Here is a 72089-nt window from a genome sequence, read left to right on the forward strand (position 1 = left end):
AAACAATCGCAGCTAGGATGGCCCCACTGATGGAAAATAATTTCTGTTACTTTCATGATGAGGTAGAAGAATGGACCTGCTCAATTTGTCTGCTATCACACTGGACTTCCCCAGAATGTGCATTGCTATCAGGAAGCAGTTGGATGAGATCACCCACTGTCACACTCTGAGTGCTTCTCGACACAAGGGGTAAGATCTGGTTCCCCACTGCCTGTTGATGTACCAAACTACTGAGATATTGTCTGTCTGGATCACAATTGTCCTGAAAGGAAAAGAGTCTTGAAATGCTTGCAACTCTAGGAGCACTGTTCTCATTTCCAGAACATTAATATGAGGGCGGCTGCGGTGGTACAGAGGTTAGTGTTGCAGCCTCACAGCAAGAGGTTCTCCGGTTCGATTCCCGGCTGGGGTGCCTTCTGTGTGGAGTCTGCATGTCCTCCCTGTGGTCGCGTGAGTTTCCTCCGGGTGCTCCGGTTTCCTCCCACATCCCAAAGACATGCTGTAGGTGGATTGGACACTCTAAATTGACCCTAGGTGTGAGTGTGTGTATATGTGTGCCTTCTGTGGAAGGTTGGGTGCCGGGCTGGCAACTTGACACCATAAAACTCCACTTACAATCATGAGTGGACAGGTGATCCACTGTGGTGACCCCTAATCGGGAAAAGCCGAAAGAAGAAGAAGAAGAAAGAAGAAGATATGTGTGTGGGCCTTTTCAAGGGACCAAGTGCCTTGGACTGTTTTCTCCAGGAAGTGCCCCCCGCACACAGTCTGGGAAGCATTTGTGGTTACTATGGCATTGGGCTGAGGGATAATGAAAGTACAGCCTTGCAAAATATTTTTTGCATGCCTGAGTGATTTTTATTTTTGCTGACATACACTGATAAAGAATCAACCACTGATTTGCTAGCATCCATTGAAGAATTCTCATATGATATCTTGCTAGAGAAACTAAAATGATGGCTGCAGACATTGACCCCAAGGTTTGCAGAATTAGTCGAGCTGAAAGTTTGGTACTGCAAATTATTTTGCTGACCTGGAATCTGATAGTTTGTACTCTTGAGACAGTAAGAGAAGCTGTCATGAAAACTGTGTTGAACACTGCTCCTATGAATTGCAAGGACTGAGTCCATTATGACTGATACTTGTTGTAATTTATGGTTACCCCCAGATGAGAACAAGTTTGGATCACCTGATCTTTAGCTGTTATTAGTATATGCCTGGTTGGGGAGGTATTGAACCCATCATCTAGATACAGAAACACTTGGAATCCCTGCAGTCTCAAGTGAGCCACTACCACTGCCATGCATTTGGTGAACACCCTGGGGGCTGTGGTGAGGCCAAAGGGCAGTGCTCTGAAATGACAGTGACTGGCTCACAGCCAGAAGTGTAAATACCTTCTGGATTGTCTGTTCATTTTTATGTGATAGTATGCATCCTGAAGGTCTGTCAAGCACATCCAGTTGTCCTTGCTCAGAAAGGGTAGAATGGACTGAACCATGACTATCCAAAACTTTGTACATCAAATTGACTTGTTCAGGTTGCTGAGATCCAAAACTGGTCTCCAGTCCCCTGTTTTATTTGGCACTAAAAGAATCCTGAGTAAGTTCTGGAGTTTATCTGATCTGGTCTGGTAGGACCTCTTGGATGACACTTTTTCTAGCAGCTTTTGTATTTCTAGTGCTGCTGCTTTCATCTGACTTGATGAAACATCAGGAATTTTGCATACAGTTGGAGGTGGAAGGGAAAAGGATATTGTATAGCCTTTTGTATATCCTCTGCACCCAAGTATCTCTTGTTAAATCTAGCTAGGCTCTCTGTTGCAGGGATAGTTGACCCCCCCAAATGCTTCCAGAGGGGGACAATAAGTGCCTCCTTTCAGGAACGCTGATAGGGTCTGTCAGAAAAAGAATCTCTGGATCCTTGATTTTGCAGGCTTCCCATGTTGCTTGGGCTTTGTCATTGATTTGAGTTCTCCCCTCTGCTCCTGGGGAACTATCTCCACATGTATCCTGGAAAGGACCCTGGGACTTCCTGAATCACATTTTTTTCCACCCTGTTGATTCCTAGAAAATTATTTTTGAGGAATCAAAAAAATATATGCCCACTGCTGAAAGGGTCTTTCCATCTTTTTCACACATGGAGAGTGTGTCCTGCATTTTGGGACCAAAAAACAAATGCCATCAAAGACAGCATTGATGAACAAGGACTCCAGATGCTACTCAAAATCACACAAGTGCATCCAAGTATGCCTTCTGATGGAAATGCTTGAACCTGTTGCCCTTGAGGAACCCTCACTCTATACGAGATAAGCCTCATAGAGGACTTTGAAATAGATTGAAGGGTAGCCAGCTGAGAGGCTACATAAGTCTAAGCCTGAGCAGTAGTGATCCCTGAAAGGGATTTTGAAAGCTCCTTGATCAAGTCCCTTTGTAGTCTTGTAAAATGTACCAAATAATTCAATGACCTGAGGGCAAAGGCTGCTGAAACACAGACACACTTTCCAAACCTATCCATTGCCCTAGACTCCCTGTTAGGCGGAAAGACAGAGGAACTTTGCTTAGCAAGTTCCTTGTTCGTGGCTGCTGCCATTACTATAGCATCCACAGACACTCCCTTACTCTAAAATTCCTTCCCGACTGGTGGAGCCAGAATCTGATCTGGCCTCTTAGGGACTGGCTCATCTGAGTCAGGTTCCTTCCATGCCCACCTAGAGACCAAATCAATGAGCTCATTGCAGATGGAGTAACCCAGGAGGTAGACAGGCCAGCTCAAAAAGCTTCCGGAAATACTGATTCCTCCCATAAAGAGTTGCTGGAGGACCAACCACCTTTCTGCTTAAGGATCTTGAGAACATCTCCAAATGAGACATCTTCCAGAGATGATCGTGGGACCCTTCTCCTTCATTGAAATCAGTATTCTCAGTGACTGACTCTTGCAGAGAGTCCAAGTGCCTCCTTTTGCACTTCCTCTTCTGTGGGACTTCCTTGGTGGAATGTTCCAGTGAAGTGTCAGAAGAGATTGTAAGACCCTGTTGGGTGTTCTGGAGGCCTTCAGCTGGCCATCCCTGTGGTGTAGAATGATGTGGCTCTAAGTGCAGAGACATCTGGGAACAAGATTGGAGATACAAAGGGGCTGGGTCAGTCTGTCCACTCACAATAGAAAACACCCTTGAAGGCAGACTACTCTGGAGAGAAACAGAAGACAATGGCTCCAAGAAGGCAGGCTTCGGATTCATTGCCTTTCTCTCTCTCTCTCTATCCAAAGAGCAACCTCCAAGGCAAAAGATGGAGCCAAGCTATCCAATGCCAAAGTTCTGAGGGGCACAGACAGCTCCAAAAACCTTGGAGTTGACTCCAGCACCTTAGACCCAACAAAGCAGCTTCAGCTCCAAGAGTCACCTGAATCCAAAGAAGTTGGAGCCAGTGCTCTCAGAGATGTCTTCATATCCAAAGATAAAGGTATCTTTGGATCCGAGCTAGACAGGCCCAGAAGGTTTGGATCCAGGGACTCTGAAACAACTGGTGGGATTAGAGAAGAGGCAGATAAGGGTGGTGTAACAGATGGACAGGCTCCTTGACCTGAGGGGGTAGGAGCCAGGGGGACAATAGGGGCCTCCTTTCAGGAACACTGAATCTGTATCTGTGCCAAGAGGAATATCCTCATCATTCTGTCCACATTTTCCTCCATTAGACTCCTAAAAGAAAAAGATGAGGGAAGGGATGGTGACCTGGAGTGACATCTCTCCAGAAAGGGAGAGGGAACCCTAGAAGGTATTGGTCCCAGTGCTGGAGAATATCTTGTTCTCATTAGTATCTTCAGATCCAAAGAGCTTGGATCCAAAGATTTTTTCATTGGATCTGAAGGCTTAGACAAGCTCTCCATAGTCTTTGTCTTGGGGGGGGGGGGTTGAACCCTAGAAATAGCCTCTACAATTGACAATGGAAGCAATCCCAATAAAATCCACATCCCACCTCTACCCCCCCCCCCAGTAAGGAAACCTCCGTAAAAACTTCTCCAAAGCCAGCGTCATGCTACTCAAGTCAGAAGTGACAAACTTCATGACACCCATGCAGACGGGAACTGAAAGTTCAACTGCTGAATCTTACACTAAGGCACTGTACCAGCACATCCACTCGTGCTTGAATCATGCCATCCCAAATAGAACGAAGATGCTCCCCTCCAAAAAAAAGGAAGCCAATCTGGTGGTCCCCTGCCATAAACAAACTTTACAACAAAAGGAAGAAACTTTTGCATTAAGGAAGAAAATCCCAGGATGCAAAAAACTCCCTTACCAGCCTCAGTAAGAAGCTAAGATCCTTCATAAAATACTCCAAAGCTAGTTACAAAAATAAAATTGCCAAAGATTTTAAAGACAACCATAAGGCATTCTATAGCTTTGTCAATAATCTAAATGCCAATGCTCAGATCTGCTCTGAACTACAACAGAATGGCATTAAATATACTGATCCCAAGGATATTGCCAATATCCTGGCAGATCGATTCAGTGCCAACTTCACCCCCTCTCACCCCCTAAAGGGCCCATGTCAGTACCGAAAGATTGCCAAATTCCGGTAATAATGGCCACACAGCTAAAAACCACACTCTCTAAAGCTAAGAATACAGCATCCCTGGGACCAGATGACGTCCCAGGCTGTGTACTACATGAACTACAAAATGAACTGTCACCTCACCTAAGTGTCATGTTTAATCATAGCTCCACCTCAGGCTTTGTGCCCACTGAGTGGTGCACAGCTACAGTTATCCCACTCCACAAGAGGGGATCCACCTTGGATCCCGGGACCTACCGCCCCATCAGTCTGGCAAGCCTGATCTGCAAGGCCATGGAACGTATTATCATGGAACATATAAACAAAGACATTGGCAACCTTCAAACACTGGACCCCACCCAGTTTGGGTTCATGAAGGGCTGATCTTGCCTCCTGAACTTGATTGACTTCTTTGAATCAGTCTTTAGAGCTGTGGATGAGGGTAGGGCAGTCCACACAGCCTATCTGGACCTCAACAAGGCCTTTGACACCACCCCCCCACTCTGAATTCATAGATAAACTTACTAAGCTGGGCATTAATCCCCTACGTCACTCGATGGGTTGCCAACTGGCTTACTGACAGAACCCACACTGTAAAAGTAGCCGACTCCAAATCCAGCTCCAGACAAGTGACAAGTGGAGTACCTCGGGGTTCAGTCCTAGGACTACTCTTGTTTGGCATCTACTTCTCTGAAGTACAGGGCAACACTAAGGGACTCTGACTAACAAAGTTTGCAGATGACTGCAAACTGGGAGCCATTATTTAATCCCCAAATTATGTGGATATTCTACAAAAGGGCCTTACAGAAACAGATGCTTGGTGCCAGAGCCATGGGCTCAAGCTCATTGCCAAGAAATGTATAGTTATCCCCTTTGGGAAAAAACACGTATCCATGAATTACCATATAGGTGGCAGTACACTAAACACCGAAAGTGTGATTAGAGACTTAGGGACACAGGTGGACAGTGGTCTCACCTTCGATAACCACATCACTACCTACAGTTAGAAAGAGAGGAATTTATAGAGTGGGTAGTGGAATTATCTGGGAGTTATTAGGAAAGATAGAAAGTACTCCAGAATTTATAGCTAGTGAGTGGGATAAAATGAAAGTGGAGTTAGAAATAGGGCAGAAATAAAAGGAAAAGAGATCTGGTTAACTCATTTGTGCCTATAGTGCAACTTGCATTATACTATGATCAGCACCTACAGTGCCAATGCCAAAAATAGTGGGTTCCACTCAAGCCTCCAGCTGCCCTGTGCACTTCCCATATTGAATCCATCTTTTCACACTATCTGAATTAGTCAAAGATGCACAAACACACTCATATAGTTCTGCGAATGTGCATCTATAAAATAACGTTCCAAATACACACATTCACCACTGAACTTTTTATAAAAAAAGATTTTTATGTCTCCTTTTCTCAGAGAAGACGTACATGTGCTGTAGCTCTTATTGAGTACTGTATTTGCCTTAATGCACTCTACAGAAAAAACAGCAAAAGCAGCATAGTGTACAGTTGAAGTATGTGTGCTTTTTTCTGAGTAAAATGATAAAATAAAAAAATAAATAAATAAAGCTTAAAATTTTCTGGTCATTCATCTGTTACTACTTTAAATAGGAATTGCAATTGATGAACAGACATCTGACATCACCTGATCTTGTAACTGACTCACTCTGCGGTGACATCAGGTGCCCTTCCATTTCTGTAAGGAAGTTGAATACCTTCTCCTATGTTCAGGTAATTGCACCTACACATTTTATTGCTTATCTGTGCTGAATCAAAAAGGTGATGGAACTGCTATCCAAAAAATAAAATCATTTGGCAACATGATTCATGAATGAGTGGGTGAGTAGAAAGAAATTATGCTCTGTATAGCTATTTCTTTTACTATAATAAGGCTATTTTTTCCAATGGAGTTTCAGTACTCTACATAGCTCAGAAACCTGGAGAAAGCAAAAAGATAATGGACAAAAAAGGTCCAAAATCAAAGACAGATTTTAAATATTACTCTTATGTACAAAGAAAGAACATAGGCATTGTCCACTTAGCATTGTGAAACAGCATTTGACAGCCATTTCAACAGACATACCAGGAATTGCACCTGACCCAAATGAATAGTGAATGAATGAAAAAGTGTGATTTATTTTGTGCCATTTTATGAACATGTGCCATATTAATATTTATGTTAATAACTTGACTGAGACACAGAAAATATTATATGTCATGGTGTCATGTGAAAGCTTACATAATGTCCCAAATTTACTTGCTTTCTGCCTACTACCAACATGCAGAAAAATATACTTGTTTAGTAATAAAATAGGCATAAGTATCATATTTCTGTAAATATTTTGGGCATTGCCCACCTGGATGTATGTCCCTATAGTTTGACCACTTGCCATCAAATATTTGGTTGCTTTGTCTAGACACACTGAGCACAGGCCTCTTAGTTGTGCTTCTAGCTTACATTTGCTTTATTTCAGAGTTTGCAATGGGTCTGTACTGCTTATTATGTATATTAGCATAGTTATCTTATTTCTGTACGTCTCTGACATTGTGCACATGGACAGATTGTGATTCAGTATTTTACATGCCAAGTAACCAAAAGGAACCTTGATGATTGGATGGGAGATAGGAAATTCACCTCAGGGATCATGTCAGCCGCCCTGCTAGACAGGGATCTAGGGAAGTAAATACTGTAGGAAGAAATAGCCAGGGAATTGTTATGGCTAGGCTTGTATAGGCCCTAGGGCCTATAGCCTAGTACCAGCCTATGAACCTATTAACCTATATGTCATGAATGGCTCCTTATACCAATGGGTACTTGGTACCACAAAAAATGATATTTTTCCCCCTGGACATATTATGAATGTATGCATATGTCAATAATTATATTAATAACTTGAACCATAGGGTGATTACATGGTACTTCAAGGTATCAAATGAAAGGTTACATAATGTTGCAAAAGTTGCCACTGATACCAGCTGTCTGTGTACTATCAGATATTCAAACTTGTTCATTAATAAAATTTGCATATTTGCATAATTATCATATTTCTGTACACTTCTCTAGCACTGTGCTGTTGAATAGATTTAATTCAATATTTCACATGCCCAGTCACCAGAGACATCATGAATGGCTCCTCATATGAGTGGAGTACTTGGTGACCCAAAAATTATGAGTTTTGTCCTGCAAATATAAGTGTATGGCATATGTCAATAATTAAATTAATAACTTGAACCATAAGGTGATTACATGGTACTTCAAGGTATCAAATGAAAGTTTACATGATGCTGCAAAAGTTGTCACTGATTCCAACTGCTTGTGTACTCCCATTTGACAGATATTCAAACTTCTTCAGTAATACAATATGCATATTAGCATAAATACCACATTTCTGTACTTATCTCTGACATTCTGCACTTGGACGGATTGTGATTCCGTATTTCATATGACAATTCACCACAGAGGTCATGAATGGCTCCTCGCATGAGTGGGGTAATTGATGACACAAAAATTCTAGTTTTTTTTCCGGGAAATATTATGACTGTATAGCATATGTTCATAATGAGTTTAGAAAAATTGCTGTTAAGCAACTGTTTTTGATGATAACTCCAGAGCACAAAGACTTTTGGCGCAATGACTTAGGCAACAAAAAAGTTGAAAGGGTTGTTCCCAAACTTAGGAAGCTTATAACAAGAAATAATCAGAGATCCCGTAGCGGTATTAGAGATATTGCAGATATTTTATGAAAATGTATGTAAAGCAGAGAAGGGGGGAGGTCAAGAAAAAGCACAAATGGAAATATTTATGAAAGACTTAAATATGCCAAGGTTAGAGGTAGATGAGGCTCAACAGCTAACAGTTAAGACAGCAGGATGTGAGATAAAAATAGTGACGTGCTCCAGGAAAGTCTTCAGGAATAGACGGCATTCCAGTGGAAATTTGGAAATTATGAGGGAAGAAAGTGATAAAGATCTGGAATGTTTTCTCCTACTTTTTCTAAAGATGTCAATTCTAGTTGTTTTATCTCTGTTACTATATTCACTACTTCTAATATATTTGGTTTAGATTTTGATTTCCATTTTCTAGTAATTCTTTTTTGTTTTTTTTGGCACCCATCATAATTAGAGACAGCAAGGCCATACCATGTCTAGGCAATTCCAATTATGTATCATAGCTCAGAGAAAGATTGGGTTGGTGTGGCTTTTCATTTATATAAATGTATGATTGCTTATGTTGTAAGTGATGGTTTAATAAAGATGTTTCTTATTTAAAAAAGGGGCAAGAATTGAATAATTTATGTAATGTTGCTTAGGTTATATGATATATAGCAATATATGTGAAACATAATGTTTGTTAATTTTAACTTGTTAATACAGTTTGATTACTTTTTCATAAATGTAAATGTGCCTATGTCGCAAGTGATAATTCAATAAAGGTGTTCAAAAAAAGATCTGGAAGGTTTTGTTTAACAGTAGTTTAAAAGGAGTGGAACCATTGACATCCTGGAAGAGAGCTGTGGGGGCTGTAATACCTAAAGATGCTAAAGACCCATCTGATCCAGCTTCATATAGGGCCATTTAAATTCTATACCATGATTATAAAGTGTTTGTGTCTATAGTGGCTAAAAGAATGTCATAGGTGATGCCAACATTGATAGATATGGGCCAAAATGGCTTTGTGGAATGGAAGCAAACATTTGACAACATTAATAAAACAATGATTCAGATGGATGCAGAATGTAAGAAAATATCACTGTTATTGATGGATCTTGATGCAGAGAAAGTATTTGGCAGAATAAGCTGGGATTTTATGAGTAGGGCAATGGAAGCATCTGCATTTCCTGATTAAATAACAAGGTTACTTAGAAGTATATATATATGAGAGATTAGAGGCAAAAATCCAAGTGGCAAGGTTCCTGTCTGATAAGTTGTGTCTGAACAGAGGAACCAGGCAGGGGCGTCCTCTTTTCCCTTTGTTATTTGCATTATGTTTATAAACACCGGCAAAGAAAATAAAGGACTCAGAAATTTTAGGATATAATTGGTATGGTGTTCAAGAAAAGTTGGTTTCATTTGCAGATGATATTATTTTGTATCTGATGGAACCATAAAATGTTATCTCAGTGATGTGGTATATTCTGAGATAGTTCTGTTTCTTTAGGATATAAAATTAATGAAGATAAAATAAATGCTAGAGCAATAAACTATGTACCCAGGCACAAATCGGGCCAACAATACATGCTAAAATGAAGCAATTAGAACTGTGGATTAAAAAGATTTGGCAGATAAGGATATGTGGGAAGAGACTAAACAAAAGATAATATAAAAAGTGAAAAACTGGAGGCTCTTGCCTATTGATATGGATAGCAAGATACTAGCAGTAAAAATATTTTTCATGTCTTTAGTTTTATACACAGGTCAGCCATGTTTTATCAACCAGAGTAGCAGTTGTGGACAGTAATTAATAAAGAATTAAACTATTTTATTTGGGAGGGGAACAGGGCATGGGTCAAGTGGGATACATTGATTCACCCTACAGAACAAGGGAGTATAGGATTATCTGATTTGAAGGGATATTTTACAGCTGCACAATTAAGGCTATACACAACACAAGCAGAAAGCTACAAATCAAAGTGTAAAGGAATTATGATGATGAAGCAGGTGGGTAATTCAAGAAATAAGTAAATAACTGGATTTTGGATGCAAATCCTTAAAGAGAATAACAACCACCATACAGAACATTATATTCATTAAAGTAGCAGAAAGTATAATAACTAAGCCAATGGGAGAATGGAGAAAGGAGATTCTGCCAATAGAGATGACTGCAATTAGGAGTACAGAATATAGACAAGGGAGGGCTGAATTTACTGATGGAAGCTGGCAAAGGAACCAAGGTATTGGGAACAAATAATCAGAGAAGGAAGAGTAATAGTATGTGAAAAGGCCAAGAAGACATTTGGATTGCAGGCTATCAAGGATTGATTTCAGAGTATAGACAGAGAAAAAGGGATAGGGGTGCGATGATCCACCACTGGACCAGTAATCAAGGAGCCTCATTCCTCACCACTGGCACCAGTGGGGGATGTACACTATGAGGATAACAGGTACACACACAGTATTTCCAGATGCAGCTCTCTGCATTAAGTGCAATTTCCCTTAAGAGCACACAGAAACCACAGTCTGGGGCTGGTTTCTTCCTCTTTCTCCAGATCCCTAATAAGGCTCCCCACTGGCACAGCTATAGAGTTGAGATCTCAGCTAAGTGGCCAAGCCAAGACCTCCAGCGTCCTCTCTGTCCAACCAGTGCTTCGTGTCCCTGCTCAAGTAGTTGACACACACACACACACACTCTTTGAGGTCTGATTTATGCACACACACCTGGGAAAGGCTGGCACAGGTTTACTAGTTATGACCCCTTTTGCCTAGTCTATAAGGTAGTGATCACTGCCACCAGTCAACTCCTTATCAGCTACTTTAAGGCCCTTAACAAAGGGTATCCAATTTTACTGTGTAATATTAATGTTAATACAAATGGTAGTTTGACCAAGACCAAGGCTAGTAGGAGTGGTCCGCACAGTGTCACCAAATAAATATGCAAGTACTCTCAAAACTTAAATACCTCTAGACAGGTCAGCCACAATGAAAGGTTTAAGTATATTTAATAATAAATAATAAAAGAACAAGAAAATACTCAGTATATATTCACAGTGACATCAGAGTTCAAAATCACAAAACATATTTAAAACAACATTGTAGGACAGTCTTAAATAAATAAAGAAAATATCTAAACTAAGCTTTGCTATATTCCTGACTATATGCAGGAGAATTGTACTGTTCCCCTAGAAACTTACTTCACCAGAGCAAGGCAGATGTAGTGAATGGTTCTTGTCAGGTCCAAGACAGAATACAGAATGTACTGTCTCTCTAAGAAACTCCTCAAATTAATATTCAAATATTACTGCTGGGATAGTTTGCAGAATGACATCATTTATTGTCATCTGACTATCCCAGGTGAACCCCCCACTGCTGGAAGCTTGGCAGTATTTAGCATCTAACTGTGAAAATACATAGACCTCAGATCTTTGGGAGATGCTGAAAGTCATAAAACAATTGCATTCCTTCATACTTTCAGAGGTAGTAATTACTTCACTCCAAAGACAATACAGAAAGCTCCCTAGTTTTAGACATTGTGTCTCTGGCCTAGCCTATAAAGTAATTTAATTTCAGCTATTTTTCTGAAGTTAACCTCCTGTATTCCAGTATCCACTGTTAAAATATATACATTTAAACAGTTACAGTTGTGCGTACATTTGTGTTCTCTTCCAGCAGGGCACACTGTGGTTACATGTTAAGCACAATCACTTTATAAAATACCTTTTTAACACACGTCTGTACAGACCAGTTTAATATGCACATGACATACAGTTCTAATACAGTTGTAACACAAGCATATATAGCTTATATAGATCATGTTGATATTCACAAATGACATATAATTATTTACAAACTTCCAGATAGCTGTGCTGTCAGTATCCCCCTTTGTCACAAGGGGAATCCTAAATGAAAGATCTGCACTGGTTAAGTTTTTAATTGAATCTAGAGTAGAAGTTGCTATTAAAAAGGGGATAATTTAGTAGGGCATATAAAATATTGCACAACAACTATAGGAATCAATCAGAAGAGTTCAGAAAAGATTGGGAAGAGACATTAGATATGCAATTCACAATTAAACAATGGGAGGGTATATATGGATCCAAAAATATGCAACATAGTCTAGAAGATTTAGGATTTCTGTTTGGAAGTGTTTTCATAGATACTTTTATACCCTAAGGAGACTTCCAATAAATTTCCTAAGGTAGATGGCAAATGTTGGCGGTGTGATGGTGAAGAAAGAGATAACTGGGAACATATGTTTTTGGGGTATAATGAGTGGGCAGACTTAAAAAATTCCCTACAAAGTACACTGTCGGGAATGCTGGGTGAACAAATGAGTGTAACTAAGGAAATGATTTTTTGAACTGGGATACAGGATCTGAATTTCCTAGACATAGTAAGGCCATGTTAAGTTTAATTCTGGTGGCTTTCAAAAAATGCAATTTCTAGAAAATGGAAATCAAAATCAAAACCAACTGTACTTGAAGTACTGAATATTGTAACAGGGATAAAAGAACAGGAGGTGGGATCTTTAGAAAGGGGTAATAGTAAATTACATAGAACAAAATGGAAATTATGGGATCAGTACATGTAGAAAATGTTTTGGAGGAGGAATGAGGTTTAAGAGAAGGCAGGAATTGAATAATTTATGTTTTGCCTGTGGCTGTTATTTCTTATTTTAATTTATGTAATGTTGCCTGGATTATAGGATATATAACAATATATTTGACGTATAATGTTTGTAAATGTGAACTTGTTAATATGGCTTGATTACTTTTATATAAATGTAAGTTTTCCTATGTCACAAGTGATATTTCAAGAAAGGTGTTTAAAAAAATAATGTAATATTGTTCAAAATACTACAGTAGATCAGTAACATTCACAGCATTTGACTTACTAAGTTCTGCAAACACAAATGGGATGTCTACATCAGGCAAAAACGTTAATGCTAGTAGCTGCTTCACAAACTTTCTAAACTTCAAATCACTGTTGTACAATGCACCTAAACCAAGGTTTTGAACCTTGTGCTATATGTTTTGAGAAAGTTGAAACAAAACATCCTGTTAGGTTGCAGTTGCTAAAGCTGTGGTACAAACTCTTGATTGCAACAGATTCGAAGTCGCAAATTATGTGGCAGGGTTTACTACAAAGGCACACTTGGCAAATATGTCCAGAATAACTCCTCACATTACATTATATGCCTTCAAAGATTTTGAGATCATAAAGGCTACTATAAAAGGAAGCTCCTGCAACATCCATTGATCTTTATACAGCCATGTAAGGAGTACAACTGGTGAATTGTACTGCCATCTATCACATATGTACCGTCTACCCACATTTCTGAGCTACTCACGTATGTATGCTTTCCGATGTTGGCAGCAAGAGCATATGAATATTTTAATTTTCCTCTGCAATAATTTTCAATTTTGGAGCTACCACATATCGACATCTATATCTTTTATCTCTCTTGGAACATCTGAGGATCTTCTGTTACAGCTTTTACGTCTCGCTCACTGAATGATTCATGTGATAAGCATATCTAGATGACATCTGCACTACCACATCAGCGTAGATTTCTTGAAGTCAATCACTTAAAAGCTTGCAAGGGAAATCATTCAGTGTTGATGCCCTATCCCTGACAGAAATCATCACTGTGTACTTCTCTGCCCAACCGTATTCTAGCATATGTGAATGCCAAACTGACTTTGCTAATTGTTCACCTGCTGTTGTAACAACAGTAATAGCCCTTCCTTTGCAATGAGAGGTACTTCTGTTCTTACAGCATAAACATCTTTTACTTGAAATCTCCCTTTCTTTGTAACAGAGAAATCCATCGATGTTTAGCATACGCTTTCCCTTTTGTGATTTCAAGAAACTGTAGCATTCTCCTATTACTCCAGGTGCTATACCAAGAGAATATTTGCTTGCCTGTACCACATCCATCACCTTTTACTCTTTTTGTGAATAGAGATACCTAAAATGATGTTCAACATTTGAAATTGTACATCATGCTTATATACGTTACGCAGATGTTGCATATAGTTTGAAGATGTAGTACTCAACACTCTCCCATGGCATTTCAGAATGAGAAAGGTTTTTAGGCATACTTACAGATGATAATTCATTGGTTCATAGGTAGGTACTAGGCTATTGGCCCAAGGGCCTATGTAAGCCTAGCCAACAAGGTTCCCTGGCTTACGCTACCCAAGAAAGTTATTTTCCCGTGCCACTGTCAAGCAGAGACACAGAAGTGATCCTCGGGGTGTATGTCCTATTTCCCATCCACTCATCAAGATTTTTCTTGAAGAGTGCTAATGAACAACTTTGCTTGACATAGATGCGTAAGCCTTTTCCAGAGTATGGGAAATCTCTGGGACAGGAATCTATCCCTCCAGCATGCCCTGTTTATTGTGGTGACAAGGTTTAAGTCCCTAGAGCGTGTAGCTTGGAGGGATTGGGATTTCTTTAGGTGTAGCATGTCCAACAGCTCTGGGTTTGACATAGCTTTATATATTAGGCAGAGATCACCTCGGAGTAGGCAATATGCTATGGAGTAAAGCTGGCCTGAGGGGCATTATACAATGGTAGGTGAATTATATTATATATTATAATGTAATCATAATACAAAGATGTATAAAGCATAGTACCATCTGATAACATTATAGTAGACTGTGACATCATAATATACACCAAATGACTTATATGTTGCCTATTTGTTTAGATCACTATAATATCCCATTTTGTATTTGTAGAAATACACAGTTATATTGATAAATTGTGTATAGCCATGTGGCCGGGTCTATATCATATTATCAAAAGGAACGAATCTCGAACAGCTTAAATATCGAAATTGCCGTTCATCAAAATTGCTTTTGCCCCCCCCCCCCCGCTAATTATATATACCAACTCCGAGATCGCACTACAGTGAGGAAAGGGCAAAATTCCTGAGCTTCACCGTTCTGCAATCTCACAAAAAAACAAATCAATGAACAGCAATTTCGATATTTAAGCCGTTCAAAATACGTTCCTTTCGATAATATGATATAGGCCCGATGTGGTCTACTGTAGATATCATTCTGCAATGTATGATTACACCTGCACACTTCCTCATGCTATGCTAACATCAGAAGTAGTTCATACTTGCTAACTAGGTTCATAGGTGAGTATTAGACAGATGTCCTTGCGGGCCATTTTAAGCCTAGCCAGTTTCCCTTTTTGTACTCGAAATAATTTCATTTGGTTATAGATTAGCCATATCCATCTCATGGTTGATAATTGTATATTACTCCTAATGAGAATAACTGGGATCATACTATAGATAATTTGAGGGGACTCATATATGCGATAAAGCATTTAGGAGCTGCCTCTGTACATTAGTAGTATAGGGGGCAGTCCTGGGATAAATTTTCTGTTTCCCAATATAATGTCTATTTACAACATAACATTTGTGGATTGAAGCTTTATTATGAATACACTGCATTCCATTATTACATCCTTGTGACTGTATTTGTTGACTGTAATATTATATTAACATATATGGTTCTGTCACTTATTCATAAAATCAGGTATAAGTTTTCCATATACTTAAATGTCCCAAGCTCATATCTTGCAGTCGATAACATTTAACTTTACATGCTGTTACTGCTGCTACAGCAAATTGTGATCGATTGGGGGTTAATGCTAATTTAGTTAAACAATGTATCTTGCATTCATATCATGCTACATTTATTAATATATATGGACGTGTTCTATTCCTCTAGATTAATAGATTTACTTATTGATACACCACTTTGTGCATTAGGTATGACATTTATATCAGTTGTAGAACTGCATTTATTTCATTAATATCGGCTATATGTATCAGACTTCAGATTATCTCCAGATGTTAAGGCATAAATGTTAACTTTTAATGATGTACAATTTGATAGATCAATATCTTGTTTGGAACACAGAAGAGAACATTACGAAAGTCCTTGTCATAACATAGTACACAGGAGCATTGTGGGAGGTTGGCATAATGGTTAAGTTGTTTACCTTACGGACACAAGATGCAGGGTTTTATTCTCACATTAGGAAATGGCTAGGCTTAAAATGGCCCACAAGAGCAGTTAGCTTAGTACTAATCTATGAACCATCAGACCCCGTGAGGAAAAACATGGTTTGTGATGCAGTACCCAACTAGTACTTCACCACATATATTAAATATGTGAAGGCAAGCCCACATGTGGTAAAATTATAGCAGTAGTCCTTTCCCACTCTTTGTGACACGTGTTATGGTGACGTCAGGCAGTGTAGCCTTACTCCAGTAGTTGCACATTATTGCATTATGTTATATGCGTACGCTGACACAATACTCTCATGCATTTTATCTGTACAGATGGAATTCAAACTAATTTAAACTCATATGCTGCAAGAGTTATGATTGTATGTTTACTCATTACATCTATAAGAACAGCGAAAACATTTATGCCAGTGTGCCATATGTGACCACGTTATCACAGCCATGGATGCATATGTTCCTTTCATGTCAGAGATGATATTCCAATGTTTTCTGATTATTTATTTATTTATTTAACATTTCTTTACTGGGGAAAGATCGACTGGGTCAAAGACCTATTTTCAGCAGAGGCCTGGGGAGAAAAGCTCCAAATGAATACATACAGTTAAAACATAATACATAAATAAAACAATAGCAAGTATTAAAGCACACCCACAATAAGTGATTAATACCACATAAGTACAGATAGGTAGATACAGTAATAGAACATGTATTAGATAAACGATATTACAGTAATAGAACATGTATTAGATAGAAGATATTAAATAGAAGGGATGTTCTTCTTCATCTGCTATGGATACATTTATGGTGGAGAGTGAGGATTAGGCAGAGAGTTAGAAAAAAGAAGGAAGTATGTGTTAAAGTGGAGTAGGATAGAAAAAGTTTAAGGTGCATAAAGAGTCTTAGTTTGATATGGTAATGGTTAGTGTATGAGATTCAAGGTGTAGGGATCACAAGGTGTTGAAAGGAAAGGCCTTAGAGGGTGAATGGAGTTCACCTGTTAGGAAAAGAGCAGGGGCAGTTCTGAGGAGAGAGAAAGTATTTTTTAGGGTGAGTTTGAAGTTGTTGAAACTGTCAATGGTAGTAATGTCTGTTGGCAAAGAGTTCCAGAGCTTAGCAGTAGCATGAGAGTATAGGCACTGTCTAGCTCTTTTGTTTGGAATGTAGATAGAAGTTATTTATTTTCAAAGCGGAGAGTTCTGGTAGGAATTTTTAGGACAGATTTAAGGGGCTGGGCAACTATCAGGAGAATATAACAATGTTATGTTGTCCAGCTCACCTTCCGTCTTTCTGGTTGGGGTTTGGAGCTGACTTGGCCACTTCTAAAGCTCGAAGAGTCCTTACTGGCTCGAGGCTAGCCCCTTATCTCAGCATGCTTAGCGGTAGCTACCCAGATCTTGTTTGCCGCTTACAGTGTGGAGATTGTCTTCTGCTGGCTCAGGCTAAGTAGTGATATTTTTTATTGTTTAAGGCTAAATTTCTTTAGAGTTTAGTGATTACTTCTGCTATATCACCCCATTCCTCATTGCTTTTTTTTTTTTTTTTTTTTGCTGTTGTTAGGCCATCGTTTTCTATCAGGCCTTTACCTGTGTGCTGCTGTTGTCGGCGGTGGCCCGTTTTTCTTGAGGGTTGTTCTCTTGTCCTGTCATCCCTCCTTGCTACCTAGGGAGAAGCCGCTTTAGTTAGAGGCCTTCTCCCTTTGGGAGCAATAGCCATTTAACCTAGAGGCTACCCCCCATTCTTCCTCCCTTTTCTTCTTCTAAAAAATAAAAAAACAAAATAAAAAAAAAAAACACTGTCCAAGTTGTTAGTCCTGTCTTTTGTGGTGTTTATAATGCGACTTGTGTTGCCAGAAAATGTCCCTTATGGATGAGCACACGAGTTGTGTGTATTGTCTAGGGGTGGTCCACCTGCAGGACTCATGCTCTGTTTGCCATGCCTTTAGTGCATGGGTTTTGCAGGAGAGGCACAACAAACTTATTTTGAAAGAGTTATTAAAACCCCAGGTTGAAGTAGCATCGGAGACTCATCCCTTAAAAATATCTGATGACAAACTGGCATCTTCGTCGGCTCCAGCTTCGTTGCCGACAAAGTCTAGGCCCAAATCTTCAGAACCTTCGGAGCAGATTCTTGGCTCTGAGGAGTCTTTTTCTCCAATGGCTCCATCAGTGTCTTCGGAGCCATCCCGGACCCAAAAGAGATTGAGATCTCCTTCACTGGACCCAGTGAGATCTGTACCTCAGTCTCCATTGTTGCAGTCAAGTAGCAGGTAGTCACCAGTCCTCGGCCCACACTTCTTGATCATCCAGGAGTTTATCGGATGATGATGTGGACAGAGTGGTGAAGAGGCTGCTCAAGACACTGGTATTTGCTAAATTGTTGTCAAGCCCAGCCCAGAAGGAAGTGGCGCTATTGTCCGAACCAGACCTTGTCTATTCCTCCTCCTCCGACTGCATCCAGTTCGGAGCGGAGTGCATGGAAGTAGTAGTGGTGGAACCATCAGTTTCGACAACCCTTGCCTTGTCGGTTCTGACATCCGCTCTTACCTCCTCGATAGTCCACTCTGTCGAGGAGTATATGCACTGAGACTCTCTCATCAGCTCCGAGGGGGGAAGTGGCACTGGACCCTTGTCTGGCTCTGCTCTCCCCCTTGGAGCTTCGGTGCAGATGAGTTCGGCTCCCACATCTGCCTTGGAGCCATCTCCTTTGGTGCGGAGGAGGTCTCCAGGCTCCTTAGAGCTGGAGCCTCCCTCCGTTTCAGACCATAGGGATTTCAAGGTGATGAGGAGTGTGTTGTCTACTGAGACCACTCCACCCTCGGCTCCATTGGATCCGTCCCCATCAATACCAGTTGTCTGCCTCAGATCCTCCTCTCCTTCCCAAGCATAGGGAACCGATGTCCGAGAACGCCCCACAGGGCAACCCCTCTTCTTCTGCAACCTCTCCTGAGTATGCCTCAGAGGAGGTTCCCAGGAAGAAAAGATGTAAGAGGAAGCATGTGGACTCCCCTGAGTCCTTCACTTCTGACGACTTGGATGACTCGGAAGGGTCCCCACGGTCCCCCTCTGAGGATGTCTCATTCTCAGATGTCCTGGAGATCCTTAGGCAGAGGGGAAACTGGAAGTCCCCTGCCCCTTCTGAGGACAAGTCCGTGTAACTGGACGCATTTGGTTCCCAACCCTCCACCTACTGGGTGTCTCTGCTTTACAACCCACTTTTGTCTGTAGTGAGTCAAAAGGCGTGGAGTGCTCCACAGACCATGGAGCCCATTCTGAGAAGGCCTAAAAATTCATTACCGCACCAGAGGACAAGGCATTTCTCTCTAAAGGCATGCCAGTTGATGCTATGGTGGTGGCAGCAGCCACCAAGAAGGAACTCATGGAGACTTCCTCTTCTATCCATCTGCCAAACAAGGAGTCTAGAGCCATGGATAGATATGGGAAGCATGTTTTCTCTTCAGCAGCCTTACTCTTCGGTCATTGAACTATTTGACACATTTCACAAGACATCAGAGGGATCTCCTTAAAGAGCTGAGAGATACCCTCCAGGATCCTGCAGCTGAGGGAGTGGCTTCCAAGTTGGCTAACCAGCTAGCGACCCTAACCTCTATTGTTAACTCCTCCATGCGCCTGATTTCTTATGCAACAGATGGAGCAAGTAGGGCTGCAGGCATAGGAGTGGCTCTTCTCAGACACTCCTGGATGCGCCTTTGTCAATTTGCAGAGCCCTTCAAGTCCTCCTTTATGAATGCCCTCTTTAATGAATCAGCCTTGTTCGGGCCACATGTTAGAGAGACTCTTACCAGGAGTGAACGAGATGGCAAAACTCTCTCTGCCGTAGAAGTCCATTTTTCCACTCCATCCAGGCCTTATCCCAAAGGCCAAAAGAGTGGCAAAATGCAGTTCTATAAATACCAGGGAGTTTTGCCAGACACTCGTGGAGATAATTCCCCCAGGGGAATTGGGGGAAATAATAACGGGAGATGCTGGCCTTGTGGCGGGGGGGGTCCACAACAGGGTGACAAGGTACGTTCTCTGCCAGGCCCTTTCAGAATCCCTGAAGGATTGCCTGGCTGCCCACCTGTGGAGGCAGTCGGGGGCAGAATATCACTGTAGCCAAAAGCCTGGCAAGATATAACAGAAGACGCATGGGTACGGAGCATAATATCCAGGGGTTACAAAATTCCCTTCTCCTAAACACCCTCAAGAAGTCAAAAATGATCAATCCCAGATGTTCCACCCAATCTTCGGGATCAAGCTGCCTTGGAAGTAAAAAGCTTGCTGCAAAAAAGAGCCACTCAAGAAGTCCTCGCAGACTAGATCGAATCTGGAACTTACTCAAGGTTCTTTTTAGTTCCAAAAAAGACAGGGGACTGGAGACCTATCCTGGATCTCAGCAAGTTAAACAGGGCAGTAAAGAAGACCAAGTTTTGGATGGTGACACTGCAGTCCATTCTCCCTTTTTTGGGTCAGGATGATTGGATGTGCTCTGTTGATCTCCAGGACGTGTACTACCATATAAAAATGGAAAGGCAGTCCAGGAGACTTTTACACTTCTGGCTAGGAGCCAGTCATTACTAGTTCAGAGCTCTGCCCTTTTGTCTCACTACAGCCCCTGTGGTGTTCACCAAATGCATGGCAGTAGTGATGGCTCACCTGAAACATTTGGGATTCCAGGTGTTTCCTTATCTAGACAGGCTCCTCACTGCTACCACCGACTGCTATTACTCTAGTCCCATTATCTCATTACCATATGAGGATTTTGCAGTGGCTCCTTTTCACTCAGTGACCGTATCAGGATCTACCAATGTCACACATGATTTTAATCACGGATGCTTGCAAAGTGGTGGCTCCATTCACCCCTAGTCACTCTAGGCAGACCCTTTGTAGCCCCTCATCCAGTAGCCACAGTGACCACGGATTCTGGGGGGCATTATCTGGGACAGACAGTCCACGCAACGTGGCAACCTCACAAGTGCCATTTTCACATCAATGTCCTGGAGATGAGAGTGGTGTTATTACCATTGCAAGCACTTCACGACTCTCTTCCTTTGGGCTATATAGCAATTCAGGTGGACAACATGTCAGTGGTGTGGTACATCAACAAACAGGGCAGAACCAAATCTTACCCCTTGTGTTGGGAGGCCCTTCGAGTATGGCAATGGGCAATTTCCTCTCAGTGTTTTCTGGTTGCAGCGCACATCCCGTGGAAGTCCAAAGTGATAGCGGACAAGCTCAGCAGGGCAATTCTCATGCACCACGAGTGGTCTCAGAAACAAGATGTGTCGGATATGATCTTCCACAGATGGGGCCAGCCATGCTGTGATCTTTTTGCCTCACACCTAAACAACAAATGCAGCAGCTACTTTGCCCTAGTTCTCCCACCAGGACAGTCACCCAGAGATGCAGTTATCCACGATTGCCCCCCCCCCCCAGGATTCTTTATGCCTTTCCTCTAATTCCAAAAGTTCTTCAGAAAGCAAAGTTGTTGAGTCGCAAGCTGATCCTCATTGCCCCTTACTGGCCTTATCAGATATGGTTCCCATTTCTTTGGCATTACCTGCAAGAGGAGCCTTGGATTCTGGACCCGGTTCCAGATCTCCTGACATCAGTCGGGTGCTCTTCATCCCTCCATTCAAACTCTCAAGCTAACAGCTTGGTTTCTCCACTTCCAGTCCTAGCATGGCTTCCGAATATCTTACCTATGGTTCAACATATTTTAGTATCTTCTCACAAACTAACTACTAGGAAACTTTACACTAGGAAACTTTACACTAGTAAATAGAAGAGGTTCTCTTTCTGGGCCGAGCAAAATGACATTGATCCCTTTACAGCTCCAATTTCAAAAATTTTGGACTTCCTGGCCGATAACTTTGAGAAAGGAGCAGCGGCTGCTACAATTTGAGTTCAACTGGCTGCTATTTCCAGTTTTCATGTGGGCCTTCTAGGTTCTAATGTCATGTCCCACAAGATATGTAGGGCCTTTTTGAAAGGTGCTACCCTATTAAGGCCTCCCATCTGAGACCCTCTCCATCCTTGGGATTTAAATTTAGTACTAGCAGCTCTAATCCTCCCTCCCTTTGAAACAGCTGCTTCTTGTCCTCTAAAATTCTTATCATGGAAGACCCTCTTCCTGATTGCAATTACATCAGCTATGTGGGTTTAAGAGTTACAGGCACTTTCCATTCACCTGCCTTATATGATTTTTCACAAGGATAGAGTATCTCTTAGAACAAATCCTTCCTTTTTACCAAAAGTCTGTTCAGAGTATAATTTGAATCAGTCAGTTGAACACCCTGTATTCTTTCCAAATTATGGCAACAAGGCATAGTATAAGCTACATCAACTGGATGTCCACAGGCAGTAATGATTTTATCTTCAAAGAACCAAGCACATCAGAAAATCAAATCAGCTGTTTGTATCCTTCTTACAGAGTAAGCAAAGCTCACCAGTTTCCAAAGTAACTTTGTCAAAATGGCTGTCCAATACTATTATTTATGCTTATGAGTCTGGGAATGTGTCTGTCCCGGGAAAGGTAAGGTGACACTCTACTAGGTCCTTGGCTACCTCGATAACTTTTCAAGCCAAGCTTCTATTAGATACTATTTATATGGAGGCAACATGGGCTACTCCCCATACCTTCATTAATCATTACAAAGTGGACATGGCCTCTCAGAACAGGGCATCTTTTGGTTCCATGGTTCTGAAGTCTCTTTTCCAGTGAGCCACCCAGGATTTAGGTGCTGGAGATACTGTCCCAACCAGAAAGAAGGAAGGTGAGATGGACAACATAACATAAAGAAGTTATATTCTTACCAAAACTTCCTTCTTGCATCCCTCTCTTCTTCCCCCATCCTGGATGATTGAGAGGAATTTCCTTTTTGGCTGATTTGGCTGAGTTTCCTTTGCTTTTCAGCTGTTGATATAGTCCTTGTCACCACTGTTCTTCTGTTTTTTTGGTACAAGGAAGCAGTATTCTTTGGTTACCTCCTTTATTTGGTAATTTATAGTTCTCCTATCTAGTGGTTAGTTGTCACAAACGAGATCTGTGTAGCTATCACTAAGCATGCTGGGATAAGGGGCTAGCCTCGAGCCAGTAAGGACTCGTTGAGCTTTAGAAATGGCCAAGTCGGAGCCAAGATTGGCTCTAAACCCCAACCAGAAAGAAGGAAGGCGAGACAAAGGACAACAAACATGGAACGTTATGGTAAGAACATAACTTCTTTTTTATGTGCAGAAGACAGATGAACTAGGTTTAGGTGGCGTGTTAGTTCAAGCCACTTAAGCTTTTTTAGGGCTAAGCAGTGATGTGAATAGTAGGAGTAGCCTGTGACAAATTTGGCAATTTTACAGTAGCAGGATTGGAAACTGTTTTTAAGAGAAGATTGTAAATTGGTGTATAAGGGGGCTGCATATAACAGAGAGGGAAGGAAGTAGGTGTTAGCGAGGGTTTTTTTGGCAGTTATCTAGCAAGGTTTTTTTGTCTATAGAGAGTTCCTAGTTTGATGTGAGTTGTTTTAATGCTATTGCAAATATGGTGCTCAAAAGTTAGTTTGTTATCTATGGCAACACCTAGCAGTTTGTCTGTGGGAACTGTTTGAATTTCTGTGTTATTCAGTGAGTATATTTTGAAATCAGATGAGATTGGTTTTGTTCTTTTAGGATTTAAGAGAAGGATTTAAGAGAAACTGAGCTTCTCTCAGCCATGTCTCTGTGAGGTGAAGGAAGTTTGGATGATTTGCTGAAGATGTTGTATGTTATTAGAAGAGGAAATTATGGTAGTGTCATCTGTGCATTGGATAATGGAGCTAGGGGGTGACAAGGTGTGGAGATTGTTAGTAAGAACGTTGAAAAGCAAGAGTCCAAGGATGGACACTTGTGGTACATTAGTTGTGTTGGTCTGATATTGAGATCTGTGATTAATGTCACCTTCTATCATTTATGGTATGCAGTTATCACCGCGATATAATGCACCTTTTCTCAAATGATACAAAACCATATATAAGTGTCTGTGACAGATGTTCAAAGTATCAAAACTTCGAACTCCTGTCATAGCACTAGAGCAAGTTGAGTCATAAAGATTCAAATGCACTTTGCATTGAATCAAAAAGATTAAAAAAAAAATCTACCACCCACACGCCCTAATTATATATATCAACTCCGAGATCATGCTACAGTGAGGAAAGGGCATATTTCCCAATTCCCACTGTACTGTGACCTAGCACTAAAAAAAACAGGTAAGTTCATTCAGTTGTACTGTTTTTTTTTTAATTCAAAAAGTAAAAAGTTGACGCTTCAAAGGGTTGAAGGTAACCTACATATATATATATATATATATATATATATATATATATATATATATATATATATATATATATATATATATATATAATTATATATACACACACACACATATATATATATATATATATATATATATATATATATATATATATATTTTTTTTTTTTTTTTATTTGCAGTTGGTTTACCAGGATAGTCCATTGGGCCAATAAGAACCTGTTTTCAGTGGAGTCCTGGGGAGAAAAGCTCCAAAACAAAGGTTACAAAAAAGATTACAGCAGTTTACAATTTCAATCATTTGTAGGTTAAAGACAAAGCTTTAAAACAGGGGTAACAAAAAATTACAGCAGTTTACAATTTCAATAATTTGTAGGTTAAAAACAGAGCTTAAAACAGTAGTAAAAAAAAAGATTACAGCAGTTTACAATTTCAGTCATTTGTGGGTTCAAGACAAAACAAAGATTAAGCATTTACAATGCAAATTTTAGGTTTCAATTTGTAGAAAACTAAGATTTAAGCAGGTGCAATAAAAAATTTTTAGGTTAAAAAGTTATAATTTTGTAGAAAAACAAAGCATTGCTGCGGTAAATATATAGTTTCTTGAGTGGAATAGTGTGATAATAATTTCACACTCCTCAAATCCGAGGTGGAATCCTTCAAAGCCCCCGGGCCTGTGGAAAATATGGCCCAGACCGCAGAATCCTTTATAAACGCATTCTATGAACACTTTCAGGAATGCATGGATCATGCGATCCCAAATAAAACCAAGACCCAATCCTCCAAAGGCAGACGTCATGTCTGGTGGACCCCAGCCATAAACAAACTATACAATAGAGCAAAATATGATAGAGCAAAATCCCAAAAAGGGAAGGCATCACTGATCAGTATTAGCAAAAAACTACGGGCACTCATAAAATTGTCTAAGGCCAGCTTCGAGAGAAAAATTGCGCAGGACACTAAGGATAATCACAAGGCTTTCTTTAGTTATGTTAGGAACCTGGGTGGTAATTCCCAGATATTCTCAGAATTAGTCCAAAATGACAAAAAATACACTGAACCCACAGACATTGCCAACATCCTAGCTGACAGGTTCAGTGCAAACTTCTCCCCCCCATCTCCACCAAAAGGGCAAATATCTATCCCAGCAGAGTGCTTCCCCCCTGACATCTCAGATGCTCATGTAAGAGCCGCCCTCTCCAAAGCAAAAAACACAGCATCAATGGGACCAGACGGTGTCCCGGGCTGCGTCCTACATGAACTCCAAGAAGAGCTAAATCCAAACATAAAACTACTGTTCAATCTCAGCCTTACTACAGGATATGTGCCCAAAGAGTGGTGTACAGCAACAGTGGTCCCTCTCCATAAAGGTGGTGCCTCAACGGATCCTGGAAACTATCGCCCCATAAGCCTGACTAGCTTGGTCTGCAAAGCTATGGAAAGGATCATCATGGACCTCATAAATAAAGATATTGGGGACCTACAGACACTGGATCCTACCCAGTTCGGCTTTGTTAAGGGCAGATCCTGCCTCTTAAACCTGGTTGATTTCTTTGAAACAGTCACCAAGGCCATTGACGAGGGGAAGGTGGTCCACACAGCCTACCAGGACCTCACAAAAGCCTTTGATACAATACCCCACTCGGGCATTATAGATAAGCTCACCAGCTTAAATATAAACCCCTATGTCACTAGATGGATTGCAAACTGGCTCAAGGACAGAACCCACATGGTTAGAATTGCTGGAGCCATGTCAGACTCCAAACCAGTTACAAGTGGTGTCCCACAAGGCTCAGTCCTGGGACCTCTCTTGTTCGGTATATATTTCTCGGAGGTACAGGCCAACACAGAAGGACTGTGGCTGACCAAGTTCGCAGATGACTGCAAACTGGGCACCATAATCGACTCTCCAGTCGACACAAGCATCCTCCAAAAGGGCCTCATAGAAACAGACAACTGGTGCCAGAGCCATGGCCTCAAGCTAAATGCCAAAAAGTGTATAGTCATCCCCTTTGGCAAAAACAAAGTGCCCACAAATTACCACATAGGTGGTAATCCATTAAGTACAGAAGAAGTAATTAGGGACCTGGGGACCCAAGTTGATAGCAATCTCTCATTTGACAACCACGTGGCCAAAGTGGTTAGAAAAACATTTTATATAGCCCACCTAAACATGAAGGGATTCACATCTAGATCAGGGGAGGTCATCGTGCCTCTTTAGTCATCCCTCATTAGGCCCATAATTGAGTACAATGCCCCTTTTGGGATGTACCTTACCAGACACCTGCAGCAACTGGAAAGACCCCAAAAGTACCTCACCAAGAGAATCAAAGGGCTCAAACAGATGCAATATGCTGCCCGGTTAAAGAAACTCCAGCTCTACTCAGTGGCATACCGCCTGTTCAGAGGCGATCTGTGCCTGACGTATAAAGCCATGTCCAACCCGGAATTAATGGACATGCTGCACCTCAGAAAAGCCAAATCCCATCGAGCTACGCGCTTGAGAGACTTGAACCTCAGCACTGAAATAAATAGGACATGCTGGAGGGACAGATTCATAACCCAGAGGCTCCCTTCACTCTGGAATAAAATCCCAGTCCAGGTTAGGCAGAGTCCCTCATTGACTCTCTTCAAGAGGAATCTTGATGAGTGGATGGGAGATCGTAGGTTTACCCCGGGTATCACTTCTGTGTCACTGTTAGACAGAGACACAGTATACTAACCGCGAAAAAGGGCATAGCAAAATAAATTTAAAATGGGTGGCGAAAGCCAAACACATTCTGGCTAGGCTTATAAATGCCCTAGGGCAGATAGCCTAGTACGAACCTATGAACCTATAAGAGAATTATAAGATGTCATTACAGTTCGCCAATTATTTGGTGTTTGGTAATATATGATAAAGTAGCCTGTAGGAAGTGGAGAATAGGCTATGAGGGGTGGGAGCAGGAGCATTCCCAAGAGGATGTTAGATGTGAGTGCAGTGATTTTTTAAAAGCAGGGAGGTTGGTGGTGATACGGATGGAGGTGACAACTCAGCACCATGAAAATCTACTGCCAATCATTAGTGGACCGGAGTTCCGCTATGGCAACCCCTAACCGGGAAAAGCCGAAAGACAACAACAACAACCCTTAGTGTAAATTGAACTTTATAAGCTCCTACTTTTCTACACTGCTGTTGATATTTTGAATTATTTATTTGTCTTTCCTTGTGTTTATTTTGAAAAATGTGCATTCTGCCTCTCATTGTCTGTCCTACTGATTTACTTCCCTGAATTCATTATCTAGCAAGCTGTTGGATAAAGTAGTGTATTTTTACACTCTAGCAAGCACTATTCTGTGTTTCTACATCAAGAGGTCAGTGGATTTCCCATCTAGTGGCACTGGTGGATGTCTGGTCAGTTTAGTTTGGGGAAACACTTGAGATTTCTCATGCAGTTTTATTAGATGGAGCATTTCTTAATCAGCTTATCTGTTTTTAGTACCTTTATATATTATGTACAACTGAGTGGCTCTTGGCTCATTTCTATAAAGCAAAGTACTTTCATTGAATAATCACACTTTTCTAAGCTATTTAAAGTACACTGCTGTATCTGTATCTTTAAGTTTGTTTGTGGTAGCATTTCTCTCTAGACACTCCTTTAATGTGCTTTTACATTAGGAGGACTGGGATTATTCATCTAGCAGCAGTAGGTGTTAACCTGGTCTATCTGAGCTGCGAAGCACACAAAAGGTGTCTAAGTATAGTCATTGTATTGGCTCAGTCAGTTTTCTACATTTCCAGTGCTGGTATAAATTTGACATATGAGCACAGAGCTGTTCACTGTGCCAGTGCCCTGTACAGATGCAAACATCAGGAAACCTTGCTTATTTTCATTACTGTGAAAGTTTATTGTGTTATTTACCTTATTATAGGATCCAGGACTACTGCTGCTCAGAAAGCATCTGATTTGGCACTGGGCAGCACCACAGGCTAGGTTTGCTGCAGATTACACCATGTAAGCACACTTCCCTCATCTGGTTACAAACACCATCTACTCATATCCTTCCAAGTACACATTAGGACCTGAAACCATGGATGGGCATTTTCCTGCTATCTCAACATCCAGCTTGGTGAACATGGGTATCTTGAGGCAATGTAACAATTGCCTTATGTACACTGACAACCACTTAATTCTTGAACAGACAAATACAGTATGTGAGAAACACAGTTACATATTGACATCAGAGGCTAGACACTCATATCCAGACACAAAAAGCAGCAAGCAGGTTGTCAGTGACTCACACACATCACTCACTGCACCTACAAAGGCCCACACACATAGACCCACATATGTGGAGACGCTCACATGTAACTTACCCAAACCTCAAAGGCATTCTAGGTGCAGCTCTCAGAATCTGCATGTACACAAACAAGGCAATTCTCATCACAACATATAAAGTCACATCGCATTGTGCCACAGCTACCAAGCTAATAAGGCAAAACAGTCCACAACCCAATATTCTGGTCATAGGAGATGCCATTGTGAGACACACTGATGTATCTCTTACCAGACTGGATAAGGGGAAGGTTACATTTAGTTTTCTGTCAGGGGCCAGGATCTGCCAGATCGCACAAGAACTCAGGACATTTAATCCTAAGTACCACTATGATTCAGTCATAGCCCTTGTCGATGTGAATGACCTGAGATGTACCTCCTTGGACTATATGAAGACAGACATGATTGAGCTCCCAAAATATGTGTCTCAGGCAGGTATGAGTCTAGCATTGAGCAGCATTCTACCATCTCCAAAAATTATGCCACAATACCAGCAGAAAATGATTGACTTTATCAACTGGCTTAGCTGCTGGTGTCATTCCAAAGCTGTCCAATATCTGTCAGCGTGGGAGGACATGGTTGATATGGCATGCTGCGTTGCCAAGGATGGTCTTCACCTGTTACCTCTAGGCTTTTGGATATTGGCCAAAACATTATCCACCCCTATAGTGCCTTTTTTAGGTACTGCCAAACAGATAAACCTTCCAACATAACAAAAGCTACTCAGGGCAAGCTAAAAATGCTACTGGTCAATGTTAGGAGATTAAACAAGAAACTGCACTCCCTGGAAACTCTCCTCACCCTGTAGGATGCTGAAGTCTGTGCATTTACAGAAACATGGTTCAAGGTCACAGAAGGCACTCCAGCAGTACATGACTATAATGCCTTTCATACATTCTGACCACCCACTGAACATGAAAGAGCTAAAGATGCAGGTGTAGCTATCTACATAAAGGATAAGCACACCTCAAGGCTGGTCAGACAACATAACATGCTTGAGCTACTCCATGTCCAACTAACCATGGGAAAAATCCAGTACCATATTCTTGCTACCTACAGGTGCCCATCTAATCCAATACCATACTCATGAGTGATTTTAACTACTCTCCATTAACTGGGAGGCATACACGACCATGAACATGCAGGCCCAAAGATTTCCTGCCTTTGTAAATTCAAATACCCTGGAGCAGCTAGTCGACACTCCCATTAGGGGAACAAATATCCTAGATCTGGTACTGACAAATATGTCAGAGTGCTGCACCCCCCCCCCCCCCGGTGTCATGTCCTCACCAGTAAAATCAGATCACAAAGTGGTTTCCCTTGAAATAAATGTAAAACTAATCCCCCCACCTAATCACAAAAGGTTTAAGAACTTCTCCAAGGTAAACTACCCCCTATTAAGGGATGGCATAGCTAGTTTTCAACCTCCCCTAAATCCAGAAAACACAGAAACCTATGCAGAGGCATACACAAAGCCCTGTATAACCATATAAACAACCACATAAAAACTGCAGTACCAAACCAAAATAAACCCAGGATAAACTGCAAAAACAAGCCACCCTGGTGAACCCCTAGAATTACTATGTTGTACAACAAAACAAAGAAAATCCTGTCGAGAAGTAAGACGGAATATGCACAACAGAGAAATAAAGCCCCTCATTAGTCTAAACAAGTGAATCAGGGTACTAGTCAAGTCTATGAAAGCAGACTTTGAGGTAAAAATAGGCCCCAAAGCTAAAGATAACCATAAGACATTTTTCAGTTATGTCCACAATCATACCTCTCAATCTCTTAGCCCAAGAAATCTGGACACAGCCTGACATAATGATGGTACAAAGGCCCAAAAATAGGGACAGATTTTAAATATTGCTCTTATAAACTTAGAAAGTTGTTAGAATAACAGGGTATGTATTAACATGCATTTTTTTAAAGGATATGAAGTCTGAAACTCAAATGTATGATATTATTTACTAATTTCATTCCTCGAATCATCCCAGTGATTTGCCAGAAAACCAAAAAAATTTATGAGGAACAGATGAAAAATTCTGAGGCAAAAATCTAGACATTCTGTGAAAATATGGACAGTTAAGAGGTATGCTCGCAATCATAAGGGCAATACCCAATAATTTGCAGAATTAGTTGTAGATACCATCACCTATACTAAGCCAGAAGACACTGCAAATCGTCTGGCCAACAAATTCAGCTCAGATTTCACCTCTCCATCATCCCCAGTTCTCCCCCAAAAAATACCCTCCACTACTCCACTGTCAATTATCACCAAAGAACAGGTTGCCACTGTGCTCTGTAAAGATAAAAAAAACACAGCTTCAATGGGGCTTGACAATATACCAGGTTGCCTCTTAAACAGCTTAAATCAGGACTTATCAGGCCCATTAGGATCTCTATTTAACTACAGCCTCCAGGCTGGCTTTGTCCCAATAGAGTGGAGGACAGCAACGGTCATCTCTCTGCATAAAGGTGGACCATCTACTGACCCAGGAATTTACAGACTCATAAGTTTGACTAGTCTTATATATAAGGCCACAGAAAGAATAATCATGGACCAGATAAATAGTAACATAGGAGACCTCCAAACATTAGACCCGATCCAATTTGGCTTTGTCAAGGGAAGGTCATACCTACTGAATTTGGTGGATTTTTTTGAGAAAGTCACTAAGGCCATGGATGAGGGTAAAATGGTGCATACTGCCTGCCTCGATCTGGCCAAGGCATTTGACACAATTTCTTACTCAGGTATTATAAATAAACTTACAAATCCCTATGTCACCAGATGGGTAGCCAACTGGCTCAAGGACAGGACACATGTGGTTAAAGTGGGTGAATCCAGATCCAGCAAGAGGCCAGTTACTAGTGGTGTGCCACAGGGCTCAGTACTGGGACCACTCCTGTTTGGAATAAACTTCTCTGTAGTCAAGGAAAATGTGGAAGGCCTCTGGATGACAGCGTTTGCTGATGACTGCAAGCTGGGGGGAGTCACTGAATCAACCAACAATGTAGATATCCTCCAGGAGAGCCTAAATCAGACAAATGATTGGTGCCAGAGCCATGACCTAAAACTAAATGCAAAAAACAGTGCATTGTCATACCCTTTGGGAAGTCAAATACCCCTGCAAATTACAATAGCGATAGCACACCCTTTAGAGTGGATTTAGAGGTGAGAGATCTAGGTACACAGATAGATAGAAGCCTGAACTTTGACCGCTATGTGTGTACAGTGGTGAGGAAATCCTTTTTTTGTGGCACAACATATAAGTAAAGGTATGGCATCCAGATCCAAGGAAATTATAGTCCTATTGTCCTCAGCCCTCTTTAGACCAATACAGTGCACCATTTGGCATGTACTTGACTAGGCACTCACAGCAGCTGAAGTGACCTCAGAGGTTCCTCTCAACAAAACACAGGGTGTAAACAACATGAACTATGCAGACAGACTAAAAGACGTATCCCTTTACTCTGTCTCCTACCAATTATTAACAGGTGACCTATGCCTGACCTTCAAGGCTCTCACAAAACTAGTCCTAATGGAGCTGATACACATCCACAAGTCAAACAGCACAAGGGTCACCCAATCTAGGGATCTAAACTTAGTCAGCAACTGGAAGAAAATATGCTGGAGAGACAGATATGTGTCTCAGAGATTGCCCCTTCTTTGGAACAGGCTTCCTATTCACATTAAGCAGAGCTCTTCCATAGCCCTCTTCAAATGAAGTTTGGATCAATGAATGGGGAATCACAAATTCAAAACAGGGGTAGTTCCTATATCCCTTATGGACAAGGGCAGTCTGTAAGATACTCAATAAACAGGCACAAATCCATGCCATCCTCTTGCCTCATGGGGACATTTAGGGTCCCTTTCGTTAGACTGGACAGTCTTGTAAGGACCCTTAAGCCATTAGCCTAGTAATCTCCTATGAACCTATGAACCTATTATGGAGCCTTTCTGGATAAGATCTGAATTCTGGAAAATAGATTCTCTCAAAAAATTTAAATGGTTATTCATATGGGCTCCACTATGAACGGTTGACTTACAATTTGGCAAAGAACCAACTTGCTGAGTACAAGTAGCCAATAAATCAATGCCCCACCCTGAAAAAAATTAATCTGTAGGTATTTTTTTGAAGGAGGACAAGCTCCTGCACCCCATGCCGAAGGCAAGCCTCCACATGCCCCCAGACATATATATATATATATATATATATATACTAACTCCACAGTCACACAAACATGAAAAAGGAGAAATCTCTCAAAATTAAGGAATCACTGCTGTTTAACGCACACAACCTGCTCCAGCAGGGGATTCCTATAGGAAACAGCTATTGGTAAGTTCAGCATTGGAGATTCGAAGCTCAGGAATGGATCCACAGGAAAATGGGACTCAGGGAAGCATAGGAAAGCCTTCAAAGGACGAGGGGAATTTATAGACATAATGGAGTCATTTTAATTCTAACTACGGCCATCTTTCTTTTAGTGATTTACTGCTTCACATTGAAAATGATCCCTAATTAACTTCATCAAGATGCCATAATTCCTGTCTACTAGATGAAACTCTAAATCCTCTTTGTCTGAAAATTCTTTATCATTATGCTCTGCTTTATACTCCCTAGAAATGGTGGGGGTATCAGCATGTCTACTATTTTCTCCATCTTACTTAAAGATTTAATCCATGTTAATCTTGGTTATTACTGTAGCTAATTTACAATCTAGCTCTGCAGTAATTATTCTTTAGTTATTCTTCTCATTTCTATTAGAATTACTTCTGTTTAAATTCTAACACTTTCTAAGGTGAGAGAAGTCAGGTGTGCACTGTCTGCTCTGTGATAATTCAAATGGTATCTTTTATGAAACTGGGTTCATGCTTATGAATTTAGGGAACACTTGTTTGTTTGTAAGTATTAGGAAACATTTTCCATGTGTCCCCTTAACCCCTCTGACTTCTAGTTGTTTTTTTCCCTACTGAGCAATGGTCACAGGAACCAACACCTTTTTTTTAATCCTGGTTTTGAAAGAAAGCCAAAAGTCGCACAAGCACACATACAAGTCAAAGTTTCAGAACACTAGGCAGCTACACTTAAATGAGTATGCAGTAAGTAACAGTCTCGTAACTATTCCTAGAAGGAAGTGGTTTTCTGTTTCTGATGATGAAATTGCCAGTCGGAAGAACTTGCAGTCTCTTTTAAACCACGGGCATAAGTAGCAACTACAAAAATTCACAGCTATACAAGTCAGCAGTTAGCCTACTACCTAATCAACAATATCATATAATCTCAAATTCAGAGTGACTCAGTACTGGTGTTTACAAAACATAAAGTTCAACTGCTTACATGCTAGACACTATTATAGATGGCCTTTGACACCAAGAAAGGACAATGCCAGAAACAGGTACTTCAAACACTTATCCTCTGACTTAAAAAAAAAATAAAACATTGTAGTAGTGGTACATAATTTAAAACATACTCAGTCAAACCTGAGGGTTCAAATCATCCTAGGGGAATAGAGAGGTGTTTCCTCTTCACTGACTCATACGATCTGACAGAGGTCACTCCTATTCTTAGACTTCCAACTATAAGTAGGTCCTGTGTCCCAACCAATGGTCCTGTGCAAGGGGCTACACCCTCACTGCAAAAACTTTGGGAGCTAGACTGTGTTACCTACCTGTGGCATAAAGCACTAGTTAGGATTTGAAAAGAGGCCTGAATGGATGAAATCATATACAAACCAGCTGTTGGAGAACTCAGATTTCACTAATTCCAGAACAGTAACTAAACTGAAGACGCATGAAGAAGCACACTGGCGGTGTGTGTGTGTGTGTGTGTGTGTGTGTGTGTGTGTGTGTGTGTGTGTGTGTGTGTGTGTGTGTGTGTGTGTATAGTAAGAAAAGGTGAGGTAGACAATATGACAAAATGTTTATGTATTCATATTCTAAACCACCTGCCCTGGTTATGGTCACAGTATCAGCAAATCAGCAAAATGAGCACAGCAGACCAGACTTTAATAGTTTTATCAACATTCTTCATTTTATATAGTGAGATCGGCAGACATTCCCAGGCAAACCAAGAAATCATTTCCCCAATGTGTTTTATGTCTACTCCAAGATCTGCTCCGAGTAGGTGATGCTTTGTACACCAAATGTGAAAGATATGAAGGTGTAACCTCACAAGGTGCCCAATCTATCTCAACAGAAATCTATCAACAAAAAAGATGGTGGTTGCACTCCAGAAACTTCCTGGATTGCTGAGTTCCTCACTCTGTTACAGACAGTGAGCCCAGCTACCTTGTGAAGGAACCTCTTTTCTGCTGTTTGTATGCATTATCTCATTCTTTCAGTCACTACTCAAAGCTCATGTCTCATAGACTGACTGGCAAATTGAGAGCTTTGTCCTGTGACCCAGTTCTTATTTTGCAACGATAGTTTGGCTCATTGCCTGTGGTACTGCTGCTGTTGGCCCATCTACTGGTCACTGTGATCCCCTCTACCATCAGTTGTCAACAAGAACCCTATGTACATAAACTTCACTGTGATATTTGCTCCCCAAATACCTGCACTCAGCAATCAGGGGTGGCTCGTGCTATCAGACTGCAGGACTGCAACCCTCACAGCTGTAAATTAAACAGTAAAACAAAAAAGAAAAGAACTAAAATAAAATAAAATAAATGCTAGTCCCGAAAATCGCGCATGTGCACTCGCTCACGTTTTCCCGATGTCAGACTGCTGGTGAAGCAGTCTGGAGCATGCACACAAAATCCCAGACTGTCTCACCAGCAGTCCAAATTGACTGCTCAACATTTCACTCCAGATATCCCAGAACTCTATGCAGTTACCTGCATATACTGGAAAGGGATCGGACTGCGACGTCCACAGGCTGGGTAGGATGTGCTCTCTCTCTCTCACAGGACCGTCAACATTAGGGATTGGCTGGATGGATTAATTGAAGGCTGGGAAGGATGCACTGGACCATGACTTTGACTGGATGTGGATTATTGAACAGATCGTGACTTCAGGTGGAGTATGGCTGATTTATTTGAATAGATCATGGATGGATGCTTGGGAGGTAGGGTGTGTGTGCATGCCCCAGTTGCAGTGGCTAGAGAGAACATGTAACCTGGTGGTGGTTAGAGATCAGGCTTGAACCCTGTACCTTGAGTGCAGGTAACAAGAGCCTGAATTCCCTACCCACCACCATTTGTGAAATTTTGCAGATTTTTGCCTCATATTTTTTTCTGTTCTGTTCCTCTTAACATCTGTGGTTTCTGAATACTTAAATTCTGAGATATTTGATGGTACAGTGGTAGCATTGTTGCCTCACAGCTGCAAGTTCTCAAGTTTGATTCTTGGCTAGGGTGCATTCTCTATGTCCTCCCTGTATTTGTGTGGGTTTGCTTTGATGGTGCAGTGGTAGCATTGCCTTACAGCTAGAGGTTTTCTGGTTTGATTCTTAGCTGGGGTGCCTTCTGTGTGGAGTTTGCATCTCCTCCCTGTGTTTGTGTGCATTTTCTCTGGTGTCCTCCCATGTTATAAAGACATGTGTCTGCAGTATTTCTCCCTGGGCCTCTGCTGAAAATAGTTTTGTGTTCCGACAGACTTTCCTGGTTAACAAATGTTAAATGAATAAAACTGACATGCATTTGAATTTCAGACTTCATATTCTTCAGAAAGTACATAGTAACACAAAACCTTTTATTCTAGCAATTGTCTAAGTTTATAAGATGAATATTTGAAATTTGTCCCTATTTTTGGGACTGTATTCCCCCATTATTGTTGTCCAGGTTTTTTGTGCTAAGGTTGAGAGCTATGGCAAGAACTGAATTCACTGGATATGTTTGAGGGCTGTATTCCCCCATTACTGGGTTTGTCCAGGTGATTTGTGCTAAGAGGTTGACAGCTATAGTGAGAACTGAATTCATTAAATGATAGCCACTTAAGTTTTAGTCTTCCTCTCTTTCACAAAGCAGCTGATTTGGCATAGTGGTATGTTGCTCTGATTGTTTTGCACAGGGACCTGGATTCAAGACTGGGCAGTAAAATGTAAGGTGGTAATACAGCATTTTATTCTACCAACTTTCCAAGATTATACAAGCAATGTTTGTGTCCCTGGTTTTGGGTCTTTGTCCCCCGTCCCCAATAAATGTTAGCTTTTTCTAGATTTCTTGTGCTGCGAAGTTGAGATACAGTTGAGTATTGAGTAGATTTTACAAGGAGCTGAGAGCTGCAGAGGAAGAAAAGTTTAGTGCTGCTTATGCTGAGTCTGCTTGCATTGTTAATAGCACAACAGGTTATGTACTTGCTTTTGATGCAGAAAGCTGTGGGTTCTACTCCCCCAAGGGGTGGATGCTGCCATACTGAGAATGCCCTCTTTGGCAAAGATACTAACTAGCAGCAACCTCTTCATTAGTTACAGATCTCTTTAATGTGAAATTATTTAGATGACTTACTTCTGCAGAGATTGTGCATATTTACTGATACTGGTGCATTGTATAAGTTTGAGTAGACTTTTTTATAATTTATTTATTTATTTTATTTATTTTACATTTGTTGACCGGGCTAGTCTAACTGGATAAATATCCTTTTTCAGTAGAGGCCCGGGGAGAAAAGCTCAAAACAGTTAGCATTAAATTAATAATGGAAATGTTCTCAATTGGGCAGTTTTGTCATTATTGGTGCATGCATTTTGTTTCATTGTTTACTGGAAAAATGTTCAAAACAATAAATTTAAAAACCCTCTAACAACTGTACTGTATTATACAAGGAATATACTTTAATACAATCAGGAAGGTGTAGCACACAACACATGCATGTTTTGTGTGCAAGGGGCCTATCATTTGAAAACAGCCCAAAGTTAATCTTTATACTACCCAAATGTATTTTCTTTGAATGTGGATTTCAATGCTGTTTCAATGAATGTGAGTTTCAATGGCAGAGTTTTAATGGTAAGTCTATTTTCATTGTGAGACTGCATTGCTTTGTTTAGCAGATGTTTTAGTGTTTGTGCTGTAAAATACAAAATAAAACTTTCAAATAAAATCCAAATCATTGTAGAAGTAAAGCAGTATGCACATTGCAGTGTTTATGGTAAATGGGATGAAATAGCCAAGTAATGGGACATTAGAATGGCTGCAGGGGGTGGCTCCATTCGACCATGATTTTGTGAGGGGGAAGGATGGCAAACTCAGACAGCCCCAGCTCAACTGAACTATACCTCTCAACTGTCCAGATTTTCACAGAATGAATAGATTTTTGCTTCTTATTTTTGGTTTGTTCCTCAAAAAAAATGTGTTTTTTTGGCAAATCACTTAGGAATTAAGTCACTAAATAATAACAGACATTGGGTTTCAGACTTCATAACCTTCAGAAAAATGTATGCTAAAGCAAGACCTGTTCTATAAGTTTATACAAGAGCAATTTTTAGTACTGTTTGTATGTTCCCCCAATATATTTGGCCTTGTCCAGAGTTCATGCGTTAACAGGTTGAGAGGTAAGTGCAAAATGCTTTATAGAATTGGGCATATCCAAACCTCTCAACTGTCCCCAAAATGTTGGTCTCCCTCTAATCCCTCCACAAAATGTCAATTTTGGAAGGAAACATGGAGGATTTACAATTAATAAATAACTGTAATAATCAGAGTTATAGATTACTTTTATTTCAGAAATGCATGTAGATTTGTTTATTTTGTCAGCTGCTCAAACTAACAGTGCTAATATTAAAAAACGTCCCTTTTTGACAGGTTCCCAGCTGTATTGTGTGGCTATTTTATATTTTTGCATCACATTTTTGGTCCATTTTTCATAAAATTGTGGTTTTCTGGTAAATTAGTGGCAAATCATTAAAGATTGAAGTAAGAAAATAATGACAGACATTTCAGTTTCAGATTTCATACCCTTCAGAAAATTCATACTAAAGCAAGACGTACTATTCTATTAGAAAGTTTATAAGAACAATATTTAAATATTGTTCTTAATTTTGGGCCTGACTTTGTCCAGATTTCTTGCTCTGAGGTTGAGAGGTATAACAGATGTGTCAGGGCCATTTCAGTTAGCCAGAGACATTTCAAGTTGTGACATACTTGTTGCACCCCACTCCCCCTTGTAGTGACTCTGGATGTGTCCAAGCAAGGCAAGGAGCAGTTATGCAGTGTAAGTGTGCAGATTATCCCCCCAGCCAAAGCAGCCACAAGTACTACAGTGGCTTTTCATCTGTCTTGCTTGATTTTGCAGAATGTTCTGATTTTCTGTCATATTTTTATACGGTTGATTATGCTTATTATTCAGAAAGTGCCTGTTGCTCTATGTTTAAGTAGCAATGATTTCATGACCATCAGGTAAGCTTGTCTGAGATTGTAAGATACAAGTAAGCTTACTGTTAAATAATTACAAACATTGAAAGCCTTTTTGTTGTTGCCATGCCGAGAATACTTACATAACTAGATCATGTATAAGCCTTGGGTATTGAAATGCATATGACAGTATTTGTAATAAAGGACAGGATTACAGTATTTTTAGAAGCTCATTACCTTTGTTGGAGCCTTGCCATCATCTGTCAATGTCAAACCCTTTACCATGTAAATAGTACTGTATTGCTTTGTTAAACTCCGTAGTCACTTTCTGTATAATTACGTTCTTTGATGAAAATCTTCATGAATAATGTATTGACATATTTTTTGACTTTTTGCTGTCCTGTTTTATTAGTTTAATGTGGAGCTTATCTCCCTGGGCCTCCACTGAAAATGGACATGTATCCAGTTGGACTAGCCCGGTCAGCAAATGTAAAATAAAATAAATAAAATAAAAATCTTTGCAGGCTTTACCCATAAACTAAACAGAATGCCAATCTATCATGTGTGGTCCATAACTTGTGCAGGAATCCTTTAAGCAATTTATCTTGAGCTTGTTTCTTGTTTGCTGTTCATTTTCTACTTTGATGATGTTTTCCCAATGAAACAAGTAGATGATTGTCTGGCAGCAGGTCTTTTTTTGGACAAGAAACATTTTTACAAGTGGAGGTATCATTGCTACTTTTAGCATGTTACTTGGTACTTTTATAAAGATGAATATAAATTATAATTAGAACTGCAGTGCAAGGAGAATTGGTTTGAGATGAGTGCTGCTTATTTGTCTTGTACTTGATTTTGACTGGCAATCCAGTAATGTATTTAAAAAGTAATTTATTTTTTCATGCCTCACAACCTTTTTGTTTCTATTTAGATTTTAAGTAAGCTGTCATGCAGCCAATGCATTTAAATATTTTTTTTTCTTCTACACTTCATTTTGTCTTGATTGGACTCTCATAATGACGGTATGGCACCCAGGGCAGCGTATTTAATTAAAGTTCCAGTTTTTGTGGTTTTGAGCATAGTTCCTCCTCTTTCTAGTTTGCCGCACCCCTTCCCATTGCCCCCACCCATTCAGCTGTCTCCTGCAGCCTCCCTTCGATTTGAAGTCACCAGCCACCACTGTCAGCAATCCAGTGTTTTCCAAAAGAGAACCACGACATTTGATTTGGAGGAGCAAGTTTTTATCCCATCCACTTCAAAGTCAACAACGAATCACCCCACTGTATGCTGGAGATCATAGTCACTTAAGATCAAGGATAGCGCCATCTGCAAACAGCACATTTCCAGATTAGATGGTTTCCAAATAGTGGATGTACCATAATATCCTAGGAAACTCACAAACAGGAGTCCTGTGATCATCTTAATGCTGAGAATATGGACACAACTCTCACTTCTAAAATGCAGGGATGGGATACTACAGAGGTGTAGCTCTAGGAACCCATCCTGTTGTAACAGTTCTCATTAGATATACCTTGCAGTACACTGCCAAATACCTTCTCCAAGTCCAGAAAGTAAGTAATCTATTAATGTAATGATATTTTTTCAGACCTCTTTGATGTTATCTGAAAGTTGTTCCCCATGATTCCCTTAACTGCTTCCTCACTTGGATCTTTGTTTTTGTCTGCTGTTACAGCTGCTGCAGTCCTGGGTTGTTGGTAATTCTTATCTGAATCCAGAGATGCCTCCATGAGCATTGCATGTAAGGACTCTTCTTTAACATGACAGATTCAGTCCCCACTGGTGTCCACAAATATGACAACTGCTAACCATCATTTGACATCACATTGCTGACATCTCATTACTGATGTCTTGAACAAGGTACATTCACTTTCCACATTTCAGGTTTCCCAAGTATATGGTGTGAGTTTCTCCTGGAGATCAGAAATAAACCTATTGCATAGAGAAGCAGCCAATGTGTTATCCAAGAACACTCTTACTACGTGCTTATGTTTCCTTGGTCTCTCCAGCCAGTGCTCCAGTCATCTGACCCAATTTGTTATCAGAAAGTGATTAGTTGATAGTTCAGCACCTTACTGAACCAATTATCCATAACAAACAGCCTCAGACAAAGTTTATGATTGACCTTAAGCCTAAGGAGTTATGGTACTAAGGACAATTAACAGCGTCCTTATATTGAAACATGATGACATTTAATATACAGTCAATGACTAGCACAGAAATTCAAATACATTTCACCACTTGGTTTCATATCAGTCTATTTACCCCAGTCATGCCCCTTCAGGTATCGCCATCATTTCCCACATTAGATCTGAAGTATCCCAGTAGAAGTATAGAATTCATTACAAGCAAAGTTAAAAGCCCTGGACTGATTGTTTCTAAGAAGGTCAAATACTTACAATAGCTTTTTGAAGACTCTATGTAAGAAAAGGCAGGTTCCTTTATGTGACTAAAAGTCACATTGTGGAGATCTTCTCATTTATTTGTATAAACTCCAGTTGAACAGTACTTAGCTGAGAGTTTGCGAGTTAGTGCAAAACTGCCTGGAACCTCTCCTAAGGGTCAGTTCCAGAGTAGGGGAGAGAGAGAGAGAGAGACCACCCCCACTATGGGATTCTGAATCCAGAACCAGAGGTAAGATCAACTAAATATGACTGATATATTTAAACTTCTAGTACATACCCCAGGTGCTTTCCCAGCAGACAGATGACATTCAGTGATCTGAGAGCCAATTTCAATTGCCAGGATGTAGTCCATCTTCATCCATCCCATTCCTGGATGCCACTTGAAGAGTATTGTATCTGACTCCCAGCTTCCACTGTGTAGGTGGTCAGTCCACATGGCACCTCCATGCAGCTTTATTGGAATGAAACTAGCTAGGTTATGTGTGTCACTAGACCACCGGGTGCTCACCAGTGGACAACACTTCCAGTTCTGGTGCCAAGGCTGGGTTCTAGTACTTGTGTTTTGAGTGAGGTTTTTGGATTCTTTAACTGAATCATCATGGGAGTTATTGTGCATCACTGTTAGTATGGTCATTCCTTTCAGAGCAATTTGACAAGGGTGACCTGTGCATCACTGTTAGTATGGTCGCTCCTGTCAGAGCAATTTGCCAAGGGTGACCTTAGTCAGAGTATAAGAGTCAGACAACACAGCTCTAAGGATTTTTTAACCATATAGCAAAATATGCAGTTGCCATGTTTGTAGCTACTCCGACTGTAAATGAAAAAAAAAAAAAAAAACACTGAAGAAGAGTGAGATTTTGTAGAGCAGGAGGAAGCACATTAACACCAACGATGAAAAGTATTCCAACAATACCAACAGTCTCCAAAAGATTCCATCCATTATTTCCTAGAAGTTCATGAGCAATATTTTAGGAATTATGCCATTACTTTGTCTCTCATATTTTTTTCTTTCACAGTTAAAGCATAGACAGTGTATCTACATGAATCACATCTAAGCACATTTAAATTCATGTACTGTCTTACGCCACATATAGTACAAAGTACAGTACAGGAATGTAAGTGTTATGATAGCTCACTATCACCCAAGCATGCAATGAATCTGAAAGCACATAAGGACAGTTTTTCTGTCCTTGACTTCCTTACCTTTTGGATGAGTTGCAATTTCTATTTAACAGCATGCTTCAGTGCTTTACTTTGCACCGACACTTTTAACAACTGTCTTAAATATTTCACAAGCATTCATTAATTCCAACTCACTGCTGAGGTAAAAGCAGTTCAAGGTAGATATTAAGTGATTGGGAAAAGTTAATTCAAGGAACACCTCAGAAGCAATTAAAACAATGGTGTACACCTACAACAGACTTTCACTGTCATCAACAGATTCGCTTGCAACAATACAGAACATTTTTGGGGTGTCTTTGATTATTTGTGCTACAGTCTGAAAAGACATCTCTCAAATGGAAGAAAATCTGAGTGCAACCCCTACACTAAATGCAAAGTCAATGAAGTTTAGAGGATGAAAATACAAACTTCAAGAATCCATGTAACTGGGTCAATAAACCTGAATCTCCAAGGACTTGGTGGTTTGTGGCACAGTGTTGACTTATGCCACATGTAACCAGAGTTGTATTAGTGACCTAGGTGCCTGAGGAGGTAACGAATATATAATTGGCTTACATCACTTAGGGGAGGGTGTTGCATCCAGTGCTGTCACAAATCACAGCACCCTCCAGTATAGTTAGGTGGTACGGAAGCACAGCCACCCAGAAATGGAGTAATAACCAGTTATACCAGTGGGAATCAGTGTAGGGGATAATAAGAGCATTCAAGGCCACATTGTAAATCAAAGGTGCATGAGCTCTGGAGAGAGAGAAGGGGAAAGGAAAGTCTCATATGATGGTGGCCTGATCCCAACCACTACTGCTGCTCTTAAATGAGAGCTGAATGAATGGGCCACACAGGGGGATATTGGCAGAGACCAAAAGCATGGAGTCAGCTTTTTGGTGAGGAAAAATGAGGCAAAGAAATAAGACAAAATTATATCTCCAAAATGTCAAGATTATCACTCATCTCAAAATTTAAGCAACAGCATCAGTAAATATGTAAATTAATACATTAACAGTTATTCCATGGAAAACTTTGATTTAAACACAAAAACCTCTGGCACTTCAGGTGAACACTTTCCATCCTACGATTCATCTGGAAATGTATAACTTAAACAGCTTACTGTGTTACATTAAGTTGTAAAATAATGTTCATAAATAACTTGAGAATTCTACCAGCAATTTTTTTTTCAACTTCACTTTTATTATAGTGCTTGAACCTAAAAAGAAGTTATGTCTTACCATAATGTTCCATCTGTTTTGTAGATCTTTGTTCATTCATTACAATCAGGACCTCGGTTCCATCCAAGGAACCGATACGGCCGTTTCCCAGCTCGCGCAAGCCAAAAACTTTCAGCTAAGATCTACCCATAGTTACTCCAGATTCAGTTTGCCCACCCTAGATAAAAGATGTAGTAATAGAAAAAATAGTAGGAGGCTCTGTCTGAGCAAATACCCTAACCAAGAGTTCCTAAAGTCCACCAGGAGTCCAGACAGGGGGAAGGAGGGTGGGAAGTAATGAATGAACAAAGATCTACAACACAGATGGAACGCTATGGTAAGACATAACTTCTTTATCTGATGGTGTAAATCTTTCATTACAGCTAGGACCAAGTGTCCAGCTACTTGAGTCTTGGGTGGCCCTAAAGAAGGATATTCCTGAGCACCATAGAGCCAAAAGATGCTCGTCCCCTGGAGGCCAAATACAATTTGTAATGAGATATAAAGATATGAGGTCTTGCCCAAGAGGCTGCTGCACATATATCATCCATGGAGGCTCTGGAACGAAAAGCTACAGAAGTAGCCATAGATTCTGGAAGGTAAGGGTAGCTTATTCTGTTGGTAGATAAAGATAATGAGGTTTCTAAGCCAGGAGGATAAAGTCACTTTGGAAACAGGTTTACCCAATCTGGGTCCTGCAAAGGCCACAAACAATTGATCTGTTTTCCTGAAAGATTTAGTCCTGTCCAAATAACAATGAAGCTGCCGATGCACATCAAGGGTGTGCAAAAGGTACTCCCCTCTATTAGAATGCCGAGGGAAGAAAACTGGCAGGTCAATAGATTGACTAATGGAAAAGTCAGAAATGACCTTGGGCAAGAAAGAAGGGTCAGTAAAAAGGGACACCCTATCCGTGTGGAAGATCAAGTAAGGTCTCTTGACACTCAAGGCCTGCAGCTCAGATACTCTTCTCACTGAGGTAAGTGCTACTAGAAGTAAGGTTTTCCATGACAAAAATTTCAAATCACATGAATCAAAGGGCTCGAAAGGAGAACCTGTGAGAGACTGAAGTACCAAAGTCAAGTCCCAAGGTTCTAAGGGAGGCTTGACCGGAGGTTTAACATGTAATATTCCCTTCAAAAAGGTTTTGCTTAGGCGGTGTGACATAATTGAAGAATTATCAAGACCATTATAAAAATTGGCGATGGCTGCTAAATGTACAGTGATCAACAAAGCTGAGGCTCCTGCATGTAAAAGAGTAGCCAGGTATTGTAGGATCTTTTGAATAGGCATAGAAAAAGGGTCTAAGTTCTGATCCTTGGCCCAAATAGAGAACCTAGTCCATTTACTAGAATAAACTTTTCTAGTGGAAGGTTTGTGTGAGGCCAGAAGAATTTCACGAACAGGAAATGGGATGTCTGGCAGCCTGGCAATCACTGGAAGTGGAGGAACCAAGCTGTGAGCTTGAGACTGTGCAGGTTCGGATGAATCAGTCCCTGAGGATGAGATAACAGGTCCTGGGAATGATCCAGGATCCACGGGCTGCGAATTAGATGAGGCCATAGAAAAAGGAACCAGACTTGATGTGGCCAGTAGGGGGCAATGAGGAACACTTTGCTTCTCAACCTCCGGGCTTTCTGGAGAAATTTTGGGATGAGGGGAAATGGGGGAAATGCATACAGAAGAACCGGGGGCCAATTGTGCGTTAGAGTGTCCCTCAGTGGTTTCCCCTGAGGGGAGATCAGGGCAAAATAACTTCTGCATTTGTAGTTTAGAGGGGAAGCAAACAGGTCGCAGCAAGGCTTGCCCCAGCACTGGAAGATCCGATTTGCTGTTACAGGGTTGAGGGACCACTCATGAGGCATCAAGATGTTCCTGCTCGGATTGTCCATAATAAGGTTGGAACTCCCGGGAATGTGCGTTGCTATAAGAAAGCGGTTGGAAGCTATCACCCAGTGCAAAATCCTCATGGCTTCCCAACACAGGGGGTAAGACCTGGTTCTGCCTTGCTTGTTGATATACCAGACGGCTGACATATTGTCTGACTAAATTGCAATGGTTACCGAGGGTAGGGATGCATGGAACGCTTGCAATGCTAAGAGAACTGCCCTCAGTTCCAGGACATTTATGTACAAGTTGGCCTCCATGGGGGACCAGGTGCCTTGGACAGTCTTTCCCCTGAAATCCCCCCCCCCCACCCCACCCTAACAGTGAATCATCTGTGGTCACCGTGGCCGTGAGATGGGGAAGACAGAACAGTCGACACCAAAGATCCATTTGTGGCTTCATCCACCATAGCATTTCTTCCTCACAACGGTTTGTAAGGCGTATCATGTGGTTGAGTGGGTGAGATAGCAACGACTATTGTGCGGAAAGGAGCCACTGCAGGATTCTCATGTGCAGTCTCTTCAGTGGTACTAATGTAATGGCAGCTGCCATGAAGCCCAAGAGTTGTAGTACAAGACGTGCTGGTACATAGGTCTGAGGAAGAAGGTCTTGGATTTGGTGTCTTATTTTCAAAAGCCTGTGAGGGGGGAAGAGAAGCTTGACAGGATGTTGTGTCAAAGACCGCTCCAATAAATTCTAGTGTCTTCGTTGGAGACATTTGAGATTTGTCTTTGTTGACTGTAATCCCCAAGCAGAGAGCGAGAGCTTGAGTGTAAGAGAGGCTGTGGACTAGGAGATTCCTGGTCGGAACGGTAAGAAGCCAATCGTCTAGATAGGGAAACACCTGGAATCCTTGTAGTCGAAGATGAGCTACCACAACTGCCATACATTTGGTGAACACTTGGGGGACTGTCAAGAGACTGAATGGCAGTACCCTGAACTGGTAGTGATTGGCTCCCAGCCGGAAGCAAGCGGTGATCCATCTTTATGTGGTAGTACACATCCTGGAGGTCTATACAGCACATCCAATTGTCCCTCCCTAGGAAGGGAAGAATGGACTGTACTGTGACCATATGGAATTTTTGAGGTTTGATAAATTTGTTCAATAGGATGAGATCCAGGATTGGTCTCCAGTCCCCTGTCTTTTTTGGCACTAAAATAAACCTTGAGTAAAACCCGGATCCTGTCTGGTCAGGTGGGACTGGTAGGATGACTCTTTTTATTAGCAGCTTTTCTATTTCTAAGGCTGCTAATTCCCCCTGATTGGGTGGTACATCAGGGATTTGTTTGATGGGTCTGAGAGTTAAGTCGAATGGTATTTGTTAGCCTCTGGATATTATTCTCTGAACCCAAACATCGGTAGTAATAAGATGCCAGGCTGGTAGATGCAGAGAAAAACGACCCCCGACTGCTTCCAGAGGAAAGCAATCAGGCCACTGCTCAGCAGCGCTGGTAGGGTCTGCCAGAGAAAGAATCTCTAGCGCCCTGGTTGTACGGACACCCTCTACCCTGAAAGGGGTGTCTTCTATATGGGTTGCCCCCTCTGCCCCAGGGGGATTGTTCACCACGAGTGTCATGAAAGGATCCTTGGGATTTCTTGAACCACATCTTTCATCCCTTCTGGTTCCTGGAGTAGGACCTCTGGGGGTTGGAAAAGCATATGCCCACATCAGACAAGGTCTTTCCATCTTTCTCACTACATGCAAGTGTGTCTCGTACCTTGGTTCCAAAAAGTGAAGATTCATCAACAGGTGCATTGACGAAGAAAGATTTAAAGGGGTCTGCGAAGTCACACAACTGCATCCAAGCATTACGCCTCATGACAACGCCAGATGAGGCAGCTCGAGCTGCCCCATTGGTGGTGTGAGATATGAAACACATCGCGGAGTTCGAGATGGATTCAAGGGTAGCTAGCTGCAAGGCGACAGTATCATGCCCCTCATCAGGCAGTACCCCCACCAAAGAGGAATATATTTCGGAAATTAGGTCTCTTTGGAGGCAAGTAAAGTGTGCCAGATAGTTCAGCGATTGAATGGCAAAGGTTGCTGAAGCATAGGTTCACTTCCCTAGTCTGTCCATGGTCCGGGACTCCCTGTTTGGAGGATGAACAGTGGAACTATCTTCTGCCAGTTCCCTCTCGGTGGCCGCCACCACAACCATAGAATCAACTGTCAACTGCTTGAACCAGTGGAGCTGGTCCTCAGGTGTAGATAAAATTTTGTCTGGCCTCCGGGTACAGGTTCTACATTGTCCAGGGCATTCCAGGCATGCTGCACAATTAATTTAACAAGGTCATCTGCTGGTGGGGTCACCCAGGAAGTAGATGGCCAGGCACAGAAGGCCTGCAGGAACGCTGATTCCTCAGAAGAAGGGTTAGAGGACTTCCAGTCCCCCGCTGCTTGAGGATTTCAAGAATGTCTCTGAATGAAACATCATCTGGGGGAGACCGTGGAGACCCTTCCCCCTCATCACAATCAGTGTCTTCTGCAATAGATTCCTCCGGGGAATCAAGGTGCTTCCTCTTGCACCGTTTCTTCTGGGGTGGCTCTCCAGTGGAATCTTCTGAGGAGGACTCCGGAGAAGGGGTTCCCTTCAAAGGGGGTTCTTGTGACTCACGTGCCCGGGGTCATGGAATAATGGGTTGGGAGAGGTGCATGCTGGGGGGGGTTCTGATACTGATGTCATTGGTGCTGACTGTAAGCCTTCAGAATGAAGGACCCTCTCCATTACCTGTACAGCAGGCCCACTTGAGGAGGGATGGGAGCCCAGAACCATGAGGGACAACCTCAAAACCTTTGTCACACCCCACCTCGAAGAGCCCACCTCCAGTTGAGGAGTTCCGAGAGAACTGGAAGCCATCAGAACCGTGGACATAGATGGTGCCAGCAAGAAAATAGGGGCCGGACTAGGTACCAAGGTACAGACAGTCCAAGCACCGTTTAAGTTTATTTTTATGTTCTGCTAGTGTCCGATTAATAAAACTAGCACAAATATCACAGTCAGCTTTAATATGATCCACAACCAAACAGTAGACACAACGAACATGTGTATCTGAGTTAGGCATCTTACGTCGACACTTGTCACACTGTTTAAATTCCAACTTAGCTTTGTCTGACATAGTAAGGCAACAAGGCTATCCTATAGAAAAATTAAAGGAGAAAATACCAGTGATGTTATTTAAAAAAAAAATACCAGTAGTAAAAAGGAAAGGCCTGTCAAAGACAGGAGAGAGGGACAGTACCAATAAAGGTAAAAAAATTTAATTATCAAGGAAAAGGGTAGGAAATAGGTTTAGGTTATAGGTGACAGTGAGAAAAGGCTAACTTGACTAAACATTAAATAATTTTGAAGAGAAACTGTCTTAAAATTAACAATTTTCTACTTAGCTTTGAGAGAGATGGTTAGCACGTCTGACTAGGAACGCAGCAAACGAGATCTGGAAAAACTAGGAGAGGGGCATTATGGGTAGGACTTAGCTGAGAGTTTTTGGCTTGTACGAGCTGGGAAATGGTCGTATCGGTTCTGAGGACGGAACCAAGGTCCTGTCTGTAATGAATGAACAAAGATTCACAACATCAGATACACTATTGCATACATGTCAGGTAAGTAAAGCAAACAAACTAATTAAATATAAAATAAAATAGCTGATAACTATCTAGTGTTGTTATATAATAAAACAATATTATACTGTAAATAAAAATCAATACAGCCAACAGTAAGCAGAAAATTCTGAAGAAAATGATCAAAACCAACCAGATCAGAATAAATAACACGGGTCAAAACAGACTAACGCTTTGCTAAATATGCTACAGAGTTAAATATTCATGCTCTTTAACCTGTAGGTACCAACGCTACAAGCAGCCACCCGAGTCCCAGTGTGCATAACACAAATGGACTGCACACAGTATAAGCAAAATACACACTGCAACGTTGTTGCGCAATAGCAATAAAGCAGATGAGAAGAACAGCTAAACAAATAGCACGTACAGTAGCATAGAATAGTATATTTTCAGTCACTAAACAGAGCAGCAGATTTACTGCTGTAGCATTAGAAAATACATTACTGAGTAGATAAAATGAGACAGAGGATGCTAAATGCTGAAGCACAAAGCATGTCAGTTTCAATGTCAGTAAGTTTATTACTGAAATAGGCCAGAATACTAATTTGCTCTTAAAACAGTCTAAACAATCTCCCAACATTAATGTTTAATGCTGACTGATGTAAGAAACTTTAAGACTTCTAAATGAAATTTCACGCTACATTAAACTTAGTAGTAGCTACTATGTTTAATGTTGTTGTTGTGTCTTTCGGCTTTTCCCGGTTAGGGGTCGCCACAGCGGCACTCCGGTCCATTAATAATTGGCAGTTGATTTTTACGTGCCGAGTTGCCAGCCCTGACGCACAACCTTCAATGAAGGTATGCCCATTCACGCATGTCTCCACACAGAAGACGCTCTAGCTGAAAGTCGAACTGGTCAGCCTCTTACTGTGAGGCAACAACGCTATCACAGCTATGTTTAACATAACATGAAATGTCATTAACCTAGCCTGAAAGTGAAGTAGGCATTTGCACGTACTGCTGCCAGATCTGGTTCAGTTACTATCCCAGTGCTGGACGGCTTGACCAGGGGAAGTAGGAAAGACTGATACAGTGCCCTGCCAACTATTTGCCTTTCGGTTGAGGGGAGGGGTTGGGGTGGGCGAATCCAGGCACTGCAGCAGCACCACCCCGTACAAGCTGATGTGATAGCTATTGGGGCTTACAGCAACAAAAGGCAGGTCAAAGCAACATTTGATTTTGGAAATGCTATGTGCCTGACTTATATTCAGCCTTTTGCACACTCACAGCCCTCAGTGTGGGGATGAGTACCAAGACAGGCAAAGTTTGTATCCCCCGAGTTCAGCAGTTTCATAATGCAAGTTCTTGTCACCCACCACTTTTTCCCCCTTGGGAACATAAACAATTTATAATAGGGAAAGAAGATGAAATAAGAAAAGTGACGTTGAGAATATCAACAGCCTGGCTGAAGGTAAAAAGCATTTTAAAATGGGGTACGCTGTCAAGAACTGAGAACCACTTTCAGAATACTGTTATTTCTCAAATATAATCAGGGAGAGAACAAATATTTTCTGAACATTAATTTATAACTATATCAGTGCAGCAGTGGTTAATAGTTGTAAGTAAATGTGATTTTTTTAAGGAATACAAATAAAAATCAGAAAAAAAAAAATATATATATTGGTTAACAGGAAAGTTTGAGATAAAAAAAAATAAAGAAAGAGATGAGGGCAAGGTGGAAAGAAAGTAGGGGAAAAGGGAACTGATATTCCCTAAGAAGGTCAGTACATAAGGATAGCTCTTCAGCTGCAAGCATCCAGGTGACAGGAAGGAAAGTGTAAATAGTTTTCCCTCATCCACCAGTCTTTCTCAGTGTCTCTACTACCTTTACCCATCTGGCTAATTTGTTCTATAAGGAGTGTCAGACATGCTTTCCCAGGCAAGGTGAGAGTCCTATGACCATTTATTCCTGCCCAGGGTGTCTAATCAGACCATTTGTTCCACCTACGGTGAGACTCAGGGGGTTGTGATGGGGAGCAGGTTAGCTTCCAGGTATGGTAAAACAGCCTCCCCTTCTCCTTTTCATTTCCTGAAGTGGATCATGTGAATTTCATTAGTGATTCCTTGGTACAGGAAGTGTGCCTCAGCACACTGATTTTCTCAGGTAATGGATATGCAGAGTGGCTGTAGGTACTTGCCAGGCCCATGGTCCATGGGTACTGCACTCATTCCTCCCTCTCTGTCACCAAAGCAGTGAGTCAGAGCCACCTCCCTCTCCTCAGGATGGATGAGCCAGCAGTGACCACTCGCTCCCTTCCTCTCCTGACAACTTCATCAGACAGTCAATTTACTTATCAAATTTAAAGCACATGGGCCATAGTCAGGGCTTTTTTCCTCTACACCACTGGAGCTGGTCCAAAACTTTATATAATTCTTATACTCTTAACCAATAATGCAATGATTAAGATAGAGAGATAGATAGATAGAGATATATACATATGTATGTATAAGTGTCTGGCTAATCAGATCAACTGCACCGAATAACAACAACACAACTTCCACATGTATGCACTGAGATTAAACTCAGAGCAAGCAAAGTTAAAAACATGTTTTTGCAGTGGGGGTTGCAGGTGGTGGAATGCACCCTGCACTCTCCCAAAGTGTTTATTCCAACTCAGGATTGTACAGTTCATAGGGAAAAGGCATACTCCTCAGTCCTGGGAATTGTTGATCTTGAACACCTGTTGACCATCTGTTTTGTCAACCAAAGTACGTCGACAAAACAGAGGTCAACATTAGGGACTTTTAATTATTTTCACTGATACCACTTGTGTGTGTGTGTGTGTGTGTGTGTGTGTGTGTGTGTGTGTGTGTGTGTGTGTGTGTGTGTGTGTGTGTGAGTGTGTGTGTGTGTGTGTGTGTGTGTGTGTGTGTGTGTGTGTGTGTGTGTGTGTGTGTGTGTGTGTGTGTGTGTGTGTGTGTGTGTATATACACAAGTCCACAGAAGCCAAATATATCCTTACCAATGTAAATATAAAATGAAACATAGCCCAAACATACGTAGTTTGTGGAATATGCTGTATGTAATGCTTTTCTCACTTCAGACAATCCATATACTTAATATTACAATACAGGTCATCTACACTGTGCTTGATAAAATGCTACAACTACAATTTGTGATGTATGTGCTTGTCACTGAAACTGTAATGATACTGAAATAGAAGTAAAAAGAACAGTAAATCAAGCATGCTATGCTACAGGAGTGTATAGGTTGTAAAGGTACCGACTGAATGTCATCTATCTTTCATGTCAAATTCTGTACATTTGTGTTTTCATATGCTCTATCTACAGTCTGTCAAAAATGGTGTTAGTCTTATCTACAGCTTTGGTACAGCGTCTTCCACCACTCCTGGTACCCAGTCCTTGCATGTAACTCCTTACTGCTTAATATCTTTCAAAACATCTGGTCATCAACACTGATTAGTCAGGACAAGAATCAAAATATAATTTTGTCCAGAGATGAAAACAATAATTCTTTCCCAGAAGAGCTGCTCAACATTATTCAGCATAACAGTTTTTTTTCTTTAGATTCATTTTTATGCTCCCAACAGCTGGCTCTCATATGTTCCCATCTCATCTCCTCATCTAGTGGGCCTATTGGACCTCTGTTAGCCCACTCTGGGCTAAATCTGACCCCAGCTGGTAAAGAGATCAAGGAACCTGGGGAAGTATCACAATGCTGTCAATGAGTTTTTCCTCTAAATTTCCCCATCCTTGGGCATTCACCCATTAATACCCCAGTGGTGAAACATACAATGGATATCCGCTTTGGACCACCCACACTTTCACAAGGGGCTGATGTCAGCAGAATGCCCTGCCTACCATCAGACTGCACAGCTGGTTAGCTAGGGTATAACTATTCCCGGCTCCACAAAGTCTTCTCTTCAATTTTTCCCTTGGAACTAGACAAACTTTCAACTTAAGCACTCAAACCATTCATGTCTCATCCCAGCACTTGCTCAAAAGTCATAGCAAGCACTAATAAACCTTAGCACTAGACCCCCCTATACTGTATAGCAGGACAAGGCTCTCTATTCGACCTTACCAGCCAATCAATAAAACAGTTCACTGTACCTATCCAGGCATGTCCAAAGGGCAGTTTCAGGTGTACTCTCTGGTCCAACTGGTGAATTTGGGCATTTTGAGGCAATGTTACAATTGCCTCATGTACACAGACAACCCTCTCCTCCTTCTACCAAACACTAATACATGCGAGAGATGCAATTATACAGCCAAACTGGAGGCTAAGCTCTCTCAACCCAAGACTGAACCAGGCAGTCACGAGGAGAAGGAAATTACTTGCATCACATCACCAGTGTGTTTCATAAACCTATGAAACCAACACCGGCAAAAAACACACATAAATACACGAAAACATACTCGGAGGCTCTAAATAAAAATCTGCAAAAGTAACAGAGACCTCCAAAGCAGACATCCAAGCAACCTCCACCCCTCCAACACAAACCATGAAACACATACTTCACAAAACTAGTGTGCCGTGCAATCACAGCCCTTAAGGCAAAATAACATACCCAACACACTAGTAATAGGTGACTCTATAGTCAGGCACACTGATGTCCCACTAACTAGGCTGGACAAGGAGAAGGTTACTGTTAGCTGCCTGTCGGGTGCCAGGATCCACCACATAACACAAGCACTCAGGTCACTCCAGAACAAGTACAAATATGACTCAGCCCTTGTTCAAACTTGTTGTAAGCACTAAATAAACTACAAATTATTACAAGAGTCAACCTTCCTCATTACCTAGGGGAAAACAGTTTTTGTACTTACTTTCCTCACTTGCTTAGAGAAAAACAGCTCTTGTACTCACTTTACTCACTTGTCTAGAGGAAAATAGTTTTTTATTCAGGTATGTCCAAGGGTCAGCACCCAGTGTTCTCTCCTGTCTATCTGATGAATCTGGGCATCTTGGGGCAATGTAGCAATTGGCTCATGTACACAGATGACCCTCTCCTCCTACCACCCAACACTACAACCTGTGAGAGATGCACTTATCTAGCCAAACTAAAACTCTCTCCAACCAAGACTGAACTTGACAGTGAAGAGGAGAAGGTAAACACTTGCACCACACCACACTCATCACATAGTCCCACTAAACCTACACCACCAAAATCCACACATAGAAACACAAAAACATTAATGGAAGCTCTCTATAATAATCTGTTCAAGCAACAGAGTCCTCCAAAGCAGAAATGCAAGCAACCACCACCCCCCAATACAACCCAAATGACACATAGCCTACAGATTCAGTGTACCACTCAACCACAGCCCATAAGGCAAAACAACGTACCTAACACACTAGTCATAGGTGAATCTATAGTCAGGCACACTGATGTCCCACTCACCAGGCTAAACAAGGAGAAGGTTACTGTCAGCTGTCTGTCGGGTGCTAGGATCCGCCACATAACCCACGCACTCAAGTCACTCCACAACAAGTACATATATGACTGTCATTGTCCATGTTGATGTGAATGACCTGAGCCGTACTTCCCTGAACTATATGAAGAGAGACATGGAGGAGCTCTCTGATCACGTAGCCCAGGCCGGTATGACCCTGACCCTGAGTAGCATCCTGCCATCACCAAGAATGATACCACAATACAGAGAAAAAATTATCAATTTCAACAATTAGCTAAGCTTCTAGTGTCAATCAAAGGGGATCCAGTGTCTGTCAGCCTTTAATGACATGCTCGACAAGCCACGCTGCTTCACTAGAGATGGCTTGCACCTGTCACCCTTAGGCTTTCGAATATTGTCCAAGGCTCTTTCCACCCCCATAGTGCCTTTTTTAAGTAAGGCTCAAAAGACAAACCCACCACCGTAAATAGCACAAGTAACAAAAAACTGAGGGTAATGCTATTGAATGTCAGAAGTCTAAACCTCAAAATGCACGCACTTGAGGCAATCCTCAGTATGGAGAAAATCGATATATGTGCAGTAACAGAAACTTGGTTTAAGGTTCCAGAGAGCACCCCAGCACTACCAGGCTACAACTTATACCATACATTTCGGCCACAAAACCCGGACCGAAATACAAAAGGCGGGGGAGTATCCATATTCATCAAGGATACCCACACCTCCAGGTTAGTGACACAGCACGATGCTTCAGAGATCATCCACGTGCAACTAACAATGGGCAAAACTGCTATTCAAATTATAGCTTGCTACAGATCACCCACCATGTCCCAGGACCCCCACTCCACATTCCTGGAAACACTGGGAAAAATAAAGGTCCTACCAAACACCCTGATATTGGGTGATTTCAATTACCCAAACATTAACTGGGAGAACTACTCAAGTACAAACTCCCTTGCTCAACATTTCCTAGAATTTATAAACTCAAACACCCTGGATCAACTGGTCAACACCCCCACCAGAGGTGACAGCATATTGGACCTGATCATCACTAACATGGGTGACCGGTGTTCTGCACCGGACTTCAACCCCTCATTGATTAGATATGACCATAAACTAATCACTCTGGATATCCACATTCCGCCACCACCCCCGGTCATAGAAACCACCATGAAAAACTTTTCATAATCAAACTTCACATTACTTAAGATCGAGGTGGGAAGTTTCAAAGCCCCCATGCTAAAGGATAATGCTGTCCAAGTTGCAAAAGCCTTTACTAATGCACTCTATGGGCACCTACAAGAATGTATTGATCATGCTATCCAAAACAAAACCAAGACTCACTCCTCCAAGAAAAGGAAACCAGTCTGGTGGACCCCTGCCATAAACAAGCTATACAATAGAAGGAGGAAACTAGTAAAAAAAGAGTAAAATCCCAAGAAGGGAAGACATCTCTGATCAGTATCAGCAAGAAACTATGTTCCCTCATAAAATCATCCAAGGCTAGCTTCGAAAGAAAAATTGCCATGGACTCCAAAGATAACCACAAGGCATTCTTTAGCTATGTCAAGAATCTAAGTGGCAATTCTCAGATCTGCTTGGAGTTAGTGCAGAATGGCACAAAATACACTGAACCGACCAATATAGCCAACATCCTGGCAGACAGGTTCAGTGCAAACTTCATCCCCCTCCCACCCCCAAAAGGGGCCATAACTATGCCAGAAGAATGTAGTACCCCTGAAATCACAGACACTCAGGTTAAAACAGCCCTCTCAAAAGCCAAAAACACAGCATCAATGGGACCGGACGGTGTCCCAGGCTGCGTCCTACATGAGCTCAAAGATGAACTAACCCTTCACCTAAACACACTGTTTAAACTCAGCCTCTCCACAGGCTATGTGCCCATAGAGTGGCGGACAGCAACGGTTATTCTGCTCCACAAAGGTGGAGCCACAACAGACCCCGGGAACTATCGCCCTGTGAACCTGACTAGCTTGGTCTGCAAAGGTATGGAATGCATCATCATGAATCTCATTACCAGAGACATTGGGAACCTCCAAACACTGGACCCTACCCAGTCCGGCTTTGTTAAGGGCAGATCATGCCTCATAAACCTTGTGGACTTCTTTGAGACAGTTACCAAGGCTATAGACGAGGGATAGATGGTCCACACAGCCTACCTAGACCTCGCAAAGGCATTCAACACCATTCCCCACTCAGGTATTATAGACAAACTTACCAGCCTGAACATAAACCCCTACAGCATGAGATGGGTTGCCAACTGGCTCATGGACAGAACCCACATGGTAAGAGTTGTGGGAGCTAGGTCTGACTCTAAACCAGTTACAAGTGGCATTCCCCAGGGCTCAGTCCTAGGACCCCTCCTGTTCGGCATATACTTCTCAGAGGTACAGGCAAGCACAGGAGGATTATGGCTGACCAAGTTCGCAGATGACTGCAAACTAGGGGCTATAATTGACTCTCCGGCTGACACAGACATCCTCCAAAAGGGTCTCACTGAGACAGATACCTGGTGTCAAAATCATGGCCTCAAGCTAAATGCCAAAAATTACATAGTCATCCACTTTGGAAAAAACAAAGTACCCACAAACTATCACATAGATGTTATCCCCCTAAATACGGAAGACGTAATAAGGGATCTGGTGGCCCAAGTAGATAGTAACCTCTCCTTTGATAATCACATTGCCAAAGTGGTTAGAAAATCCTTCTATGTGGCCCACCTAATCACAAAAGGGTTTGAATCCAGATTGAAAGAGGTCATTGGGCCCCTCTACGCATTACTCATCAGACCCATCATAGAGTACAATGCCCTATTTGGGATGTACCTTACAAGACACCTGCAACAACTGGAAAGACCACAGAAGTACCTCACCAAGAGGATCACTGGCCTCAAGGAGATGCCCTATGCAGCTCGACTGAAGAAACTCCAGCTGTACTCGGTTGCATACTGCCTACTCAGAGGTGATCTCTGCCTGACATACAAGGCCATGTCCAACCCAGAATTGATGGACATGCTCCACCTAAAGAAAACCATATCCCCTCGAGCCACACGCTCCAGGGATCTAAACCTCACCACAACAATAAATAGGACGTGTTGGAGGGATAAATTCCTGTCCCAGAGACTTCCCATGCTCTGGAACAAGATTCCAATCTACATTAGGCAGAGCTCCTCGCTAACCTTCTTCAAGGGAAACCTTAAAGAGTGGATGGGAAAGAAAGTTTACACCAGGGATCACTTCACTGGCTCCGCTGGACAGAGGCACAGGGAATTAATCTAAGGGGGCGGTGATGGCCAACACATTCCGGCTAGGCTTATAAATGCCTTCGGGCAGACAGCCTAGTACCTACTTATGAACCTATGAACAGACCATCAGGTATGACTTATGAATTCTCCTCTTTTCATGTAATGCTGGTGATTGCGAGTCCCTAGTCACCAAGCAGCAATAATTCATTGTTAGCTTGCTGAATGGAGATCATGCAAGCACAGACATGACACAGACTCAAGTCACTCCACAACAAGTACATATATGACTCTGTCATTGTCCATGTTTGTGTGAATAGCCTGAGAAGTACCTCCCTGGACTACATGAAAAGAGACATGGAAGAGCTCTCTGATCTTGTAGCTCAGGCAGGTATGACCCTAGCCCTGAGTAGCATCCTGCCATCACCCAGAATGATACCGCAGTACAAAGACACAATGATTGACTTCAACAACTGGCTAAGCTTCTGTGTTATTCTAAGGGGATCCAGTATCTGTCTGCCTGGGACGACATGGTCGACAGACCATGATGCTTTGCCAGAGACGGCCTGCACCTGTCACCCCTGGGATTCTGGATACTGGCTAAGGCTCTTGCCGTCCCTATAGTGCCTTTTTCAGGCAAGGTTCAAATGACAAATTCATCACCATAACAGGAACAGGCAAGCAAAAACTGAGGGTAATGCTACTCAATGCTAGAAGTCTAAATCTCAAAATGCACTCCCTCGAGGCACTCCTTAAAATGGAGAACATCGATATCTGTGGAGTGACTGAGACCTGGTGCAAGACTCCAGAGAGCACCCTTGCATTACTAGGCTATAACTCATACCACACTTTTCAGCCATCTAACCTGGACCGGAACACCAAAGGCACGAGGTGTGTCCATATTCATTAAGGATTTCCACACCTCCAGGCTAGTTGCTCAGCATAATGCATCTGAGGTTATCCAAGTGCAACTAACTCTGGGCAAAACTGCAATCCAAATTGTAGCTTGCTACAGATCCCCCACCATGCCCCAAGATTCCCACTCCTCTTTTCTTGATATACTGGAAAATATTAGGGTTCAACCAAACACCCTAATAATAGGCAATTTTAACTACCCCACCATTAACTGGGAAACCTACTCATGTACCAACTCCTTCACTCAATGCTTTCTGGAATGCACAAATTCCAATGCCCTGGATCAACTTATCCACACCCCCACCGGGGCAAAAATATCCTAGACCTAGTCATTCCCAACATGAGTGACCGGTGTTCCACACCTGAAGTTAAATCCTCGTTGGTCAGATCTGACCATAAGCTAATCACCTAGATATCCACATCCCGTACCCTCACCCCATTAAGGAAACCATGGTAAAAAAATTCTCCAAAGCCAACTTCATGCTTCTTAGGACAGAAGCGGCGAACTTCATAACATCCATGCAGATGGACAATACATGACTGCTGAATCCTACACAAATGTAGTCTATAACCACCTCCACGAGTGCATGGATCATGCTATCCTCCAAAAAAAGGAAGCCAATCTGGTGGTCCCCTGCCATAAACAAACTCTACAGCAGAAGGAAGAAACTGTTACAAAAGGGAGTAAAATCCCATGAGTGGAGGAGCTCCCTGGTCAGCCTCAGTAAGAAGCTGAGATTCCTTATAAAATCCTCCAAAGCTAGCTGTGAAAACAAAATTGCCATTGATTCTAGGAACAACCACAAAACATTCTATAGCTATGTCAAGAATCTCAATGGCAACACCCAGATCTGCTCTGAGTTACAGCACAACGGCATGAAATTTACAGAACTAACTGATATTGCCAACATCTCGGCAGATAGGTTCAGTGCTAACTTTACCCCCCTCTCACCCCCTAAAAGGCCATATCTATACAGGAAAAATGCAGAGTCCCTGTCCTCACAACTACACAGGTAAAAGCACCACTCTCTAAAGCCATGTAAAACACAGCATCCATGGGAACGGACAACATCCCAGGCTGCGTTTTACATGAACTTCAGAACGAACTGGCTCCCCACCTAAGCACCATGTTCACCATAGCCTCACATCAGGCTTTGTGTCCACTGAATGGCACACAGCAACAGGTATGCCACTCCACAAAGGGGGAGCTACCACTGAAACCGGGAACTATCACCCTATTAGCCTGATGAGCCTGGTCTGTAAGGCCATGGAATGTATCATCATGGAACTCATAAACAAAGACATTGGTAACCTCCAAACTCTGGACCCCACCCAGTTCGGGTTTATGAAAGGCAGATCATGCCTCCTGAACCTGATTGACTTCTATGAGGCAGTCACCAAAGCTGTAGATTAGGGTAAGGTGATTCACACAGCCTATCTTGACCTCACCAAGGCTTTCAACACCATCCCCCATTTGGGGAATTATAGCTAAACTCACTAAACTAGGTATAAATCTCTACTTCACAAGATGGGTTGCCAACTGGCTCACTGACAGAACCCACACTGTAAAAGTTGCAGACTCCAAATCTGACTTCAAACCAGTGACAAGTGGAGTACCACAGGGTTTAGTCCTGGGACCTCTCCTGTTTGGTATCTACTTCTCTGAAGTACAGGCTAACACAGAAGGCCTTTGGCTAATGAAGTTCATAGATGACTGCAAACTAGGAGCCATAGTCGAGTCCCCAAATGATGTGGACATCCTACAGAAGGGCCTCACTGAGACAGATACCTGGTGTCAGAGCCATGGCCTCAAGCTCAGTGCCAGAAAGTGCATTGTCATCCCTTTTGGTAAAAACTCTGTACCTATGAACTACCACATAGGCAGCAGTCTACTTAACGCCAAATGTGTGATAAGTGACCTTGGGACCCAGGTGGACAGTAGTCTCCCCCTTGATAATCACCACAGTAGTCAGGAAATCCTTCTACGTGGCACACCTCATCACAAAAGGGTTCTCATCCAGGAAAAAAGAGGTCATTGTTCCCCTCTACTTGACACTCATTAGACCGATTATAGAGTACAACGCCCCTTTTGGAATGTACCGCACAAGACATCTGCAGCAGCTGGATAGGCCACAGAAGTACCTCACAAAGGGGATTACTCGCCTCAAACAGATGCCCTACACTGACCGTCTCAAAAAACTCCAGCTTTACTCCATAGCATATCGCCTACTCCGAGGTGATCTCTGCCTAACTTATAAAGCTATGTCAAACCCAGAGCTGTTGGACATGCTACACCTAAAGAAATCCCAATCCCTCCAAGCTACATGCTCTAGGGACCTAAACCTTGTCGCCACAATAAACAGGACATGCTGGAGGGATAGATTACTGCCCCAGAGACTTCCCATACTCTGGAACAAGCTACCCATCTATGTCAAGCAAAGTTATTCATTAGCACTCTTCAAGAAAAATCTTGAGTGGATGGGAAATAGGAAATACACACCGGGGATTACTTCTGTGGCTCTGCTCGACAAGGGCATAGGAAAATAACTTTCTTGGGTGGCGTAAGCCAGGGAACCATGTTGCCTAGGCTTACTTAGGCCTTTGGGCCAATTGACTAGTACCTACCTATGAACCTATGAACCACCTGCCTGTATATCCATACCAATTAAACAATAAAACAATTATCATCAATAAGAACAATTAAATAAAAAACGTCCAATTAAGTTCTGCATTTAACCCATTTGGTATCAGAGCATCATATTTTAAAATATATACAGACTCTTTAGACACCTATTCATTTTTTATATAATTGTCATCATATATATAAACATTAATTTTTTCTAACACCGAACCTCTCAACTCTTCACCATTTCCTTTGTGCACTTGATTAAAATGTACTGCTACAGAGCTTTCCTTTTTATTATTACTTATATCTCTCAAGTGCTCTAACAACCTGACCATAAAAGCTGTCTTACTTTGTCCTATGTAAAATTTATTACAGGGACATCTGAGGTCATAAATAATGCCCCCAGTATTGCAGCAAAAATAACCTTTACCCTCAAAACGTTGATCATTAATTTTACTAAAACTTTGTACAATATATTTACAGGCTTTACATTTCCCACGTATACTAGTACCATATTCTAAAGGATTTTTATAAATATTATCATCAGGAAGATAAAGTCTTGATTTCACTAAAACATCTTTTAAATTTCTTCCCCTTCTGTATGAAATAGTAGGCATACCACCAATATTCTTACTAATTTATTTCAATTTTAATATATAGCCCTAAAAGAATCTTAATAATCTTATAAGAATTGGGCTAAAACTACTATACGTAGCAGAACGTAATTGGTGTTTTTTTATTTAATTGTTCTTATTCATGATAATTGTTTTATTGTTTAATTGGTATGGATATACAGGCAGATGGTGATTTGTATAACATTGTATTCCTTGAAGGCTTGTGTTACCAAGACAGGCAATACCAGATATGTCCTATTGCCCTGGCTGATGACCCATAGCATGTGACCCTCCCACAGAACATGCAGGAAATAGTCTATAACACAACACATATAGAAGCGTGAAACATAGCAGAGGATGTATTCAGACTACTGAAGAGATGCATCTGATGTCTAGATACCTCAGAAGGGACATTGCAAAATTGTCCAGATATATGCAACAAGATATCGGTTGTGTATGCCATGCTCCACAACATGGGATTGCGCAAACAAATGTAGCAGCAGATGATCATCATGGCAGGGCCTTTCACATCAGTTATAGCAGCAACGAAAGGGTAGGGTGGAAAGTTTTGGGAGGAACATGCAGCAACAATACCACAGCCAATGCAGATTTAGGTGCAATATGTTGTAGCATTGACAAAGAGGTGATGCCTGGTCCACAACTATTAGCCATGATGCAGGCAACAAAGAATAAAATGACACATGCAGTATCATACCATGCCTTACAGGACAGTGCATGGACAGAATGACAGGTGACTGCAACACTGTAATAAGGGGTGGAGTCATGGGAGGTGAACACAATAGCCAAATGGTTTAGGTGGTTATACTGAGTTAGGGATCACATCCTCCAGAAGTGGGGTCATGCTGGCATGATGTGGCCATTGACAATGTTCATTGTGCTGATTTGCTGTGTTGGGGTTTGATGCAGTCTGTGGCACGTATGTCGGAGAACTATGGTACCCAGTGTATTCACCCAGATGGGGAATCACATATGCTAAGCCTAATGAGTAGCATCACCCTTGACCTGGATGTTGTCGTCAGCCAAGTCTTGCAGGCCATGTGCTCACAGGCAACAGGGAAGAAGTATAACTATGAAATGTGCATGTCCAACCTAAGTCACCCCAAGTGTTAAGCCTAATGAGCAGCACCACCCATGACCTGGACAATGCCATAACTGTTGGGGGTAGTCCATATGCCCACATGTGACACAGATACTGTCTCATCAATGTTCTGTATAGTCTGACTTTGGATGGCCTATGTCCAGCCATCTCACATTTGGACCCTCCCACAACCACAGGCTGCATAGGCTGTGGAGACAGACCAGATTGCACTTGCAATATGTCTCAAGGAAGCACCTATGGAAGCAACATCTGTCACCAGTAACCTCAGCAGCACTGTGTTTTCCCTGTCCTTATACACAGTGTAACTCTGCAGTGGATGCAGTCATGGATCACACTCATCATCTCAGCATTACTGTGGGTAGCAGTGATCTGTGCCTGTATTGTTGGTTTGCACATCCACTAGTAAATTACAGGTGTTGTAGCCATATCAGAGACAATACTGGAGTCATAGCTCTCAGTGATGGCCATATGCATAGGTGAACTAAGCAAACTGACTAGGGTTCCATGCGTGTAGGGGTACTCTTTCCCTAGGTGTTTATTTATTTTTAACAGCAATGTTCCTTTGTTCAAAAAATAAATAAATCACGAAAATGCACCTTCAGAGCATTGGGCAATCCAGGGGATCAGTGCTTCAGCTGACTTGACATTCAAGTCACATCTATCACTTCAAGTTTAAATACTGCAAGGTCCTAGGAGTAGAGAACTTGCAAAGTTCAAATGCAGGCGCAAAAGCATGCCTGAAGGGAGTTATTTATTTATTTTTATATATGAGATAAAATCAGGGACTCTGGGACATTTTGATGAATTCAGGACAGAGTTGAGGAACTATGAGGTGAGGTAAGTATTATTACTATTTTTAAAATAACACTGGCAGTGATCAACCAGATACTTTTTAGCAATATTTTGGCTTTTTGATTTATGTGGCTACCTGAGGTTAGAGGAATGGTGCAGTGAAATAAGTGATATTGTTACAATAATACCGGCAGTGATACAGAGTAGTTCCACTTGCATAAAAAATCAAAGAGAACAGATTACAGTGGTTTTGGACATGTGCAGAAAAGCAGAAGACAATCTGGTGAGGAAGATTTGGGACAGACAGGAAGAAGGTACGAGTATTCGAGGACGTCCAGCAGAGATGTGGATGGATTGTGCGAAAGAAGATCTGTGACAGTCAGGCATGAGTGTTGAAGAAGGCAGGAGTGTGGCACTGAATCGAGAGAGTTGGCGACAGTTAACACCATACCCTGACCCCATGTAGAAAAATGAGAAGAAGGGGGGGCTGATGAGTATGATGATGATGATGATCAACCAGATATTTTGACAATATTTCTAGCTTTGTGATTTGTGTGAACAGTTGAGATGAGAGGAATGGCATGGTGAGATATGTTTTATTACTATTTTTACAATATTGATGGTAGTGATCAACCAGATATTTTTGGCAGTATTTCTAGCTTTGTGACTGGTGTGGACAGTTAAAGGAAAACTCCACCTTCTCCTATTTTTCAGCTCAACTCTAAGGTTGCTTTTCTCCCTACAATACGGTTCCAGTATTGTGTAAGTACCTGAAACCTGCTTGTACTTTATAAAACGTTCATTTCCATGGCTTGGAATCAAAGGAAGGGAAAGACCACCAATATTTTTTAAGTTTAATTTCTCACTTAATTGCAGAGGAGTTTGTCTAAACCTGCATGACATACCACAGACACAAAGAAATTTGTAGTCAGATACTGGTGACAATCGTATGCAGGTAAAATTAGCCCTGCTGATATTAGGCACTCAGGCTGCTGTAAACAGAGAGATGTGAAACTGTTTTCCATTGTTTTTATTGCAAAGAAGAAGAGAATTTACACTGAGTCGCAGCTGCTTCCAATGCAGCCATGCCTTTCATAGCAAAACAAAGTAATTAGATCATTCAATGGTTGAAAGGCAGTTGTCACATTTTTTGACAAAAGTACATAAGTAGCAACATAGTATTGAAATGCTAAGCTTTTCATTTTAAATTGTTTATACTATTTACATTTTAAGATGACTTGAATGTAATATCAAAGATAACTGTGACGTTTAGAGAAATGTCAGAAAGTATTTTTTCTTGTTTGTTTGTATCTTTCGGCTTTTCCCAGTTAGGGGTCGCCACAGCAGAACTCTGGTCCGCTAATGATTGGTAGTGGATTTTTACGTACCGGGTTACCAGCCCTGGCACACAACCTTCAACGAAGGCACGCCCCATTCATGTATGCCTCCACACAGAAGACGCTCTAGCTGATAATCAAACGGGACAATGTCTTGCTATGAGGCAACTCTTGTAAAGTATCAGCACATATACCAACGTCTGGGGGGGAGGGGATTGTCAATCCATCTTGGACTACAAAAAAGATACTTTGAACCAAGGCATGTAATTAAGCCACTGTCTTGGTTGCAGCTGTATAATTCCTTAGTATACTAGTAAACAAGCCCCAAGACACACATAAATGAGGACCACTCAAGAAATAAAAGATACAGTTGTTTTACAGAAGGAATATAAAACGGCAGTGATGGACACTAATCCCATTATATGTCAATGGCATGGGAATACACCATTACTTAATTATGTCTACTAAGACTCATATAAAGTTGACTTGAAATGGATTATGGGAAAAAGAAAGGCTTGAAGAAAAATAAAGATCATGTTGATATGTCAAGCCCCATTGACAGCCATTTTGCAGAAAACATATTAAAATTCTTTAAGAAGTACTCAGAGTAATTTTGAGGTTTTAAAATAGCTCAGAAATCAGGGATAGATTGAAAAAGTAGATTTTTCTAGTTCTAAGGTGGAGTTTTCCTTTAAGGTGAGACAAGTGTTATTATTTTTATAATGAGACTGGCAGTGATCATCTAGATATTTTTGGAAATATATCCCTGGCTTTGTGATTAGAGTGGAGCAACTTGACTGGAATATTTCAACACATGACAGCTTGTTTTTGTGGACTGTGGAGATGAAATAAAATTACATAACCATCAGATATCATGGCTATAACTGATGGGTGGGGGGGGGGGGGGTTGGCTGGATGAAAGTAACTGACCCTCTAGTCATTTACTCAGTTTAAACAGTCACTATCTGGCATTGCAGAATTTGTGTGCATTTGTGAGAAGAATTACTTAACTAGACACCTGATATGCACGTACAGAGTAGGCATAATTGTTGTGGCTGTCTTCTGTGGAGGAAATGACTAGCTGCCTGCAGCTGTTTGCTTGTTATTTTGGCTTTGCAGAACTAATGTAATTATGTGAAGCAACATGCAATATCTTAACGTGTGACAAATATTTGTCTGTATGTTTGGAACAAAGATTAAGTACATTAGACTGTCACCCTTTTTTATAACCATCAGATGCCTGGATTGTACAAAGAATTGTCTATAACTGCTTGGTGGACATTGCCTGGATGAAAGTAACTGTATTAAGCCAGTGTCAGTGGTGCAACAGGCAGCACACCCACCATTGCTGCAGGAGGCTGTGGGTTTTATTCCCACACCAGGTAGATGGATTGCTGACGTCATCCTTCATATGAGATCTCAAACTGAGGTCCTGTCTGTGTCAGTTGGTGGTAGTTCAGGTGGATGTAAAAGATCCTATGGCAAAAAGTAGGTAAAGATCCCTGATGCCATGGACAAATTTCCCTTAGTAGTATAAATGCCACCTTTAGTCTCCCCTACAAAGATATTACTAAATTCATGGGACTAATCCAGTCAACAAAGAATAAATAAAATAAAACATAAACTAACTTTGTTGTTGCTTGCTCAGTTTAATAGTCATCTTTCAAAATAAATAAATAAATAAGGGATAAATGCATCACAGAATACCCAGACCTTAAAACCTCTGGGGGCTGGTGGCAACCACACCACAAAATTGCATATGTAAGTGGATTTTGACATGGGCTTAGTAATTACCTCTGCCCTAAACCCCACCTAGTGTAAAAGAGAAAAAGCCATTGTACTCTCATGGGGGCTGGGAACAATGTCATTATTTATGGGTTCATACATAATTACTAGGCTAGTTTAAGCCTAAGCAGTTTCCCATTTTGTGATCAAAATAACCTTTCCCATTTGGTTACCCATCCCATGGTCGATAATTATATGTTGCCCCTAGCAGGAATAACGGGGATCATACCACGGATAATTTGAGGGGATCCATGCATGGAATAAAGCATTTAGGATATACCTCTGTCCATTATTAGTACATGGGGCAGTCCTGGGGTAAGTATTCTGTTTCCCATCCATAGATCTAAGTTGGGCTTGAATATGGACAGGGACGAACTTTGTTTTATGTGTTTGGAAAGTCTGTTCCACAACAGAGGCATCCTCTGAGAGATGTACCTGTCCCTCCAAACCATTCTGTTGATATTGCAGAAGAGGTTTAGATCCCTAGACTGAGTATTTCTGCGTACATATTTAACAGCCCTCACAAACTTCAGATGGGTGCATAGAGGGTAACTATAGCTTATGTTGGACCATTGTACTGACTAGAAGCAGCAAGTTAGAAACATTATTGCAATCATGATTTTGTTCTTCATTTTCATCACAATCAAACACTTGGTGCATATACAGGTGGTTGTTTGGGGGAGAATAAATAAGCATGCTTTTTGTGTATGCCTGACAGCGAATATGTTATGCTGTGTTTGCTTTTTGTTTTTTTTGTTTTTGTCTCAGTCTGACATCAGAAGGGTACACAGGAGGTGGCTGTGTTTTGGGGGACAGGGGTGAGGAAGCATGCTGTATACAAACATGACAGCAGCAACTTGAAGTATGACTGTGGGCATTTGCGCCTTAATTTGTATCCCTATTTAACAGCAGTGAGGGATACACAGAAAGTGACTACCTATTATGAGCTGTGTGGGGGAGTAAGGGACAGGTACTGTTCTCAGATATGATTACGTATCCTCACATGCACTTGTCTTTTTTCAATTTATTGTGAACTGGTGTTTGGACAGCTTTGAGCAATAATCATTGCATACAACTTATTTCTTCCATGAAATAAAAAGTAGGATTGAATTTCTTTTCCTTACACACGTGTTTTTTTCAAGCCATTATTGAATCAAAAGGTGTAACAAAAAGAGCTTTAAAATTCACCTCATAAAACCCGTAATTCCATGTCTTCTGGGAGCCTAGCAGCCCCCTCCCCAGACAATCAGCTTAATTTGGTTATTACAGGGTAGTCTTGGTCAATTAGGGTGCATTGAAAGGATGCAGGAAAAAGCAAAGTTGAAGAGTAAGAATGAATTTCTTTAACCATGGCTTTCATTCCGGCCATCATTGGATGAAAAGGCTGTTTAAAAATTCCTAAAATGCATCTCAGTGCATCTAGAAACCTAGATCCCCAGCTTAATACAGCTATTTCCACTGTACTTATTACAGTGTAGTCTTTGTCAGTTAGGATGTGCTGAAAGGAAGCAGGAAAAAGCAAAGCTGAAGAGTAACACTAAATGTCTTTCTTTGATATTATCCATTTCATTGATAGCGTTTTTTCTTCAGGCAATCATTAGACAAAAATTTTATTTAAAAAATTCTAAACTACATCTCAGAGCATCTAAAACCTCATGTCTCCTGGAGGCCTAGCACCCCTTAGATCACAACTTAATACAGTTACTTTTACTACAGTTACTGAATTGTAGTCTGGGTCAGTTAGGGTACGCTGAAAGAATGCAGGAAAAAACAAAGTTCAAGAATAAGGCTATACTTTTTTCTTTCTTTAATCATGTTTTTTATTCAAGCAATCACTGGATGTAAAAAGTAGTTTAAAAACTCTAAAACACACCTCAGAGCATCTAGAACCCCCATGGCTTCTGGGGGCCTAGTGTCCCCCAGACCTCCAGCATTCCTGTCCCATAGACTTCCCATGCTCTGGAACAAGATTCCAATCTACATTAGGCAGAGCTCCTCACGAACACTCTTCAAGAGGAACCTTGACAAGTGGATGTGAAACAGAATGTTTACCCCGGGGATCACTTCAGTGGCTCTGCTGGACAGAGGCACAGGGAACTATTCTAAGGGCCTTTTCTCCTAGGGTGCCAGTTTACCTAAGGCTGGTCCTGATTCCGCTACTATACTCCAATCCATATCTATCTCTTATGTTGGGTGTGCAACCTCAGAGGTGGTGCATACGCTTCTTGCTGTATGTGCAAGGTCACGGGTGAAACCCATATGGGCCTCTGAGGTACAGGATGTTTGTCATCTACTAGTGAAGATGTGTACTCAGCCTATACCTCTGCAGGGACCTTTGTAAAGCATGATGTGGGTGACTTCTCCTGCCTATAATGTTGCAGACAGTGCCACTGTATCATTGGACTCTGTCACTTGCATATTGCCATTATTGTCAGTCAGAGGTGCTTTGCTGATCTCAGCCCTATGTTGTCCACTTGTACTGGACCCTCCATCAGGGAACCTGTAAAAGTATGACCACATATGATATCACTGTCAGTCCACACACATATGCCTCTATAACTCTGCTGTGGCATGCACAGTGCTGCACAATAATATACGATTATAGTATACATTGACAGACATACCCTGTCAGCCAGCTTGTTGTAGTTACAGACCAGGGGTACCTGGAAAGATAAGCACTTGGGCATTGGTCAAGCCTTGACTTTCAACATGCAGTGAAATGTGCTATAGTGTAACATAATGAATGGTAGTAAATTGGTGCTTCCCCTTCTGACACATGGCTGCTTTGTGCTAACTCACCTCCAACATCCAAGTTGCCCCCAAGTATTATGAGGCACTTCTTCCTCACTTCTGACCAGTGAGCAACAAAAAAAATTCTTGACCTCATTGAGCTGCTTTTGGGTTGGTGGTCCATCCCCTGTGGTGGATTTTTCTGTCATGATGTACTGTGCCGTTTCCTTTGTGCAAAATATTGCATCAGTAATCCTTTGTCACTGTTGTTGTAGTGCTCTATTATGATAATCCATAGCATTCACACACTAAACCGGTACATGTCAAATCTGGTCCCAGTAATGCTTGTCTGCAACACATTTGCCAAAAGGCACTGGGTATGTATGTGTGGAGGACCTGCAGTAATACTTCACTCTCTTGGCTAGTGAACTTATTACAGTGTAGCCTCTTTAGGTAGACATGTCAGTACCTGTGCATCTATGGGCAAATCATGTCAGTCAGTTGTCTGTTGTGTTGTGGGATGCATATGAGTATGGTCATGGGTTCTCTTATGCACTGTTAATCAGGTACAGTTAGTGCTAGACACAGCCCCACTCCAATGTATGTACTGCAACAACACTTCAAATATAGCCCTGGAACCCCAGACCCCTAGTGGCAATCCCTCCCCATGTTCACGGTTTAATCTTCCCAGCCACACAGCCATGCAGAGTCATGGATTTCCAGTTACACACGCATTGTAACATCTCTTTCACTCTCTCTCTCAGACACCACCAATGGGTTTGTTATTGTTACTGAGGTACTTTACCAGGCAGAACTCTTTCCTTAACTAAATGAAGCTCCATATATCACACAGACTTTCATCAAGTTCCTATATTTTGAAGTTATACAGTTGTAAGTAGTGTCTTCAAAAAAAGGCACCAATATCATGCTAACAAAGAGAAGTTCCACTAGTGCATTCAGTTAGTGCCAATCTCTGCGAATTACTGCCAGTGTCCAATGAGCTATTCATGTCACTCTGAGCATGAAGCATGTAATCTTTATGGTCATGCACATGGCTTGTGTATGCATGTAAGCCACAGTGCAGTGCTAGATGCCCAATCAGCCTTTTTGGACCTATTCAAATCTATCAAGATTCAACCCTTTACCCTGATCCTGGGTGACTTTAACTTCCCAAACATAGACTAGAAGAACTACTCATGCCAGAACACAAATGTCCAGAGATTCCTTGATTTTTTCAATGCAAATGCCTTGGAACAGCTAGTCAATACCCCGACAAGAGGTGATAATATCTTGGACTTAGTATTAACCAATATGAGTAATCACTGCAGCATTCCCATACTATCATTCTCCCTGGTAAGATCCGACCACAATGTGGTCACTTTCGAAGTCGCCATTTCCCCCAACCCCCCCTCTAGCTAGGATCAAACATAAAAACTTCTCCAAAGCCGATTACAGCCTCCTGAGGGATGGTATAAACAGCTTTACGGCCCCCTCACCCTCTGTAGGAATTGGCACTAATATCCAAAACTACACCAAAGCACTATACGAGCATTTATATAGATGCATGGAATCAGGAATACCCAATAGATCTAAATCATCCTCCACAAGAAGAGTAAACCTGTCTGGTGGACATCTGCAATAAACTCTAACACAAAAGGAAAAAATTGCTGTCCAAGACCAAGAAGTAGGTGCCCAATTGGAAGCAATGTCTCCTTAGCCTGAACAAGCAAATAAGAGCACTAGTGAAATCTTCCAAAGCAAACTTCGAGTCCAAATTGGCCACATCTACTAGAGGCAATCATAAGGCCTTCTTCACATATGTCCGCAACCTCAAAGGAAACATCCAGATCTGTTCAGAACTGGTGGTCAAGGACACCACATATATAAATGCCGTAGATATAGCAAACTTGCTAGCTGACAGATTCAATGAAAACTTTACCCCTCTGTCCCCCCATCAGTAAATCAGTATATGCCCCTTCCACTTATATCTAGGGAACAGGTCATCACTTCTCTGTCAAAGGCAAAAATACAGCCTCTATGGGACCCAATAA

This window comes from Protopterus annectens, chromosome 8.part0, assembly GCF_019279795.1.
Source record: "Protopterus annectens isolate FY-2018-M chromosome 8.part0, PAN1.0, whole genome shotgun sequence".
Classification (NCBI taxonomy): Eukaryota; Metazoa; Chordata; order Ceratodontiformes; family Protopteridae; genus Protopterus; species Protopterus annectens.